The sequence below is a fragment of the Pagrus major genome, chromosome 5, assembly GCF_040436345.1.
Source record: "Pagrus major chromosome 5, Pma_NU_1.0".
Classification (NCBI taxonomy): domain Eukaryota; kingdom Metazoa; phylum Chordata; class Actinopteri; order Spariformes; family Sparidae; genus Pagrus; species Pagrus major.
This window is the reverse complement of record NC_133219.1, coordinates 3,296,468-3,368,556: the sequence shown is the minus strand read 5'-3', so window position 1 is coordinate 3,368,556 and position 72,089 is coordinate 3,296,468. Positions and strand designations below refer to the sequence as shown.

Below are 72,089 nucleotides of genomic sequence, written 5' to 3'. Positions count from 1 at the left end.
ATAATAACACACAGATGTGAGCTGGTGTTCAGCCAGTATGTGAAAATGACATGCAGGTGAAGCTACATGAGTGAAGACATGAAGTAGTCAGGGTCAGGCTGATGCATTATGCCTTCTGATTTTAGACTTGGAATTAAAACATCTCTAGAATGATGGAGATTCCTTTCTGACCATGGTAATCGTTTAGTAATTTTTGCGCTTGATTATTGAGATTTTTACTTGGCAGTCTTGAGACCCTGCAGTGAATCCTGCAAATCCAGTGAATTATGTGTCAAGGAGCTGCTAACATAAAACAGTTTCAACTGAATTCAGTCATAATTACAGTGGAAAGTGTCCAGTGTTGGCTGTGTTGGAAGATTTTCAGTCCTGAGAAGAATAGCATCAGCCGATTCTACTCAAAAATATCAGTATTTCTCAAGCCAGGACTATTTTTGTCATATAGTTATAATAACAATAATAATAATAATAACAATATTTTCTTTTTTTACCTTCGTCAAGGGGTCTATTTTTTCACCTGTGTCCGTTGGTTTGTTTGTTTATTGGTTGGTTTGTCAACAGGATTACACAAAAACTACTGAACAAATTTCCACAACACTTGGATGGAGGATGGGTCTCTGTCCAGAATAAACCACACTAATGTTTACTACAGATACAGATAAAGAAATTGATCAAAGATTTTTTTTTTCTCATTCAATTATTGCTAAGAGATTTTTCTATATTTTTGTTAATTTTTCAGGGAATAATGCTTTACTCTTAATGAAAAAATCAGGTGTTTTTAGGTTGCTGGTATCTATGAGTGAGTACAGTTTGATGTGGCTCTTAGATCTGGTGAGTTTAAATAACTGTTAAGTAGGTATGCTAGCTATGCTAGGCTAGGTTTGATATTGGATCAGGCTTGATTGAATTAAAGGGGACTGTTGGGCCTTAGTGGAGGTATGCGCTGTACTGAGTGCCATTCTAGTTTATCACTGCACTTCTAATTTTTAATCCACTGATTATGGCACCAACAGACAGGACTGATTTCTATTAAATGGCCATGTCTCTGCTTTTGCTTCATCAATAATCATATTACAGTTTGCATATTCAAATGACTGCTAACATTTAAACTTTGAGTTTAACAATTGATAGTCTTAATATATATTTACAAAAAAATCATTTTAGTTTCAGCATTTTCTTGTAATTTGATCTGCGCATCAGGTGACCTCACCCGAGGTCTGGCCTCTATGATTGGAAAAGCATGACTAAATTGATTATGTTTAATAGTTATTTAATACTATGCACTTAATTTATTTAATATATATTACACACAAAGACGGTATCAATTGCATGTATGTGTCTTGGTAGAAGGATCTTTCCTCTGTTGCCCTGACTGTTTTCTTACATCATCATTTTTCTTTAAAAAACTCAAGTTTTTCTTAGATTGATGAGGGAAATATTTTTGTTTTGGGTTTATATCAATAAAACTGGTACTAACCTTCTTTTATTAAGGTCAAATTATCATTTTCAATCCATGAGAATGCAGCTGAAAGTGTAGATTAATTTAAAAAGTCTCCATTGAATTAGAATAAAAAATATACATGTTTACTGTGATGGGATTCAAGCAAGTTTCAAGTGTACAAGTTGGTCTGCAGTAATGTAAAGCATATACAATTTGTTCAAAGATACAAAAACACTGTCATCCTGAGCTGAGTGTATTTCTTGTTGTTCTTACTTTCAAAGAATGAATGTCGATCTCAGGGAGCCTAATTGATGAAATCAATGAGAAGTGAACAGAATTAGACTCCTGACAGTGTAGACGCTGCCCGCTTAACATTCTCCTTCTCAGTGTGCGATGAGGGCTGTGGCAGCTGTCTGAGCGCGTGTTTTGCCCATATGGGGCAGAAATGCTCTTGGTGCACTGATTTCCAATAGGTCTTCACCTCCTCTGCTGCTCATGGCCTGCGGCTCCTTCCTCCTTCTCCTCCTCCTCCTCTGCGCTCAATCAATTGACTGACGCCGCTGACCAGCTCCCACAGCACGCTGCCGGGGGAGGGAAGTTATTGGAGTCGTGTGTGTGTGGGTGTGTGTGTCCGCACCAGATACCTCCAGTGGGGTTGTACATGCAGCAGTGTTTGAATAATCTCCAAATAATCTGCAGAAAACTAAAGCTTCAGCCTCCACAGCAGACTTCTGTGCTTGGTTTGCTGTGTTACAGATGTGGGTTTGTGTCCAGATATGCATTTCTGAATATTTTGCTTGCATATTGTTTAGAAAATGTAAACAAACAAGCTCGTGTTTATACATTATGTACAGCAGAGTGAGTTTGAAACTTTTGTGGGAGTTTATTCCATTAGGAATTGTAATCACTGTTTAATTGCATAATGATTTGACTTACATCTTTACATTAAGGCAAGTATATTCTCTTTTTAAATTTCAGGACAGAAATAGAATAAAAATGGGGTGCCCTGGCAGCTCCATGTAAAGATGCACATTCCTGAGCAGGGTTTGATTTGAACTTTTGGTCCTTGGCATGTCATTCCCTGTCTTTCTCCCCCACTACTCTATCCTAAAAGACACAAAAAAGTAGTTAGTAATTGATTTAACGATAAAATCTGTCATCAGTTCAATTTCTTTGCGATAAAGGGCTACATTGTGAAGGTGAAATGTGAAGAAGCAAGTACTTAGGGAGTCCATTTTACAACTTAGATTTTTTGTCAATGGGGAAAAAACGCAGTAAAACAAAGCCACAAGACGGTATCTGAGGGCTGCTGCCAAGGATCAGCCTCCGTACATGGAGCTACCAGGGCACACCATTTTGAATTTATTTCCATCCTGAAATTTAAAAAGAGAATATTTGGCAACATTACTTGCCTTAATGTAAAGAATTAAGACAAATCACAATGCAATTGAAAAGAAATGAAAAAGCGATTACCATTCACGTCCCTGATTGGAAAAAACTCCCAACAAAGTTTCAGTTTCAAATATATATATATATATGTACACACACACACATATTATATATCATATATCATCATTCATCATCATATGTGTGTGTGTGTGTGTGTGTTTGTGTGTCTATTTTAACAGTTATTCTTTTGTAATTAATTACTCAAAAGAGATAGAGGGGAGAGAGAGATGAATTAATTATAGAAAAATGATTGCATTAAAAAAAAAGTAGATTAATCATGCTCTATGAGGCCCCTTGGCTTTACGTCTCTGAACATGTTCCCTTTACATTCCACAGTAGCTCTGTAAACATGATGGAGGCAGATGACTAAATGCTGCTGAGCACAGGCCCACTGAAGGGAAAAGTTCCACTCCAGCCAGAGTTTCATCCTGTCTAATGGTTAACATTCTTTTTCAAACAGATAATGGGGTGTGGTTAATAGTCGGACATTATACCAGCGCTACCAGACTGCCGTTTCAGTTCAGATGGCAATAGCATAGATATTAGGATAATACAGGTTGTTTACTACTCTATAATTGCTACAGAAACAAAACACACATACGTATGTTGTTTTTATTTATTATTATTTCTGAGAGATTAGTAGAGTATGCCAAACAGTAAAATCAGAACAGTTTGAGGATCACTTTTCATTTTCCCACATTCACAGCTGTGAAACTAAAACCTTCACAGGAAAAAAAACACACTGCTGCTTTGTTCAACTGTTTTTCTGTTGTGAGGCTTCACCTTTGAGACAGGGGAGGTGTAGATACCAGGTGTGTGATAGAGAGTACCTTCCCCTGGGAACACAAGGTGCCTGCTGTCATGGCCACCAGCACAGGTGTGTGTGTGATTGTGTTAGTGTGTGGCCACCACCCCAGGGAGCTGGTCAGCTGTTGTTTCATGCAGGAGATTACACAGCTTAATCAGGCAACCGGATCAGGTGCAGCTGATGCTGTAGAGTCACACACACAAACCTAACCCCACCACACACACACCCCTCCTTTTACACCCAATTAGCCCCGTTACTGGGCACTCCATGCCAAGGGACAGCAGACACACCCTCCATATACAGGTAAGCACAGCCTCAGTCATGTGCAGGCCCGTACATGTAGCATAACCGTCCACACACACATACACACATACACATACATACACGCAATGCACAGTGCAATCACAAACAGATCAATTGCAATTTAAGCTAGACTAATATTTGTATTATGTGTATTTGTTTCAGCTAGTGTTCTCTGGTATGAGGCATGTGATGTAGTTTAATAGATTAACTATATAACTGATCAAATCAGCATTTGTGCTGAATTTTCTCTTTTACTGTAATCCAAGTAGGACCTCTTGAAATCTGTCAATTTGATACAAAATTCTCAAGAAACAAAGATAGAACCCGACATTTTATTGTAAATCACTTGTATTGCACCATTTTTTTGTGCCAATTAATGTTTCTCATGCTAAATCCATGTAAAGTGTCAAGCCACCTGTTCAAAGGCACCAGAATACAGGAAATGACATCTACACTGTTAAATGTTAGGCATACTGTACTGTACATTTTTTTTGTTTTACATTTCTTTCTACATTATGATAAACATTACATGTTTTGATGACACTTTTTACACGACCACCAATCACAATGTACATAAGCACAGCGCACGCAGAGGGTTGTTTCCATTCTAGCAAAATTATCTTGTCCTCAAAAATGTTGACAAAGAAGAGAAAGGCAACACTACTTTTTGCAATTCTACTTAGAACAGAAAGAAAGAAGAAAAAAGACAAAGACAGGCCTGATATTTAGATAGATATTTCTGAGAGGGTGTGGAAAATACAGTCTGTCTGTTTTGGAGCACAGTTTTACTTATGTCTTATTCAAGACTAAAGCAGCCACACCATGTGGCACTTGTGAGGTCAACCAATTCAGGGTTTCATTTGGCTTAATCTAAAGTGTCTGCCTATCTTAGTGTGCATTTTGTCTCAACTGGAAAGTCTGTTTAAAGAATTTATTTTGAATATCTTCACATCTATTCAGCTCTGGTATAATTTAGTTTTAAAGGACTGATGATTCACAAAGGGCTGGACAATTCATCGAAAGTTACTCAAATCAACATGACTCTCCAACTGCACAACTTCAATTATTTCATTCAGAAAATGGCTGCTACTTACTTCTTGAAACTACAGCAACAAATCTGAGTCAATAGCCCTGGGTGTACCAGCAGCCAGAGATTGCTGTGTGAGTTAATTAGAATAGAAGTGAAAGCAGGATTGTTCCACCTAGCAGTTTAAATAATTTTATTATGAGTGTCCAGTCTAACACAGAGCAAAAAAAATGACTCAAATGTCAGAGAAACTGCAGCTTGGGAGGATGCAGATGAGAAAGGCGGTACATAAGAGGAGATGTCAGGACAAAATAAGGCTAAATGAAAATAGGGCCTATTGTTGGAAACCAGTGGAGTAACAGTCAACTAAGTGCAGCAGCGCAGCGCACTGGAGGTGGGTGTGGAGAGTGTTTGGGAGAGAGACTTTGTGTGGCAGCACCCAGGGAACCAGATGTGCTAACCAAGTCAGATTACCTGTAAATATGACAGTGACTTTTGTTACCAGCAGCTACATGCAGTGACGGAGGTTGACCCTGATTTTAGCTACAGCTTTCCCCGAGAACATTAAAGCACTCTCCCCTGTGCTTCCCAACCATAGTCTGCAGGCTGAAGCTGATTGTTTCTTATGCAGCACTAAAGTGTTTGTTACATAAATTCCCTCCATTCTCTAAAACATCTAGCTGATGGGATGAAATAACAGACGCCCTCCAGCAGGGGTCTTAAACCCAAATTAGCTTGGGGCCACTGCTGGTATTGTCATCTCGTAGGAGGGCCACTCCAGCGTTCAAGTACTACAAGAAAGCTCAATATTTCAGAAAATTACATTTTTATATCCATTATTAACATAAAAATACATATAATACATATATTTAACACAAAAATGCAAACATCAGTATGCACATTAGTTCTTTAACAGTGAGATTTTTCCTTATAAATAACTTATTTAAACCTTGCACTTGGCTGTCAGTGTTCCAGATCTTACATGGTGGTCGGGCTTACACCGATTACATTACTTGCCCTCTGCCCCCACCATCACTATCCTTTTTAAAAAATCATTAGTCCAACGACTCATGCCACGATAACAAACTGCCAGAAGCGCCTAATCCAAGCAGCAGCGGGGCCAGCAGCAGAGTTCCAGCGCAGAGTAAAAGAGTCACATTTATTTGGCCCAAGGGCTGGCAGTTTGAGACCCCTACAGTGTAGTAACACTGATTATTTTTGACTGCCCATTTTACATACGTTAAGGTGTTGCTAACTACTGCTGAACATGCTACATAACTATTTCTCTGAGTTATGATTTATGATTAGTCCATGTGAATATTAGTCAGCGATTTATTCTTTCCTTTGTTCAGTACGAAGAATAAATAAGAGTTCCACTTTGTAGAAACAGAATCTTGTGCAGAGATGTGCTTTAATGACATATTGTTACCATGGCAAATAATATTGACATTGAATTAAGGTGATATTGGCCAGCCCTATATCTGCATCACTGACTGCAAAACAAAAAAAACAAACAAACAATCCAACTAAATTGATAGTGTCTCCTCTTGAAAGCCTCCATGGACCCCCATGTCACTGCACAGCCATCCAGCCACTACTCACACCTCAACCCATCCCTCCATTCCTCCAGATTCTATAAACTGAAACTCGGGATTGTTCCACTGAGCCAGAGACAGGCCTTTGAGATTCAGCATGTCGCAGATTTTTGGAGACTCCTGCAGTGTGTCTTGTCATGTGTCCTGAGGGCTGACAGAGAGACAGACACAGCCTCTGTGTGGCTGTCGCTGCTCTGTCTCTATCTTCATTTTCCTTATGCTCTCTCTCTGTCTCTTCCTCTGTCTCTCTCTCCCTCTCCTTCCCTCTGTCTGATGCCACTGTTTGTCTGGAGATTAATTAAACAGTTACCCAGCCAGCCACCACCACATCAGCCATCATTGTCCTCCCCTTGCCATCAGCTCCCTGCTACAGTGGTGCTAGAGAGAGTGTAAGTCCTTCCATGTGTGTGCAACTACACACACTATTAAAAGTTTGTGTTCACCTGTGCTTTGTGTGTGTTCTATTTGGTGTGTATTTAAAGGTGTGTGTTCAAAGTTGCATGTTCTGCATGTGTAATTTTGTGAGTGTGTAGGTGTGTGTTTGTGAGCAGAAAATGAATTTTATGGTATAGTATGTGTGAATATGTGTAAAGCTCTTTGCGAGTGTACAGAATGTGCATGTCCAATTATATTTGTACTTATACACTTGTGTGTGTCCACAGTTTGCCTATATACTGTATGCACATCATGTGTGTATTCTGTGTGTGTTCCAGTTTCTTCTGGTGTATGTGTGTGTTTTCTGCAGGATAAACCACGCTCCAGTAGAGAGTTGTGCCACAGTAGCCGTCAGCCGTGTGGGGGGGCTGCGGTGGGATGTCGGATCTGAGTGTTTATTGTTTGCCATTATTGTTGTCATTATGGCTAGTCTGGCATCAGTGGTGTGTGTGTGCTCCAGCCGGTCTTATCATTACGCCGCGGTTCTCCGCTTGTCAATTTACTGTACAGACTCCTCTCAAGAATTTCCCCCGCTGTCACACCGCTGAAGGCTTCCTCTTTCCCCTTCCCCTCAGTTTTCTCTTTCTTCTTTGTTCTTTTCAGTTCTTTGCTATGCTTTAAGTGTGTGGACGTAATGTGTGTTGGGGGGTGGGGGGTCAGTGAAGCTGGCAGCTCAGACTGGCTCTGCTCTGGGCCTTAATTGAGACATACTGTCAGAGTGACAAACGCATTTGCATGCGGTGTGTTTTTCAGGATGTGCTTTTTTTCAGCTGCTCACCACTCTGTTAATCAGCCCTCCATCATTCACTTGAAGGAATGCACAGGCTCGCGCACGCACACACACACACGCACACACACACAGTCTCATGTATATAGTATGTACACACATACTGTACATACAACTGCATAAGAAGCAGTTTGAGCAGTGTGTTGCTCCCCATCTTGACAGTAATGAGAAGACAAAAAACAGAGTTGGAGAGGATACAGACTGGAACATTTAGCTGATATATTAAACTGATGTTGCCCTGATTAGCCATGCTAGAAGCTCTGTGAGGCTGAATGCCTAAAATGCTAATATCAACATGCTAACATGCTCACAATAGCATTGCTAACATACTGATGTTTAGCAGGTTTTGCATTTTAGCATACTAAAATTGCTAATTAGCACTCATGTTTCTGTCAAAGGGCAGAAATGACTGTTTTTAAGTATTTTATATTGTTGCTTGCTGTGTTTTATTTGCACAAGTTTGTTTTGTTGTATTGTATGCTTTTATTGTTGCAAATTGGTTTGTGTCTGCGCTTCCTGTCACTGCTTTATGTCTGCACTCCCCTTGACTAATTTGATTTCCTGATAACCTGCACCTGGTAGATCTCTTGTATTTGTAACAAGCACTGGTGACTACCAATCGAATCTCTGAGAATGGCGCAAGGGACCAATGGCATGGTTCAATGGGTAGGACCAACCACCTGGCCAAATGTTAAGGATAATGAGACTGGCACAGAAGAACAGAGAGAGAGACTGACAAGCCACCACCTTTTCTCTGCTGCACCCACACTGGACTGCAGGTTTTAAGTGATGCCGGGATTTTAATATATTTGGGACTCTTTTTAAACTGAATGCATTAAAAAAAATGTTAAATAAATTTAAAACTTTTGTACCTTGAAGTTTGGCTCTTTTGGTCTCCTCAGTGTTGCTCTCCACCTGATAAAAAAAAAAAGAACCTACCTTTCCCCCTTAAATTAAAACCCTCCTTACATTTCAGTAAAATTTCCCTCTCAACAAGTTAGTTGAACACTAAGGCCATATAGGGAAAACTCTGCTGCCAATTAATCTAGTCTCTACTGGTGGTCTATGTAGTTAGTTATAACCATCTTAGTGTCGTTCAGCCTTCTGCTGGTCGGAGCCAGTGCCCATATATCAGAAAGTGTTGTACATGTTCACACTTTATAAGAACTAGTTCAAAGCCCAGTTCAAACAGATTAAAATTAACTAGTTCACGTTCATAATTTTTAATTCTGAAATCTTTTAAAAGCGCTGCTTCAAAGCTGTTCTTCTTCAATACAACCTCTTTCCCATCTGTCCCCAGCCCCCAGTAGTGCTAGGGCTAACGCCTTATAACAATAATGCGTGAGAGCAATGTATCACCTTTAGCAGTAAAAAGAAAAAGTCATATTAACCGTTATTAAAGGTGAAATTATTCAATTAACTATGTCAAGAAAAGTATTACCGCCCAACCTCATCAACAATACAAATATGCAATATCAATCAAATATGTAATATATGACATACTAAATTTCTCTGGAAAGCTGCATGTTACAGGCTTTTTATGCCTGTGGTGTTGTGCTAATGAGGCATCCGGTGCAATCGTATCCCTTTTAGCAGCTTTGTAATCCAGCCTTGAACTTCAGTGTCTTTTTGGAGACTTTGTAAAATAAATCATTAATGATAAAACCAATACTGAGTGTTCTCTGTGATCATTATTATTATTATATAGTGTTGAACAGTTGTCGTTAGCACAGCATCAAGGGCTTTGGGCTATACAAGATCACCCACTACTGGTTTTGTGATAAATTGCAATAGACTTGAGCTTCGGTGTACTGATTACTTGATATGAAACCTTACTCTCTTCATTAATGGCATTTAATTAATCACTAGTCATTTTCAAAAACTTAGGCGGCCCCTCTGGACAAAAGCGGTATGAACACCACTGCCTCCTTTCTTAGAGATCTTAATCTGGTTAAATCAAATCAGTTTTATTTATATAGCCCATAATCACAATCACATTGCCTCAATGGGCTTTACAATCTGTAGCACATCTGTTTGTTTTGGAAGCAAATGAAAGAAAGATGCAACATAGTTTTAATACTATACTATACGAGGTAATGTATCTATTTGTGGTTATGTAAGATTGATAACCTTAATATGATGACGGTGAAACAGGATAATCCAGGAGTCTCACAGCCTGAAGAAAATAAGTGGCTCTGTAGTCTGGTGGTACGGCAGCAGACAGAGCAGCTAGACTACAGAGCAACTTATTTCCTCAGGCTGTGAGACTCATTGATTCATCTTCAGCACTCTGTGATAAAGAAATAGTTTTTCATTTTTGGAATCCGACCTGGTGGCAAGCATTAATAATTACTATATAGAAATAGCCTTCTCGCCTTCATAGCCTTCTCACTGCTGGTCTTGTGTGCTTACAGTAAGTAGGTCATATAGAGGCATCAATATCACATACACCACTTCAAAGTTCCTTGTACTATGTTCAGTGTTAATTAAAGGTGCACTTTGTTTCAGGGTCTTAACTGGCCATATAGATAGCTTTTTGGTGGTCCTTTTAGCTCTAGGGCTGTACAGTAACCCATGAACACATTCATACACTGATGGAGGAGGCTGCCATGCAAGGTGATGACCTGCTCCTCAGCTGCGTACAGCACCTCACAGTGATATGCATTCACTCAAACATGCTCAAACATGGCGCAGCCATCAGGAGCAATTTGGGGTTCAGCATATTGAACCATGGACACTTGGACATGCAGACTGGAGAAGCATGGGATCGAACCACTGACCTGATTAGTGGATAACCAGCTCTACCTCCTGAGCCACAGCACAGCCTGATACACAAAGTCTTGTTTTTTTCTCTTTCTGTCATGTTTTCTAGTGTGTGTGTGTGTGTGTGTGAGTGTGTGTGTGTGTTTGTTAGGGTGGCAGTATAAATGGAAATTTTGAGTGCTTTTTATAAAATATAATCCTACTAATGCCAAGTGGGAGAGCAACACCAGCCATACAACCGAGCCAAATAATCTAACTGTGCTGCTTCTATTCACAATCTGCCCGCCCGTCCTTTGTCATCTGACCTTATCTATCTGCCCACTGAAAAAGCCTCCCTGGTACCAAATGCATTATGCTTTGCATATATAATGACTGTATATTTGGGCCACACAGCTTTTTTCCGAACCCTATTCTACCTTCAGTCAGGTCCAAACTAAGCAACAGGGGGAGAATGTATCATGATGAATGCCAAAGCTGAACACTAAGAGGTATTTTGTTCTTTAGGCTCTTAAGGAATATGGATTATGAATGAGGGCGGGATCAGACCTGCTGTGGCTTCAATATGTATGAATCTTTTCATATGCACCAAGCCCACTCCTTTATCTGTCACAGCAGGTGAGGATCAGGCAGCACTTCTGAAAATGGTGCAAAGCAGCCACACAGGTTGGGATTTTAAGCCCTGCGCTGGGCTAAAAAAAATAATGTATTGTATTGTCATGTTTATTACTGGAGGTCTATTTAATCATATATTGTATTGTTTCTATACACCACCAAAGCCGGTTTCTTCTTAAATCAATGTAACAAAAAACAGTTCAGGCAAACTCAAAACCACTGGTCCAATAATTCTAAAACAGAAGCCATGGAATAAAACAGAAGTCTTTAAGAAAATGTTTTCTGTACATTTTAAAAGTTTAACTTTAATTATTTTATCACAGATCTGACAATAATTGGAATAGGAAGTTGTTTAGTATCAGAAGAAGGAAAGGGGACCTTCAATGGCACGCAATGCACATTGATTTAAGACATTCTTGAGGAGAGAAACAGGTGAGACAATGTCACAGGCAATGAGCTACAAGCTGTTCTCTGCCGCCACGGGGGACACAACTCAGTGGGAGGGGTCCTATCTCACGTGGACTCTATGTAAAAGCTCTCCTCCAATCACACGCACATACTTGCCACTGATGATATGCATGTGCATAGCTGGCCAATCAGTGCTTGGCTACCAAAATGTGTCTCACAGTATATAAGGCATCCTTTTAAATGAGCAATATGTCATTTCCACTGCCAGGAGGCTTCCTATCAAAACCAAACATAAGACATCTGCTGTGTGTTTGTAGGAGTTGCTGCTCAGCTGGTCTAGAGCTGGTTAGAGTGTCGTGGGTTAAGCCAGACCTGAAGAATAAACAGTCACTTCGGATGCTGCTCTGATCTGGAGTCGTTTACCGACGGGAAGAGAGCTCAGAGATTACTTTTTAACTTTTGGGATTAAAAAGTGGATTTATGATCACTCCTGTTTATCAACCCGACTGCAGCAGCAATCTGCTGAGGAGACCTCTGTTGTCTGTGTTTACTAAGTCAGGATTCTGTAATGTTGAATGCCGACTAGAGACACTACAGAGAGGAGAGAGGAAAGAAGAGGGAGAAAGTCTCTGCTGAGTGCTGAATAGTGAGAGTTTACCTGAATTTAAACACACAGACACCTCCTTAGAGTGCCATTGCTGGCTAGCATTAGCTCACGGCTAATGTAGTAAAGTGATCTAGCCGTTAGTTAATTAGCTAGTGGGACATAATCATCTGAACCCACAGCAATATCATGTACATAAATCGCATTTCCTAATACTACGAACTGCACATCGTGTAACATTGTGTTATAGTGTGACTCCAGAACAAACTAAAATGGTAAAAGACTCTGTAAAAAGACTCTATAATGTTGAGACTATGTATATGACATCCATCTTTGGGTTTTGGAAATTCAGAAAAGGATTGGAAATTACGTCAAAAAATGTGTTTGTTTGCTGGATGCTTAAGACTTAAATCCTCCTTCAACGATGTCTTATTTGTCTTTATCTCTGTCCATGTCTTCCTGCCTGGCTTCCTCTATTGTGTTTTAGATGCTCTTTGCTGCAGCTGCTGATGGCTGATGATATTTTGTGTCCGGCTATTTCCATGCCAAACTAAGGGATCTCTTTTAACTACATTAAAACCAGTGGGAAATAATAATAGAGATAATAATGAAGCACATTCATCCATGTAACCATGCACACGGCAGTGTAGTTGATTAGCTGCACAATATGTGATATTTAATAAAAGTCCAGCACCTGCAAACCAATAAAGGTGTGACCCTGATGTCCATGCCCTCACCAATGCCTCCTCCTTCGCTGATTGGCTCTGAGCCACTTTGCTCAGCTCTGTCAGCTCCTCTTGACTAATTAGCTCTGTTGTTCTCCTCCTCCCAGATTCCCTCTGTTCCTGTTCCTTCTTCAGTACAGACAAAAAGCACCACACTTTCATGTTCACCTCTCCATCTCTCCTTCTATAATATAGCTGTGAACAGAGTCTGACTGAATAGACCCTGGAATCCACAGAAATCTGTTGACCCCTCTGCTGATTGTGTAATGTCTAACATACTTAAGTATACTTAGGTAACTGTGATTTGTCTTTTACATCCGAGTTGACTGTATATTTTAGTACACTTGAGACAGGTTATACTGCCTTTTGTCAATACTGAGGTAACCAGCTTTTAAAACTAAGGGCTCACCTTAAAAAGTTGTTACAAAGAAATACACATACAGCTCAACCAGGTTATTGATCATCAATTAAAGTACAAAAAATAGAATGCCACTCAGTAGAGTGCATACCTCCGCCAAGGCCAAACATTCCCCTTCATCTGCATCTAACTGCATTCAGTCATAGATGTCAGCCACTTATATATGCCCGATTATCCCCTGAAAAATTAATAAAAATGTTGAAAATGCCCTATCTCATAATGTTAAAGAAAGTGAAAAATCCCTGGATCCATCCCTTTATTCGGATCTGTACCAAGAGTTAATGGCCCATCCTCCATCCAAGTTTCATTGAAAACTATTTGTGTTATCCTGCTGACAGACCAGCCAACAAACAGACACAGGTGAAAATATAACCTCCTTGAGGTAATAAGAAAATGAGCCAGTGCTGTCAATGTGTGTGCAATTTCAAGATCTGTGCTTGCAACTACTTGATCAACTGTCTGAGTTTATAAAAGCCATGGGAGTAGGAGAACAGGTGCAAATAATAACATGAAACATGGCTTCAAGGTTCCCTGTGAGCCATGACACCAGAATACAGAAGTATACAGATCCTATCTTTAAGGAAAAGTACCAATACATGAATGTAAATGTTCTCCATTTCAAGTAAAAGTCCTGCAGTCAAATACTACTTAAGAACAGAAGTACTATCAGCAAAATATACTTGAGATATTAAAACTAACTGACATATTCTTATGAACCATTTTTATACATATATTTTTAGATTGCTAAAATAAATTGAACATCGAAGCATTTTACTGTTACAGGTGGTAGAGGGGGAGTTAGTTTGAACTATTTTATATACAGATCTTCAGTTTAGTTACATTGCAATGGAGCTGGATTTGCAAAATCATGTGATCATGTGGTCTCGCAGACCTTCAAGCTATGCACTTGTGGCCGAACACACAGGCGTTGAACCAATTAGCATCCTATGAGGAACTACTGGCAGCTCGAGATGGAAGCTACAATGGCAGCTCCTCAGAAAGTTAGTGTAGATGCTGCTATGAGCACCAGTTATATCAGAACTTTATATTTCATTGTTAGAAGAGCAAAGAACATAGTACTCAATACTAAACCTAATACTTAGTGACTTTCCAACACCACAAGACAACTAAGTACAATTAAGGCATGATTCATTTAAGTATTAACGCATGTGCTTATTTATCTATTTATTTATTTACCTTTTAAGTTCTCTATCTATATCTGGTTTATTCTGTGCTTGTACTGCTGCAACACCTGAACCCTAACCTTCTGGGTGATCAATTAAGTAATAACTCCTCTTATATCTTCCTGCTGTGAAATGCCCAAACCTTCAAAGACTTCCTGAAGTTCCCCATGAAAAGGGTTCATTTTCCAACTCCTGATTTTTTTTTCTTTTTTGCTGTAGTAAAACAAGCAATTACTGTACCCATAGAAAACTTGTTCATCTGTAGTTATTCATGTTGTAGCAGTTGTAGCATTTTGTCCCCTTACCTGAAATGTGTGATTTTACAGCAGACTTCATCCCTTGCATGTCCCTTTTGCATTATTGTGCACACTTCTTAAAATAAATATCTCGTAGAACAGCATATCAATTTGATATTCCACCTGCATATGATATGATACTAAGATAATGATTCAAAAACTGAGACTGTGATTTAGGGGATTGGAAAATAATAAATGTAACCACAATGATCATAATACTACACATTTAAAATGATTGAAGGTACAGTGTCTGTCGATTATTATGGAAAAAATACACTTTTAGTTTTGAGCTGTTTGTATCTGACTTGTTAATGCCAAACTCAAAGGCATAAAATGTTACAAATAAGTGTGAGTTTGTTGTCAGTTTGTTTGTCTCCTTTGGTACAGTGTTTAATCGAAGCCTCAGAAAAAATATTTTGCCACAGTTGTTTATCCTGAAGAGCAGCAAATAAAAGGAAGCATAATAGGAGAATTATGCTGCTTTATTTATTGATTTCTGCTGTAACTGCAAAAGAAATGTATAATGCTTTATCTTCCAGTTAGCATTTTCAAAGTCCATATTTGAAAAAAAAAGTTGATTTTTGAGTCTCATTCCCAACTCATCAAAAACAGAGGCTTTGGGATTGTAGGACGGGTTGGCTGCCATCCCACTTTTTGATGAGTTGGGGATCAACTTTTTATAAATAGCACCTTTAAGGCTAACTGCTTAGTTTTTAAACCAGATGTTGGCTCATCAGCTTGATTCATGCCATACCATTAACTTCTTCACCATCACATTGCTGTAAAACATACGTGACCCTGGAAAAAGTGTGTTGAGTTGCCCATTTTGGGTAAATCAAACCTAACGCTAGCTGGCTCAGCATGGCCACTGAGCCGGAATAGCTTTTTGATTATCATCTGCTTCTGTTCTATTAAATTACAGACTGTTCACCCTTTACAATACATTTGAAACAGATGTTTTACTAGGTGTATTTAAGTATTTTGATTATATTTTATATAATTTCAGTTCTACTGTTGTCTTTTGCCATACATTTTATACAGATGTTGATGTTCAAAAATAGGGAAAAAACACTGTCCACCCGGTATCAAACTGAGTTATAGCAATAAAACATCCAACTAGGACAGAAAAAAGGATTCACACATGTCCTACAGATTTTGTTACTAGATTATTGTTTTTTTTTATTTTTTATTTTAGACTATTGCATTTGTTATATTTTAAAAACTGATAAATGTTAACACACTATATTCTCTGTAATGTTTTCTATGAAAATTGTATATAGTTCATGCCTGGAATTAACCTCACTGTGCAAGTCAACCAGCTGACTTGCGTATCTGCTGCCTAAATGGGCCACCTGATGAAAAAGAAACTGAGAAGTTGCCAACAGTGGACCAAGGAATAAAAATGTTCTAAAATGTTTATGATAACATTGTATTCACTCAATTAATTACTGAAGAAACTAATGCAATCAGACAATCAGACCCAAGTAAGAACTAAGTTGAATTAACCGAATGATCCTGTCATATTAACTTACAGTATTCATACAAAGAACTGAATGGTTGTTATTACTTTTCAAAGAATCTGCCTTTATTGTTTTCAGGCATATCGGAGGATTATTGTGAAAGGGTCTGAGGCAGAGCTTAATTTTTAAAAGTAGAACTGGATTAGGATGTCTATGCATTTGTGTTTGTGTAGTTTAGTGTGTGCATGCATGTCTTCGTGTCTAAAGTGTGAGAGGTCCTCACAGTTGTGTGCGTCTGTGAGTGTTTGTGTGTGGTGTGTGTGCGTGTAGATGTGGATGTGGTGTGCATATCTATTCCTGGGCCGGGGGATCCTCTCCTGCAGGTCTAATTACTTTAATGAGGGATGTCTCCCTCTCTATCAGCCCTACCCAAGGGTACACATTAACATTCCCCCCACATAGTCATACACACCAACACTCACAATTAACCACAAATTCATCAGCAGAGTAAATACTCTCTGTTGCCTTCATGTGAAACTTACTCCTCTCTTAAATTCTTACTTCCGTGAGAAAGTGGGCCCTCCTCAGCCCCCCCCTCGAGTCAAGCGATTCAGCCCACACTCGACTTGTTTCCTGGGGTACTTTAAGTCTGTCTGTCTTCACTTCCAGTAGACACTCAAAGGTGAGAAGACACCAGGGTTTTTTTAACAGATCAGACAATATGCAATTGAGTCATTATTCGGCTGTGCTGTATCACTCTCACCCTATCGTCCAATTTAGAATCCAAGAGAGTGGCTGACAGCTGGATATCTAATGATGTTTCTGTTGTGACCCGCAACTATTACCCCAGCCGTGTGTGTGTGTCATGTGTGTCTGTGTGAGTGACTGTGTATTAAGCTTAAGCTAGCGTTGCCAAGAGACACTGCAGGCACCACTAAGGGCCACAGCTTTATTCATGAGAGAGAAGTGGAAGCGGGGAGGGTTAGTTATTTAAACTGATCTGATGAGCAAAGCCCAAGGATGTGAAATAAACACGTTGAAACTTGGATGTTCTCCTTCTGCTTTTCTAAACTCGGCTGGCAGCTTTTGTCTGTCCTCTGGTGGTCATAACAGGGAACTGCAACACAGGGGACATTCAGAGGAGAACACAGACAGAAAATGTGACCAAGCCCCATGAAATACTCCTCTTTTTCTCTAAAGGTGATGGAGATGTATTGGTCAGTAAGACACTTTTTGAAATGTGACCCATATTAGCAGCTAAAAGTCAGGAATACCATGGCCTACGATGGCTTGATCTTGACCATTTAATATATATATATATATATATATATATATATATATATATATATATATATATATATATATATATATATATATATATATATATATAAATAATTTGTTTATTGAGCAACAACAGTATAATACAGTCAGGGGAAAAATCCCACATGAAACAGAAAAAAGCTCACATTTTTAGTTTTACAATTCACCCCATTTTTTTCTTTCGGTGGACTGAATATTTGTCAGCGAGTGGGTTTTTACCTTATTTGGGAGGGTTTAATTGTCACCGACAAACCACTAATCATTTGACAGCACAAAGACTGCATTTGAAACAAGAAACTAGAATGGCACTTAGTAGACCACATACCTCCACCGAGGCCAAACAGTCCCCTTTTGCACTCTCTCATAGTTACCGGCCACCTAAATACACCTGATTTTTTTCATCAACATCCATGCATTATTCACTGAGAAATTGAAGAAAATGTGGAAAAACGCCCTATTCCACAATATTAAAGAAAAAGAGAAGATATTCCTGGATCTGTCCCTTTATCCTGCTGACAAACCAAACAACAAACAGAATCAGGTGAAAACTATGGCAGAGGCAAAAAATAAATAGAAGAAAAAAAACACGTTGCATCTGTTAATCTGGTTTAGTATAACTTCAGTAATTAAGAGTTTTTCATAATAAACTCTAAAGAGTTACCTTTCAGAAAGGACTGTGCTCTGAATTCTTCAAGAACATTAACCATTTTATTTTGGTCATGTTATTTTCAGGCTTGTGCATAAAAAGGGAATCCTTCTCAACAGGTTTAAATAAAATACTTTTTAAAAAAAATTATTATCAGTCTCTGTCTTGTTTTCATGCCTTTTCCAATGGAAAATGGACTTGCGTTCCTATAGCACTTTTCCAGTCTACAAACTGCTCAAATCGCTTATAACACACATTCACACACAAATACCATGCAAGGTGCCAACCTGCTCATCAGGAGCAATTCGGGGTTCAGTATCTTGATCAAGGATACTTCAACATGCAGCTGGGGGAGCTAGGGATTCGAACCAGACCTTCTGATTACTGGACGACCCGCTCTGCCTCCTGAGCTACAGCCACCCAATCATTTCGATCAGTTACTTTTGAACATAACTCCCTGCTTTGTTGATATTTTCACTACAGGAGTTCTCCTAAAAGCATTATCAAGTAGAATTATGAACTATAGCCTCATCCAGTTCCTTCAACACACTGGAGCAGCATTGTCAGTAACGTGTAATCATGAGAAATGGTAATGGTGGCTAGTACTATGAAAGCAAGCCTCCTGCTTAGAAAAATTTGAACTTTTCTCCAACTTGTATTTCTGATCTGGATGTTGCTATTCAAACACACTTCCCTCTGTTTTGCTTATACCAGCTATGACGGGGCACTCCATTAACCATAGATATCAATCTCTGCTTCTGCACTTCAAATTAAAAGCACTTGTTTGATATGTCCTCGCTCCTCAATGATTCATACCATCATACAGGAGTGGAAACAGTGAAAAAAATTCAAAGACACACCAAAAATTGGAGGAATTTCTAGAGACCTTACTCCTATCACCCACAGCACAACCTTTCGTGTGTAAGGTTCACCAGCTTCAGAGTGGTTCAGAGACACATTTACAGTTGACTATATTATACATTTTACTTCATCCTTTAGGTGTAAGTCTTGCCTTTTTTCCTGATGCTGATTGCACCCTCTGTCAGTCCAATGTCAGTAGAATTCATCCTTTAGAGAACATGAACGTCTGAACAAAATTTTGTGACAGTCCATATTTGTCGAGATATCTCAGTCTGGACCAAAGTGGCTGCCAAACGGATTGACCCACATTGCTATCCACAGACTAGCATGGTTAACAATGGAGCGCTAAGACACACAGAATACACAGCCAGATACTGTAAAATGCACTTCTTTGTAAGACAAAGAACAGCTGTGTAAAGTATGTCAAGAGTCTGCAGTGTTATTTGTTTTAAGCATCTTGTACTGGCAAAGTGAAGAAAAGTCAAACTCCTTGTATCGTGGGTGATCAGGAACACTTTGACTACAAACGCTGATTTCTTTGTTGTTGACTTCAACCTTTTTTTTCATTCTGCCAGCAACCCACAGTGCAGTAAAAACATATTTTAACAAAGCATAGATAAAACAAAATAATTAAATCACTACTTGTTAGAGTCAGTATTCAGACTTTAATCTGCCCACAACTGCCTGTCTTGGCAAAATTTACAGCTGGATCTGTATTTGGATTGATGGTATTGGATTGATAAAGAATCACTGAGGACGCACCTGAGAGCCATTGTAAAGGGAGAAGCCTCTAATTCATATAAACATGAAATGGCATCAAAGAGATGTCAAGCAGGTCTGAGAGTAAACCCCCTCTTACACTGGATGTCAGGATACTCATGGATGGTAAACAACACAGGTATGGATGATACTGTTACTGTAATAAAAAAATACAGGCTCGTAGTAAAAGCCACAATGTAACCATAGGAGAAAAATAATGGTTTATAATTCATAACAACCCTTTACGAGCCTGTTTGAATTTCAGTTATTATCACACATGACGAATAATGGTGTTTCAATCAGGGGTGCTGGAAGTCAGTTATTTTTAATTTAATTATTTGGTCTATCCAGAAAAAATCTAGTAACTGTGGCTGTCGCAGGCCTCCAAAAAGACCATCCAACTGTCTTATTCAGCCCGTACGAAACTATTGGACAGGGTACCTGTCTGTCTAGCAACATACCTGCCTGCCTGTGGCACTCTTTGCACTTTCACACATTGCATATGACTGGAGTCTTCCGGAAGGCTTGGCAGATGTATTGTTAAAGCTATTAGCGAGCTAGTGGCCAAAGAATGGCAGAGAAAGTGCAGCCAAAATACTAACATGCTAGCTTGACAGCAGTGAGTACTAACAATAGTCATTTTTGTTGTTTACGTTCATTATAATAACGTTAGGTGTTTTCTTACATGAGAGTGAGCCATAAGGGGGTTTGATATGATTAGCAATGAAACGATGTGCTGTGCTCCCAGCACACAGGTGTGTTAACTGGGGCAACTCAGTGCCACTGCTGGCTGTTTTAAACAACCGTGAGAAAAACACAAGCATAGCCGATTAAGCCACTGAACACACAGTTAGGAAATAACAATGTGTCAGTTACCCTGACAGAGATTTTCTCAGCCCTGAGAGTCCACTGGACCACCCTGGGTGACCTGCTAGTCCACTGTACATCCAGAGAGAGGGAGGGAGCTCAGTGGGCCACGATGAATTTACTGTTTAATCAGACTACAAAAGAGACAAGAATTAGCTATCTAGCGTGCTTTTCCTAACTGTATGTTCAGTGGCTGTCTGGTGTTAATGGTCTGTGCTTGTGTTTTTCTCGTGGTTAATTAAAACAAACAGCCAGCGGTGGAGCTGATGTAGCGGACTGTGAGCCGTAGTTGCCCCGGTAAACACACCTCCACGACTGGCTGTCACAGCTGCAGTGTGTCTTGGCTTGTTAGGTAGAGCTGCAGCAGGACAGCCCGCCTGCTCACTCCGCCAACAAGGCAATAGACACTCTGACAGCGAAGAGCGTCTCTGGCGGATGAGTGACCCAGACAGGAGCTGCAGAAGACCGGGAGAGGGGCCGAAGACATCGGTGTGTGTCCCCGCGAGACTGCCGCTCAGAGACCACTGAAAGCAAACATTACCAGTTTTACAGTAGTAACAATGAGTTACCAAGTTAACAGAGCAAACCAACAAAGCCAACCACTCAGAGACAGAGTAGGGCGGCTCTTTCGGGAACATAAGTGGGATCGTGGTTAATGTTAGCATAAAGCACATGCCTGAGCAACTGTTGTGCTAGCCTTTTCAGACTGAGATACACTTATGACCGCTATTTTGCTTGGGTTTACATGATTGTGGCATTTCGGTATTTATCAGAATTGTTTGCTTATGTATTTGTCTAAAAAGCTAAGAGATCGCGTTAAACGTAGCGAACTAGCCGGTTAACACAGCTCCTGGCCAGCAGCAAGAGTTACGTGGCAGTCTGTAGTCAGGCAGTGCATGTTCATTTGTTTTAGAGGAGTGGCTCTAAAGGGAGGAGGTGGGATTTTTATGGTTGGTTGCTTTCAAAAGTGTGGCTTGCTTTTGCTGGTTTCTACAGTTTTACCAACCCTGGCTTTAACAACAGTTTACAACATTTTTTTTTTAATTTTGTACTACAGAAGACAGCAAACTTGAACAGATACAGTATACAGTGACAACACATTCTCACTCCTAACTTGCCAAATACAGCAGCTTAGTCAGTGGCCTTAAGCTTCCAACTATGACGCCCTACCTACCCCTCTGGTGTGAGTTTTGCATGTGAATGGATTGCGGTCAAGTAGTTAGTTCACGGTTTGGTTCCAAAAATACCTGGTAAGGGTTCGGAAAAATCATCCTTTGGGTTAAAATAGCTATGTTCAGTTTTGTAACTTAGCCTAACTTATGTAAGTTACGTAACTCTCATACTAAAATGATTTACATAACCTACAGTACATAAGTGACATGACTCACATAATGTTAGTGTTTATAAGCCTGCCATTAGCACCTATTTTAGGCTGCTTTCTCCTCCCTTTAACTACTGCTTTCAAAATCCCTGTTGCTACAGGAAACAACAACCCCTGAGGGGATCATCCCTATGTTCCCCGGGTCCTATGTTCCCCGCTTTGTATGTGACCGGGGAACATAGGACCTAAAAAAAGGGTCCCATGTTCCCCGCCGTTCACCCAAAGGGTCCTATGTTCCTCGCTGTGTATGTGACCGGGGAACATAAGACCCTTTTTTAGAAAAAGGGTCCTATGTTCTCCGCTTTCCCCCAAAAGGGTTAGGGTTAGGGTTAGTTACTTAGGACCCTTTCTTAGAAAAAAGGTCCTATGTTCCCCGGCAACAGTGGGGAACATAGAACCCGGGGAACATAGGACCCGGGGAACAAAGGTACGCTCCCCTTCTGAGCTAGCAACCTACATGCTGAAAATTCAGCCCAGTGCCATGATATAATGTTAGTAGTTAACGTTTCTGTATGAAAGTGCAAATGTCAAGGTTGACATTTCTTGCAAATGTGGCATATCACATTCACATTATATGCTTCTTAGCTACTTTTTATGAGGTGCAGGTGACAGTGGTGGTGTTGTTACAGCCAACTAGCTGCCAAACAGCAGGCAGCACTTCAACTTACACCACTGGATTTCGTAAGGACACCTGGGGATATATCCAGCCAACAGCTATTTTTCGCGGGAAATCGGAAATCTCTGCATGAGCGAGAAATGGAAAATTCAACCTGAACAAATGTTAGTTTCAACATAAAGAGACGTCCAGTTTTAACTTATCTGTGGTTTTGCAGAAACATACTTAACTAACATTTATTCAGGTGGGTTGTGAACATTGCAATTCAGCCTACTGCTAACCTCTTTTTGGCCCTAAAAGAAGAATAACTAGACCTGTAATTTTCAGTTCAGTGTGTTCAGCTGATATTCTGGGATCCAATTTCAATGGTGCTAACCCTAAACTAACCTCCTATTTCTATTTTGAAGTTTTAAGAAATACTTGTTAAGGTAACACACCTGTTAATTCCAGCTTGTTATAGGTGTTGTTGTGCATTTGACACTGAAACAGGAACCTGTTACTAGTTAAATCTACACAGATTTTTATGTTAAGCTTCCAATTTCTTTTATCACTGATCGGTGATTTCTTACATTCTTCTTTAACTGTTGCTCAGAGGTATGTTCTGTCCTGTCACTCAGTCTGGTTGAATCATTGAATGGCGTGCATGTTGTTAACCCCATAAAGACACTTGTTTGGTGATGTTTGAAAGAAAGGGGGAAACATCTTGGCAAATGTTACATCACACCTATCAAGAAGTCAGAAGAAGATCCTGGGGCCTGAAGCATTTTTCAGCTAGTAAACACACTGACCGTATAAGTTGTGTGATTTGGGAGATATGGAATGTGCATACTACTATCATTTAAAAGGGTCAATATCACATGGAATTGCAAACACAAAATATCGCATTAGATTGTCTAAAAAACAACTAGATTTATATTTGTTTTATTGAGTTGTGTACTCTCATTGTCCTAGATGTTTCCAACAATGTCCCATCACAGAGAAATGTGTAATTTTATTAACGGTGCATTTCATTTGGTAACATCAGATAGGTTTTTATTTGCGATGGTGGTTGTTTAACAATGAAGACAGCAACTCCCACGATCCCATGTTACTTACGTCTTTTGATTGTTTTGATTGAGAGACCCCTAGTATCAGAAATTAAATACTGTGGGCTTAAATATTAGATGGTTTTGTTTTATTTTGATATTATATTAAAGTTATTTCTCAAAAGAATGCAAGCTATGGAGTTTACTTTGATGTCCCTGGTTAAAATTGCATAGAGTGTGCTTTATTGGTCAGAATTTAGTTGTACACATGAAGGTCTGAAAATGTGATCATGTAAATTATGTCAACTGGTATTCTTTATTTCAACTATTTATTATTGTTCGATAGTGTAGGCTATAGACAGCATACTGAGTCTGGTTATATTAAGCTCTGATGTCATGCAGGCTGGGCACAGTCTATGACACAATGATAAAAACTTATCATAATCATCAATATAAAAATTGTAGCGGTGTAACTTATTAAAGAAAGGCCTTTATAGCCCAAAAATGAATTAGCAAGCAGACAATAGAGCAAAACACATAGCAGAATATCAAGTGTTCCCTAATCCAGCCTTTGTCAGGCAGAGTCGAGATGGGGGACTTTATAGAGAAAGCCCACCTGGCTAAATGAATAGGCAATGTTGTCAGGGTTTAGAGGAGTCAGTCGGCTGTGAGGCTGCCGTATAATACAGCGGCTGTCAGCGCTGACAAGTCTCAGAAACACACACCTCTAATCTCAACCCCCCTTTCTTCTCCCCCTCAACCATAACACACAGAAAAAATGACACCCTGCGCAAATATTAAACATCTTCCAAGGCCTATTCCATTATCTTCTTTTCTCTAACACTGTTTTACCCCTCCTCCGCCTCCCTGCTCTCTCACTCCCTCTCCATATTTCTCACCCATCTTGTCTTGTCCTTGTCTCCTCAGAAGCCCTGGCAGCCGGATCATCTCTGTCTCTTAGTGTCAATTAAAAGTGAAATATCTGCATTTGTCAACATATCATTTGTGCTGGGCCCGTGATGCACTGCTGATTTGTCGGCCGATTCCTGACATCGGAGAGGGAATGCCGAGGCGGCAGTCTCCCTCATTAGACCTGGAACTGGCACCATGATGGCTGACACCGCCGGGAGGCTTCGCTCCCCGCCGACATGATACTAACCCAGGAACAGGCCTCGTCTGTCAGTCCTGTCACTTGCCAGCCAGCCATCCAGTCAGGGAGAGCGAGGGGCAGATGGGTGGAGGAGGGGGTGTCGGGGGTGGGGGGTGCACCATGTACCCTACTCTGAGGCCCAGGGAGGGAGAGACTATAATGAAGTTTATTTGTATGGCAAATTGTCAATATATGTCATATTGTCTGAAGGACATGTGGGCAATGGTTGACATGTCAGTGTGGTGGCAGCAAACTGTAAGTTGCTCTAATAACGATTTTACACCAGGGTTATACCACCAGTAATATAAGGAGAATAAGCATGAATATGTATACCAAGTTTCATAGGAATATGGGCAGTAGTTGTTTAAATATATGTAAGTGTCAGGTGGGCCCAAGAGTTGGATGTTGCCATCTTTAGCAAGGAAGAAAATGAGAGTACAAAAACCACCATATTGAAAATGTTTAAATAAAACTCCCCCAAAAAACAGTATGTATGAATCAATAAAGTAAAATGGAACTGATTGTGTGAGGGTTGGCCACTCGGTGGGTTCTTCAGAACCAGAAGCTTTGTTTAGATCTAAAGAAACAGTATTGTTTGTGTTATTCTATATTTTTCTATTCTTGTCAGTCAATCCCATACAGAGACCAAAACCAGCAAAGTTTCAATATGTCCTGACTTAACTTTCCTGTCTGTGGCACATTTTTAGCCAACAGGATGAGCGTATTGTAGGGCAGTATTTTCACCGAGTGTTTGCGGCAGCAGCACGTTGTGTGGGACAAAACAGACTACAGTGTGTGTGTTCGTGGTAATGAAGGAACGTGACAATTGGTGCGGGGTACGGGTTACAAACACGGCAATGATCAATGTGTTTTTGGACAACAATGGAGCTCTGTGGCACAGAGGAATAACACATCTCAGACTTTGGAGCCAGTCCTTCAAAAAACAACCTGTAGGTCTGTTATGAAGTGACCGTTGCTTGCTATTGCAGCAGACATACAGGTATCACTGGAGATGAAGTCACTGCCTCTGTTTATTAATATTCCAAGATATCACAGGTCAAAAATGAAGGCAGATTATTGCCACATAATTTACATTTGTTGTTAGGCCGCGACCTCTAGTGGTTGTAGTAATTATTACAGCTGTAACGGAGGAGGTGAGCAGAAGTAGAATAAAGAGTGAAAAGTCCATACAGGGATGAGGTCTGGGATGGACCATCAAGTTGAACAAGTTGGACTGCTGTTCGTGTCTAGTGTGAAACCCGATGTCAACGGTAAGCTTTTTTTTACTTACTAACATAGTGAAGTAATGCAAGCCACTTAGGTAACAAAGGTACATTTGTAAGGGAACTTAGAGAAGCAAGATAGTCAGTTTAACCCAAACTACAATGTATTCCTTAACCTTACCAAGCAGCTCTGTTGGCTGAACCTAGCCAAACTGTACGATGAAGGACCAGTACGTATGTCGCTATTACGCTACAACGATTATTTGTTTTGGGAACTGTGATACATGTCCTTTTGACAGACTGACAGTTTACCTATTCAGTTGTTTTCGGTATGAGGAGGTGTTGGATTTTGGATAAACAAACAACATTGATTATGACGATGATGATGATGATTGCAATGATGATAGTTATGACGATACTTAATTGTCAAAACAAGCCTAACATTTCCTAGCAGCCCCAGCATCACAGGAAAAGACAAAAATAAACAGAAGTACAGGTATATATAATCTAACATTTATCAGTCAGAGCCCTTCTCTGATTTCAAAAGGAAAAAATATGGTTGTATTTCTCGCGCTCTAAGGCTTTCTTGTCCATAAACACGACAGCGTTGTTATATGCCCTAAGAAGGCCTTCTTGCATGGTTAGAAGAAAGAACCAAATCAATGTATTGTACAGTACATAAGCTTTTTTTAAAAATGTATATATTCAGATGTAACCCCTTTGTAATCACCAACATTTTGATTAGTCACAGTAATTTAACTACATATATGATTTTTTTTTAAATTACATGTTTTTTCTATAGTGTAAAGTGTGTGTTAGGGGTGACGAAGAGATGTTAGTGTGCGTGTGTTCAATAAATCAATGTGTATTTCCAACAAACAATATGCAGGTTGTGGACAGTCAAATTTGTTGTCAACTTGTTACATGTTCAAGTTTCCAGTTTCAGACATTTCATTGAAAGCAGAACAATTCCATTGAGACTAACTGCTAAGGTTGTAAGGTATGTGCTTCTTTTGTTTTAGATAACAATTCCTTGGCCTTTTCTAACTTGCTCAGAAGTAGCTTGATGACCTCAGGATTTCATGCCAGCATTCCTGCCTCCTGCCTCCCTTCCCCACACTGTGGGATCAGAGAGGAGGAGGAGGAGGATAGTGGTGCGGCTTTACTTGCCATCATTGGGAGGAGAAGCACTGACCGAGCCAGAAGTCAGCCGGATTGGGAGTCTCTCAGAGACATAAAGGAATGCACAACCATTATAGCTTCAAAGAAAGGAAGAAGGGAGGGAGGGAGGGAGGGAGGGAGAGGGCAGGGGTGGGCAGAGTGAGCATTTGCAAAGAGGGAAAAGAAGGTGTTTATAAAAAAGGAGGGGGAATGTGGAGCGGGTTCAATGGTTCAGCTAATCTTATATCAGTGTTTTATTAGTGCCCCCATACATGATCAGTGGGGTGTGTTTGGGGGCCGTATCCTGCTGCAGCATGAATCCTTCTCCACAAAGATCAAACCGGGGGGGGGGGCATATTTCTGATCAGTGGAGTGATTCCCACCGCCATGTTTCACTGTGGGTTTGAAACACTGTGGTATCATTCTCTCTAATGATTGTCTCCATACATACACCCTTCTGTTACTGACACTAATCTATCACTTGGATTATTTAGTAACTAGGACTTTTGTTTATTATCCACTGTGAAATTCTGGTATTTCCTAGCCCACCTCAAGTATTTGTCCTTGTTTCCCTCCTGAGAAGTGGTTTAGAAGCTGCTCTTGGTCCACTGAGACACTAAAAAAGAGCCTTCTTTTGATAGGACGACTGCTGATTGGAGTCTTGTGTTGTTTATTTAGTAATTCTGTATCTGTGATGATGTTCACTCTCAGTGAACTAAGCTTGATATTGATATTCTGATGGTGTGCTCACTTTGGGTCTGCCTGACTGTGCTTTGGATAAAACTGATCCAGTTTTTGGAAAGCGTTTTACAGTTCCATGCACTGCCCCCTTAGAAACCTTGAGTTTAGAATAATAATTTGACCTCTGACACCTTCAATTACTTTTTGAATCCTCAAACTTTCTGGTTATTTCCAAGTTTATGTGACAATATTAGAGATTTATGATCTCACACTTTTGGACCCAACTGTACGTTCAGCAAAACCCCAAACAGTGTTGTACAATCACTCATTCCCTCGAGCCTTGATGATTGGAGGTTGTTTTTTTTTGTTTGTTTTTTTATTTATTTTTTTTGGACTGTTGCATAGAAAATCTTTGCAAATTTGCTTATGTCATTTCTTAAAAAATATAATCTCTGTCAGTTCCATTTGCACATTAAGCATTACATAACACCTCTCATTATGAAGCCAAAGAAATATGCTGTGTATGTTTTATTTTCATTCCCCATCACCCAGTTAGACTTTCACTTTCCTGTTTTGTTGCGGCCTTTACTTCTCTGTATACTTGTCATCTTGGAGATGCTTGAAACTTCAAAAAAGATATACAGTAAGTATTAAAAAAGAAAACCAGGGAGCCTTACAAGAACACATCCATCGAGGTAATTTCCTATGTGTGTGTTTTTTTTTTTATTGAACACTGTTTAAGACACATTTCGTACCCACCAACTTTGATTCCAACTGAAGCGCCATTTTCCATTATATACTCAAAATTACAGTGTAACTATCCACTTGGATTAGAGGCCTATACATCATACTTTATAGACAAATCATAAAATTTCACTCAAATAAACAAGTGTTCTGGGAACAAATGAAGAGTTTTATTCCAAAATGAGGTATTCACTTTTAGAAAACAGTGACTACTTGAAAATCACTTGCAGACATGAAACAGCAAATGCTAAGCCATTTTGATATATCATAGTAGATAGCGTTTGAATCACAGTACAAGTCATGGGTCGACACATTGGCATCACACAGAAACAAATGGAATCCAGTCTTTAAACAACTCCAGGGACTGATTAATGCCAAAAGTGAATATATAATATTTTGGAGTAAAACTCCTCATGTACTGATCTACAGTGTGCTGTACATGGTACAGCATTAGAAAAACAACTCCAGTGTAAAATCACTACCATTTTTTACATAGCTGGGGTACTTATGTGTCCTGTGTATATTCTGGTCTTAAGTCCCTTCGCTTTACAAGACTGTACGTCCACCACAATGCTTCTGACAACATTTGAATATTTGAGCAGAGCTGCGTCTCAGAGTAAGGTTTCTGTCACTGACCTCTCCTTTGAAGTACTACATGAAGGCTTCAGTTTGTCAGAACAAATAACATAAAAACAGACCACAGGATTCTTGTGTTTTATGGATGCAGGAGAACATGAAGGCACATACTGTCATCTCATCATGTACATATACATGTGCATTCCCTGCAGTCGTTTTAAAAGAGCATCAAGCGACTTTTGACTTTTATTAAACCCAAAAGGGAGCCAGTAGGAATGACAACACTGCATACTTGTACTCAGTGAAAGAAGCAGCTGCATGCAGGGAGTGTACTTTATATCCATTTTTCTATTTCTTCTTCTTCTCAGGGTACTTTCACTTTCTTTTTCTGCACTAATTCACAAAACTGAAGAGTCAATCAGTGATTTATCTCGTCGACAGACTCCGCTGCTGATTCAATGTGCTTAGCTGACCAAAAAGCCACTGACAAGGAACTACTAGTGCCAGCGATGCAGGACAAACCGCAACAACTAGGGCCACAGACACTCACCGACGACATGTTATTCTTTTTAACTCCTTACAACACTTCATAATATCTGCAACCTCATGGCCAGAATTATGTGGACACCTGAGCATTCTACCCATATCTAAGCACTGAATATTTAATTTCTAAACCATGGGCATTATTGTGCTGCATTACTGCCTCCACTCTTCTGGTTTCAGTCTCTCTACCAGATTGTTGCAGACAGTTACTTGCATTCAGCCACAAGATTATTCGTAAGGTCCTACACAGATGTTGGGTGACAGGGTCTGGCTCACAGTCGGTTTTTCAGTTCATCCCAATGGTGTTGGATGGGGTTGAGGTTAAGGCTCTGTGCAGGTCAGTCATGTTCTTCCACACCAAGCTGGAAAAAAACATTTGCTGGGGCATTTAAATAGTGAAACAGGAAAAGGACAAACACAAACTTGGAAACACACTTTTGTCTAAAATGTAATTGTATGCTGCAGAGCTAGACATGGTGTCCACATACTTCTGGCCATATAATGTATCTAATCTAAGCGTGAGCAATATTGTGTCAATTGAATTGTTCAGATGAAATAAAGTCAAAGCAAACTGCGTTCTAGAAAGTAACTGTCATTGGTCATTGGTACCAACCCCACCTAAAGCACGATGATTAAAATCCTACTTATTACTCCTTACTACATTCAATAGTACTGACCAGTGTCTCTCTAATTCTTATTCAGCTGTGACTTGCATGTCACTTCCCTTTCACAAACTGTCTGTTGCCATCAACATTAATTGAATTCATATTACATAAGCACCTTCAGTTAAAAGCATCCTGGTTAAGTGGTTTTATAAAGTTAGCAGCACTGGTGAGTACAGAGTGAAAGGCAAGTGGGTGGGATTTCCTGATCTAGAAAATGTGAGTGTGAGTGGTATCACAGTCTAAGAATCCTTAACTAATTTAACTTTAAGGGTCTATGGCAGCCTGATCAGTATTTTTGAAACATTATGCAAAAGCTAGATTGAGGTTTGTCTGGAGCAGAAGTCCCTCCCCTTCCAGAGGACCACCATGAGACCTTATTTGAGAAAACATATGGCCTGAATGGTGAGAGACAAATACTTGATCCCATTGGACTTGTGCCATAACTACACATATGACATTTAACAATTTAAAAGATGCATTTTACATGAAAGAGTCCCAGTCTGTCATAAAACGAATTAAGTATAAGACTGTGAAAGTACATTATTAGAAAGACTATGCAGCCATCAGTCCCGTAGATGACTTGCTCTTGCTTAAAGCTCACCAAAACCCATAGCTGTAAACTTGTAGAACCGGTTCTGTACATTAGCTAGCTCACAGAACTGAATAACTCTCCATTCACATAACTGCAGCTTTCATTTTGGCCAGACAGATTTGCTCCTTTTTTAATACTTTTTCCTCTGTTTGTGTCCAGTGTAAAACCAAAAGTAAACGGTGAGTTACGTCACGTACATATGGTAACCTAAGTTACTTAGGTAACGCAGGTACATTTGTAATGGAACTACAGAATTTATTTTAACCCAAACTGCAATGTTTTCCTAAATCACTCAAGTAGCTTCAGTGTCTACACCTCAGCAAACTGCAACAGTACAAAGAAGGTCTGGTACACTGCAACAGTGATGTTGGTTTGAGAATGGTGATAAATGTCGTTTTGGGAGAAACCTGTTCAGTCGTTAGGTATGAGGACATGTTGATATTGTGCAAGACGAAGTCTTTACACACAAAAGTATTTAACTATCTTTATAACTGACCTTCTTGGCTAACAAAATTCCCTTTTAAATTGGCAAAGATATGTCTCATTCATGGCACACTTCAAACAGGTTAAAAAAATTGTCTCTTGCCATCAACCACCACACATGAGGGAAACCAGGACAGGGTGGACTTTGCCTCTATATAAGACTATAGTATGTAAAATGGTGACAACTTAAACAAATAGCTCAACATTTGGAGAAAAACTTCTGAGAGTCAATTAAGAAGATGGATATTAGTCTCATGTCAGTGTGTTACTGTAGGTTGGGAGCTGGGATTAACATAGCTTGAAAAATACCTTAAGTAATTAACACATTGTTTCTTGTTTGCTTGATCCAGAAACAGATACAGAAATGTGAAACTGAAGACTTTTTCTTTGATTCCAGCTGCATACTTACAACTACTGACTGTTTGTCTCCTAATCTCACTCTTGGAAAGAAAGCCAATAACTGTTGTGTCCCTACTTATTTTGAGACCAAACCTATGCCCTTGCCGTTGAATTATTCCTTTAAATTAGCTACAAGACAAGTAGACATTCTTTGCAAGTCTCCCTTTTTTTTTGATCCATTACTTATGTCCATAAATACTGGTATGTCCACCTCGGAACACAGCAATAAGATTCCTACATTTAAATACTGTTGAAAATATTGAAAATATTACAAAAAATAAAAATACAGTGACTTGAAGTTTTGCATTATACACAGCACAAAGACATGGATAAGACACTCATAGCATCTTATGACAGTAACAAAGAATGGAGAGAGCAGTTAGCCTGTTCAGTCATACAGTGCACACAGACAGTATAATACAGCAGTTATTAACACAACAGTTTTTGACTCCTGCAGAGGCTGCAGTGATGTAGTCCACACATTCAGGTGGGTGTTCTAAATTCATGCTTCATCATATGAAGTGTTTGCATCATTTCATTCACATTAAAGACCGCAGCAGTAAAGAGAGATGGAGTAAACGAAAACCTGCAGACACATGATAGAAGAATACTGCCTCCAACTTTAAAAGACTCTTTTTCCCCTCGTACCAGAATTATTTTAACAATATTAAGTACCTGAAATCAGCGGTATCAAAGTTGTATTGTACAAATCCAAATGTCTGGTTCAGCAAAGGAAAACACAAGGTTTGAATCCAAAGAACTTCTTCGATTGATTTTGCGACTGCTGCGTCTATTTTCTAAGACAAAAGAAAGTTAAAATCACAAATTTCCGGTTGAAGGAGAGAAAAAAGGAAATCAGGTGACTAAATACTTAATAGCAGAAGAGGTCAAGTCATGCAGGATTAGCATTGCTAACAAGATAAAGCCAGATTTACAAAAAAAAAAACAACTAAAAAGACCCCCCTTGTATATGGAATGTAATACTACTACAAGGACTCACTGATAATACTGTGCAGTCTGTGGTAATGCAAATTAAATTGTGTAATTTGACAGAATTAGTTTCAAATGTCTTTTTCTCCCTCGGCACATGAATCTTTCTGCCTTGCAAAACAGAATCAGCAGTGGAATCTACAGAGGAAGTTTTGACTGCTTTGCTTTACTAAACCACAAATGATGAATTCATTGCCCTTACATGACCGTATGGAGGGCCTCAGAGAATTTCAGTTTCATCATTTTCAGCCTACGTGAATACATTCCTTCATATCCACAGGCTTTCAGGCTTTTCCTTTGTACAGGAGGTCCTAACATGATTCTGGTTCCATGTGATTTAAGCTTAAGATTGTCCTCAAGACTCAACTTCAAGGTGACATCCAGGTCAGAGCATCCTTTGACTATACACTCCCCCAACAGGACAGCCTGAGTAATCAGGAGACTGTCTCTTTCAGCCTGTGGTCTTCACCTGTCCATCTCTGAGGCTTCAGTGTCAGTAGTTTTCAAAGGGGAGGACCGCTCGTTGATTAATCATCCACACTGCAGAGCATATGTTCTACCTGCCCTTTAGATAGATACATCCACTGGATGTGAGGCTGTGAGGCAGAGCTGCAGACCTCAGATCAGCCTCTCCTCTGGGGGGACTTTGAGGACACTGCCCATTTCCAACCTGGCACCAGCCACCTCCTGTGAGCTGGGGCTGTACGTGCCCTCTGACTGACGCTTCTTCCGTGCCGTCATGATAAGGAAAAACACCACCAGGATGGCCAGTAACACACACAGGGTGGTCAGAGGAATGGTCACCACCAGCCAGGGGATTCGCTCCCTGTGCTCCTCTTTCTGAAAGAGGGTACAATATTATGTATACATAGTGAACAAAACTAGCATGCACGCACGTGGTTACATTATCTCACGATTATGGATTTTTCTTTCATAATCATGATCGACCATGGTAATATTAATCAAACTTAGTTTTCATCTTATCCTTTTCTTAACTTGCAGTAATGGGCTTCCATATTTATCACCGTGAACCTCACACAAAGCCTGACGCAGGACACTTTTGAAGTGGGTGATAACAGACAGTGTGACTGCAGCAGGTAGGCTGACTGTTTATTCAAAGCTGCTGCTGTGCACTGTAACTTCTGTCATAATGTTTTTAAACTGTGAATATTTTTGCTATTGAAAATGTCAGAGCAGAAACTCCTGTTTGACTCATCACATTTGAAATGAATTAAGTTAATTTAAATGAAGTTAAAGGTTTATTGGCTCAGGTCCTAAACACCGTTGCTGCTTCTGTTCCTGTGTTGTAACTCTTAGTTACTTGTTAAGAGTGTGTAGGTTGGTGAAATGCAGCCCCTCGACCCTGGCACACAGAGTGAATGGCAGGACGATAGTGAAGAAGCCAACATTTGTTCAAAACATGCCATACAACTTAGTTGTATTAGCAATTCATCACTGTTACATTTTAACCGGATTATGCAAACCGTGAACATTTTATTTGGTCTCTTGGAGAAAAAAAAGAGGCGGAGTGGCGCTCCAGCAGCACTACACCTATGTGTATAACACACGGTTTTCTTTACTGCATTGTATTAGTAATTACAGTCATAATCTGTTTTTTTTTCATAATTCACAAAACATTCTAACCTATTTACCTTTAGTTATAAAATACTATATCTTTATTGGACTAATTTTCAGGCATTAATTGTCACTGAAAATGTTTTCTTTATGTGTTAAAAAATATATAATTTTTAGTGTAATATTAGAAATCCTGAAACACATTTTCCACTTAATTGGGACAATACACTATGGCATGGAGATATAGTAATGCTATTGTTTATTGCGTTTACAGTAAACATGCTTTTTCATGTACAGTATGCCTGTGTCATTTTTATTCCTAAATCAGGATTTCTGTGGCAGCTAAAGGGAACCTGAATGTAGGCCATCCATATATAAAACCCATCAGTCAGATTCAGGTTCTAATTTAGCACATGTGCTGTGAAAGCAAATTATGTCAAAGCCAGTGCCAGTGAAAAGATCTGTCTATCACTTACGTTGCTCTCACACAGTCTGCCGCTGAAGCCCGGCATACACTCACACTGGAAGTGGTTGAGTCTGTCCAGACAGGTGGCACCGTTAAGACAAGGGTTGGACTCGCACTCGTCTATCTCTGTCTCACACCTGAAACACATCAGCAGGGTTTTAACACAACTCTGTCTGACAGAGCAGCTGCTCTCACACACTTACACGCACATGCACTCTTGACCTTTACACTTGGATATGCTTCAGAGTAGACACACTTTCTACTGAACAGCAGGTGTGTGGTGAGGAACATGCTGCTCTCACCTGGCACCAGTGTATCCCGGCTTGCAGGTGCAGTTACCTCCAGAGTCTCCTCCTATACAGACCCCTCCATTAAGACAGTCTGTGTTCACATCACACGCCACTGGAGGGAAACGCCACCTGTTGGAAACACAAACATACTTATTGCGCAAGGTATGATTTTGTAGTTACTAGTGCAGTGCCCGTTTAAAATGTGCCCGCTTGATTGTAGGTCCTGTGGTAATGCTCATAGCAGCTTTCTCGAGAATCAGAGAAATCATTCAATTTACTTCTCACCCCACATTGATTGCATAGGGTTATCAAAACGTTAACATTAAAACTGATATTAGCCAACACCTTGTTTGGTATAACCAATGCTAACATGGCTGTGGGTAAGAAGTAGTCTAGGATTATTTTTCCATCAGTTATTCTAATCATTCTTCTTTCCATTAGATGATTAATATATCGACACAGTTACTCTAAAGATTATTTTTAAACCAGTGATTAATATGACAAGTAATTTACTCAAAATAAATATTATTAATATTAAATATTTTTTTCAGCATCTATTCAACATCATCTAATTTATTAGGTAAGGAATATTCCACAAAAATCAGGTGAAGATGCTTTCTGCCATCATAGGCCTAAACTGTGGGCCGGCTTCCCCTTGCATCTTAGACCTATGAACTCTCGCAGTTCTGAGATTGGCTTTTAATGTGGAGTAACTGCCTCAATTTTATTCTTAGTGTGTATTATATCAAGACTGTTATATTGTCATTATTTTTCTTAGTATTTTATTTAATTTTTTTTTCTCTTTATTCGTTTGTCTGTCTACTTGCTTTTCTCTAATTTATTGCAATTGCTGCTTGTTTTCCCCTGTCATTTCTACATTTGGTTTTTTATTATCATGTATTCTTTTATCCTGTCTTTGTTAAGCACCTTGGGCTGCATCTTTGCACGGAAGTTGCTATATAAATAAAGTTATTATTATTAATATTATTCATTTCCACATCACTGCTATGTTATGATATGAATAATAACAAAAAACCCTCTGTGTCAGATGCCTGATCGGAAAAATACTGGACCTCATATGCAAAAGATTGCTGTGACATAAATTAATTGAATCACTAAATGTCATAGAAACACTTTCCCTGAACTGGAGAATCAGTCATTTTGCTTCAGTGCTTGACATAAATCATTCTACAGCCTGCAGTTGCAGGAAGCATTACTATGGATCCCACTTATTTTCTCACAAGACCTGCCCTACTCCACCTCTGATTGGTTGGCTTTGTTGGTTACGTTCTATGCTTGACTCAAACTTTAAATACACACAGTAGCTCTTGTCTACTGGTCTCCCTCCCAGTCTTCTGCTGCTCTTGTCTGGGTCCCTTATCTGGAGCCACTCTTCACTGTCAGAGAGGTGGAGTGTTTACCTTGACAACTACGGCTCACGACTGGCTGCTGTAGCTGCAGTGTCACTGGGCTCGTGTGGTAGAGTGGACAGGCAGGGTGGCAGAGCAGCAGTCCAGCGGCAGCCCATCTGTCCACCCTACCGCACCAGTTCAGACACTCTGACAGTGAAAAACGGCTCCGGATGAGTGAGCTTTTCTTAGGAGAACATAAGTGGGATCAATAATAAAGTGTGTAGGAAGATTCCAGTGTTTCAGCTAGTAACATTTTGCACCACGAGCATAATTAACATCACAAAAGAAAACACAACATTCCATGATCAATCATCTGATCTGCTGATTAACTGATTGACTTCAACCTGGCTGGTAGCTGCTGACTCCTGTTCACTTTCAGCTGTTTCAGGAGTCATGTTAAGTTACTGCTGGTGAAAACCCAATGTGTTCTGATTTAGCTGCTTCAAATAAAAGCTTTTAAATAACTTTTAAATAACCACATAACATGGGACTTTTATTGTGGAGGATTTATAGGAAATGTGTTTATCACTAAATTAGCGAAGCTCCTTTGAGCACCATTCAAGACAAGTGTATCATTAGTTAAAGACTGGTTTGCCCTGTTGTAATTGAAATGCAAATCCCACGAGACAGGTCGAGCCAGCACATGTGTATGGAAAAGCCCCATTACTTTCAGACTGCAGACCAACTCTGCTGTAAAGCTGCATGAACAGGGACTTTTAACTTCTCGTCTTTGACAGCAAACAACACGCATCATTTCAGTAACTAACTATTATACTGCAACCTGAGCCCATCTATGCACTTTATGCTGACTACAGTAATAATGGTGACTGTGACAACGTGCTGGTGTCTCTCTCAAACACCAGTACAGACACTCTTAATAAATCAAAATCAACTCCAAAACACACTGTGTGTGTGGCTCCTGAGCACATGCCAAAACGTTTGATCCGTATCATCCTGGCACTATGCACAGAGCTCTTATATACAGGTTTGATCACTTACATGTCTACACAAATAAAACATAGAAAGGCAGTTTTCAGCGTCCAATGATGTAATTACACCACCACCAAGTCAGATCACTCATGGTATAAAGTGCATAGATAGGCTCAGGTTGCAGTATAATAGTTAGTTACTGAAATGATGCGTGTTGTTTGCTAATATTAATATTAATCATGGAATATGAGCAATAGCTAAAAGCCCAAGATGTGCTGTAGATAAACAGGAAAGTCTGTACTCACTGACAGCGCTTGCCAATGTAACCAGGAGGACATGAACATGTGTGCGTTCCCACTGTCTCCACGCAGGTTCCTCCATTCACACAGTTGAACTCCAGGCAGTTATCCACCTCATCCTGACAGTCTTTCCCTGTGTATCCAGGCTCGCAGCTACACTGGTAGTCTGCCAGCAGGTCTTTACATGTACCGTACAAACAGGGACCTGAAGAACACTCATTTATCTCCGTCTCACACAGCTTCCCCTCCCATCCTGTACTGCAGCTGCAGTTAAACTCATTGAACTGGTCCTGACACACACCCAGGTTGAGGCAGGGCTGGGAATCGCAAATCGGGGTTCCTTTACATCCTATGGTTGGCTCATGCCCACCCAGCCTGAAGAACTGGCTTGTCTGAGGGGCATCTGGTACTCTTATGAGTGGAAGGTAGATTCCACCCACTCTTATCTCCCCTAAACATCCAGTGTATTTCTCAGCCAGCAAGATTTTGGTGTCATTCAGGAAGTTGAGGTTGCCGCCAACGCCGAAGCTGCCTCCTACTCTCTGCCCATCCACGGTGAGGTGCCAGCGGGACACTAACTGTGTCTGATCGACCATGGACAGCTGAATTTGATGCCACGCTCCGTCCGCGATGGTCCTGTCACTTGTGAAGGCCAGCAGCTCTGCACTCGCCCCGCTGTCCAGTTTTACCAGCAGGGAAGAGTTGAGCAGGCCCACACAGAAGACCTCAGCTTTGCTGGCAGCCCGCATCAAGATTCCGTTCGAGTCTCGTGTCCGTATATCCATGGTGATGTTGGTTACAGGGTTCAGCAGAGAGCTGTTGGCAGCATACAGGAGAGCGTTGTCCTGAAAAATGGCTTCAGTTAAACCTGTGGGAGCAGAAGATCGCGTGAGCAGTCACCGAAATACAGAATTGTGCTCTATCATGCTGATTCAAAACTAAGGGCCGGATCTACTTAAGGTTTGCGTGTATTAAAACGTGTGCAAACTCCTTGCACACGCAAAAAAATGTACAAACTGATTTACTAACAGTGCGCAAAAAGGGTTGCGTCTGTCAAAGGTGCAAAATAGCGCGTCTGCATTCGGTTAGTACGTTTGCAGCAATGAATATGCAACATGGGGCGTTTACACGCAATTGTGCGTGTTGTGGGTGGAGAAAATGTAAATATATTAATTTAGCACACGCAAAGTGATTTAGCAAACCTGAAAGCAATTTTGCTAATAGAAACTGCTTCTATATTTAACACGTCTCAAAGGAAGGTGCAAACGGTTTGTATGCGTAATTGCGCACACATGGCTGCGGTTATTGTTGCAAGAAGGAGACGCCGAGAACGCATTTTTCACCCTCGTGTGAACATTTTTGGGATGAATGAGGACATATCGAATTAGAACATATCGCCTATCCAGCCTTGCCATTTTGGAGCTGTTGGAGGAACTCAGAGCGGATTTGGAGCCAGCTACGAGAAGGAGTCGCAATACCTGCAATAACAAAACTCCTTGCAAGTTTACTATTATTATTATATTTATATTATTATACGCCAATTTGTTTTTGTTCTTCTTCTGATGTCTTGGTATCTCCTTTTCACTTCATCCACTGTTTGCCTGTTTTTTCCAACAGCATTAACTTTTTCACCAATTTTCTCCCACATGGCGTTCCTTTGCGCGACCGTCAGATTCATTTCAATGAGCTGCAGCTCATTGAAATGTTTATTCGCTTCCTCTACCAACACTTCTAATTCCAAAGGGTCGAATTTCACTTTGCGCTTTCGCTCTCTCAAACTCGCCATGCTGAAAACCATGAAACACGCTAAACCCTCATTTAAATGGGCGTGTCTCCAACACGTTTGCACCTGTTGTCATTAACGCAATCACTCTTAGTAAATCGCCCGCAAACCGCGGTTCAACCCCACACGCAAATTTCTAGATTGCGCACACAGCAATTTGGGATCTTAGTAGATCCGGCCCTAAGAGTATTATTAATTTATAAGATCAATCTATTAATTGGAAAATCTTATAGTCATCTTGCTTTTATTGCAGTTTATTTTGCAGACTCAGTTTGGGTGTCCTATCCAGAGGTTCTCCAAATACCATTAAAAAAGATTTATTTGCCAGCTGGATGTCACTATTGGTAATATGTTAGTCAAGGATAAACAGTGTTAGGAGAGTATTAATAATACACCCACACCTGGATTGCCACACCTAAGAGAGCAGAGATGAATAGAGCTGCAGTGTTAACGGCTCCCATCTTTCTGACACAACAACAACACAAGGATCATTCCATGTGTTGGCTATTGGTCAATCTGGCCACATCTCTTTTGTTTACAGTACTTACATCAAGGTATCACAATTAAAGGGGCACTCCATCTATTTTATATACAAATGAATTTGCTCATCATGTTCAGTATGACTCAGTCTGTGAAAACAGTTTTCTAATGTCTCTTGTGGCTCAGAAAGAGAAAACCCTGATGATGTCATCAGGGTTATTTTCTTAGTTTGGGCTTTGGGACAACAGGTTTAAAAATTAAAGGCCAGTGCTGCAAACTGGTTGGATGGAGCTTGAAATATGTTCACTAGGCACGTGTCTAATGAAATGGGAATTGCAGGGTCAAGAGTTTTGGGAACAACATTCTCACTCCCAACTCATCAAATACAGCAGTTTGGTCAATGGCCTTAATTTTCAAACTACACACTTGGTCACACTGAGGACACAAACCCCAGTCTCCTGGGGGGAAAGTCTTGTGTATGACCCATCAACCCTCAAATCCCACTGCAGTCACACATGAAAATCAAAAAACTCATCATGATTATAGTCACTGGAATAAGGGATAAGGAAACAGATTTCCATTCCTAAAATCAGTGGTGGGCCCCTTGAATTGTGATACCTTGATGCAATAACTGTAAACAAATGAGGCATGGTAAAGATTATTGGTAGCCTTTGTTTTATGCCTTGTGCTATCAGTATTGTATTACCCATGTGTTACTTCCTGTTCCCATTTAATTTCATCAGACATAATATCTATATATTTGTTGTTTCTGTGCTTGAGTCTCTTGTAGGATAATCTTTCTTCTCAGCACCTCTCACGGTCAGACTGTTGAGATCATGGAGTTCCCTCCCTCTCTTGTACTCAGAAGTTTTTCCTTTGATGTCAGTGGGAGTCAAAGGTTGGCAAGTTGTCCACACCAACTAATGTTAAATGGCTCTACAGAAACCTTTCAAGACTGTCAAACTAATCAAATTAAGAAAATAAGAGCTAAACAAACAACCTTAACCTGACTTACCCTGCCTTGATAAAGAGAGTGAGAATTACTGTCAAAGGATTACTCACACTCATAACCATCCTGTAAGTCCACACAGCGCACTCCGTCAAAACAAGGATTGTCGACACACCACAAACGCGTCTCGCACAGACGCCCTGAGTAGTTAATGGGACAGTCGCACTTGAAGTCATTCCAGGTGACCTGACACTGTCCATCATTGAAACAGGGCTCATCCTTTGCAAGACAAACACAGATGGATGGATTAGACGATCACTTGTACAATCTCTCACCTGATGCTACCGCAGAGGTAAAAGCAGCAGAGAGGATTGAGCGGTAACTTGCAGCTCAAAGGGACTAACAACCAGATCAGTGCTAATGGGGGTGAGGAGATACAGTACAGCCCAGCTAAGAGACAGCACTACAATGCACTACAACAATTAGCATGGTCTCACTGTTAGACACACACTGGCAAAATGTTTATGCTAAAAGTGTTATCTGGGGCTTTTCATTACCACTAAATATTAGCCAGACAAGTTTGTCAATATATCATATGATATAGCAGATGGAAACCCACCATTTTCCCAAATGGTGGCTTAATGTGTCAGTCCACCACTATGGTCTAAACTGAAATTTCTCAAAGAATTTGGATGGGCTGTCTGATCTGGCTAGTTAAAGTGATGATCATACAGCAGATGTTGTATTTACCTTGCATGTGTCATCACTTTGGCATCCTGGCAGCACATTCTCCTCTGTGCTTGCCTGGTAAACTTCGACTCCCTCTGGATGATCCTCACTGGTCAGATGCTTGTGGTCCAGCCGGATGTCCTGCAGGCAGCCCTTGAAGTTTCCACCCCAGGCGTTCATACTCTTGCCTGCAGGGAGCCCTCCAACATACGCCACATCTCCTGCTTCTACGCTCACATTCCCTAAGGCACGATTATTCCCTGCTTTGGGAAATACCACATGGCCATAGTGTACCTTTACGGTTACCAAATTATTGTTACCGTCAGTGACAAACTTGGCCTCAGAGAGCAGTGTGGTGTGAGGGCTGTAAATAGCAACAGTACCCTCCTTAAGATAGATTGTCAGGTAAGGCGTTCCTTCTCGACTGAGCTGCAGGAGCAGACCGTTGTGTTTGAGGGAGCGCATTGAAAAAGAGATGGTGAAATTGTCTCCATGGGTCTCTGAGATGTTAAACGTTGCATAGCTGGTGGTGTTCTCACGACCAAAGGTCCAGGATGGGTACTCTGAGGTAGGAGTAGGAGGCAAAATGTTGTCATTATCTTACCCCATCACACTGGCACAAGTGTATCTGATATCAGAAATCTTTTCATATCTGACATCAAAATAAGCTGGTTAGCATGCTAACTTCAGTAGATATCTCTTCAACACAATACATGCAGTAGATGTCTTTGACATTATGTCAACATTGTTATTTCTTTACATTCTGTTGATAATGTACTGACATTTTTCCATAGTACACCTTTAATAGTCAGGCGGGGGGGGGCTCCACTTCCGAGTGAAACAGTTTTACAATGGGCGGTGTGGCTCTGGAGGAACATTTTGAAGACACATCACTTTGGCTGTCTTGGGTTGGGCTTGAACAGAGCTTTTTAACATACATTTTTGAAAGAAACGCATTTAACAGGAAGGAGGGGTCGCCAGGACTAATAGTGATAAATCTTGTGTATTATCAAGCTGCCTTATCAATAATTGATGCTTATGTGACACTGTATCACATTATATTATATTATTCCACTGTATTATATTATATTACATTACATCACGTATCGCAACATTTACATACCAGTGAATTATATTACACCATCTATTGTTTTATTGCATTTGTCATTAATAACTAAAGTAGCCTACTTGAGTGTATATTTAATACACTGTATCATGCTGTATCACCTTCATTCTATTGTTTAAGTATTATAAGCTTACTTATCACATTTGGTTTCAGGTTTAGGCTACTATATGGTTTGTCATGCTTATCATTAATAAACAAGTGTATTATATGTTTGGATGCCACTGTATTACAGGCTACAGAGCAGAAAGGGTTAGATGTCACATAACCTCTGCTTTGTTGTGACTGATTCACCATCCAGTGTGCATTTAGACGTTAAAAGGCATTAAAAACATTTCTATGGTCACCATTGAAAAGACATTCATTCTTTAACTGGCAACTTTCTGAGCATAGTTCAGTTGCCCCAACTGTTCAGCCATCACAGATTTCTTGGAGAAATACCATCTCAATCAATATTGTCTCCCTGCCCCCCTACAAATTAGAAATGAACAAATTAGCAACATACTGTAATTACACAACTTTGTGTTTTGTGCACATTGATGTTGTAATCAATTTGATAAGAAGGCGAGAAGATGTCTTAGAAATTCAATATAATGATTACATATAATATAAACGTTATTTATTGATAAGGAGGCACAATAATATTATTTTCCACTATGGGTCCCAGTGGTGGTGGTGGGCCTGCAGTCAAACCCTTCTAATTGGGTTAGCATAGTGACTGTTGCTGCATTCTGAAAGAGTAATTATGTGTTTTGTTTTTTCATTTTGATTTGATCAACCAAACATGGCAATTTTGCATGCTAATAGCCTCAAATAGAAGTAAGAACTAACTCTGTGGAAGGGTTAAAGATGCACAGACTTTGATTGATTTGTTCGGACCAAGTGTTAAGAGCGAGTTTAGTATTCATTCATTCACTTCTGTCATGGCCTCACCAAAAACAGGACCATCACTATGTGTGGAATAAAAAAATCTGTGTTTGTCTAAGTATCCCACTAGAGAATCATGAGAACAGTACTCCTACACATAGTCTTGGAGACTCCCACTGAGAAAAACACTAATCACTGGCCACAAGTTAATCTTTCCAGTGATTTATAAATAGTGTTTTTGCTGTAAAATTAGAGCACATTCCTGCAAAGCTACCTACCAATAGAGTTAGATACCGAACATTCAATGCCAAATTTTGGTACCTGAGAGCGCATCTTTACAGTAATGTTATGGTAAGTGCGATGTCACCCCAAAATATACTGGCTGCATCCAGAATTCCTCACCAACATGCTGCTTAGTTTAATAAAATAGTATGTTTTTTTAGTATGTCTGAAATCTTGGTATGAAACCAATAATATAGAATAGATGTTTATTGTCATTGTTTCAAAAAAAACAAAACATAGTATGTGAACTGCTTACTGTCTACGAGGAAATATTACGGTATGCATTCTTTGCTTTCTGAATTGATTTTATACAACAAATGCTTAGCCCGTTCAGCAACATAATGGGTAATTTTTATTTAATTATTTTTTTGGAGAAGACTGTGAATTTGCTATTTATTTCACTTGAAGTACACTTTTGTCTGAATTTTTCTTGTTTAATCAGATTTTACAATTATTTTCATTCCTACTTATGCTGGTCCATTATGAACAATATGTAAAATTGCAGGAAACTGTTTTTAAGTTTCAAAAAGAATTGGGCGGGGGAGAGGGGCTGCCTAAATAATGACCTAATATGACTGAATAATAACATCACAACAGTCTAATCTTAATGTAGACTATATGTATGAACATCTTTCTAGTCAATAATTTACTGATAATATTTCTTGCATGTTCACTGGTACATTCAGAGTAAAGACAGAGAGGGAGAGAGCATGAGGAGGCCAACAGGGCAGGTAGAGTGGCTGGCATGGAGGTGAGTTTTCGATACCACTATTGGAAATGCCACAGACACAGACGAAAATGCAGGTTTAGGTCTCGGTATCGGCGAATATGTGCGTCTATGCACAGATCTGATACCATGTAATTTAGAAACGGGACCCTGCGACTTCCCAGTTAGCTCCGTTAGCTCTGCTTAACATTACACACCGGAAATCAATTCTTCTTTGCTGCGCTTAAAGCCAACACAGGAAGTTGCGCTGTGCTGCTCTTGGCAACTACTGTTTTTAGAGCGGTGAAGAAGAAGTTGATTTTGCGTGATTCAGATGGAGCTACCAACATGTCAGCTATTTGGCAATATGTTAGTTTGGATAACTCCACCAGTAAAACAGCCACATGTTCAGTATGCAAGGTTGTAATTTGTAGGGGTGGCACAAGTGTTGCCAATTTCAACACCAGCAACCTTATAAAGCATTTGAAGACGCATCACGCGAAAGAGCACGACGAAACTGCTCTCCCCAAACTTTATGAAACAGTGAGGGAACACATTTCATGTAGGCTTCCCCCGATATCTCACTCCAAACTTTTCGTGAAACTTGGCAGCCCTGTAATGGGAATTCACATTAATGCGCTAATGTCGGTTAGCATCATGACTGCAATAAAAGTATATTTACCAACGATCCATTTTAATTCACATACTGAACATAAAACGACGTGTGTGCTCATATTTGCAAATATGACTTATGATATATTGACTCTAGAAGTGAATTAATTAACTGGTTAGAACTGAAATAACATTTTTTTTGTTATTGCAGAGAGAATAGAGTACCAACAAAAGGGATGATTGGGTATAGGTATCAAATTCCAGGTACCGGTATCAGAACTGATATTGGTTCAAATGTGAACGGTGCCCAACTTTACCTACCAGGTGCACTGTGAGTACTCTCACCTTTTCCACAGCGTTCTCCATAGTAGGGCCGATGACACATACAGCTGGCACGAACCCACATGTCCACACACTGCCCACGTTGCATGCAGGGGTCATCCTGGCACCAGTTCTTTTTGCTGCAACCCATTTCCAAGCCCTTGTTCTCCTCTCTGATGAGGTCCTGAGGCAGAAGCAGCTTATGGTCAACTTCAAGGTCTTCCATGCAGCCAATGAAGCCCCTTCCGCTGGATGTATGGGCTAAATATTCTTGTGGTGCCCCTCCAACATAAAGCTGATGAAAGGAGCTGGGCTGCAGGAAGATTAGGTGGTTGTAACCCTCATTCTTCACTTGGCACTCTTCCTCACAGCCGGGTCCTTTTACAACCAGAACCAGCCTCTCATCCATGGTCACAGTGACCTGTTGCCATTCTCCATCATTGACTGGGCCAGGGTAAATGACCTGCAGAACCTTCCCTGACTTCACCCTGGCCTGAACAGAGCCTTCGATGAGCTCCAGGGAGAAAAAGCGCTCCATAGTTCCCCGGTAGTACAGCACCATGTTGGGCAAAGTGCTCTTGAATCGGAGGTGCATGTGGAGCCCGTGGTTGTGGTCTTTAGTCTCTCGTTTTGTCCTGTTTTCGGAAACAGGCAGCTGCATGTGGACATAGCCCTCTATGTTGAAAGAGAAGGTGGTGGAGGTATTGCAGCGATCTCCAGTCCAGCCAGGCAGACACTGGCAGGCGTAGCTGTGCTCTCCGTCATCGGTCAGCACAGGGACACAACCTGCTCCATGTTGACACTGGTGCTGTTGGCAACCGACCAGGCGGACTTCACAGTCGGGCCCGCCCCAGGGTTCCTTGCCTGGCTTTGGCACAGGGCAGTGACACCTATAGGAGTTGGCAGCGTCTTCGCACGTGGCACCATTCTTGCAGGGATTGCTGTCACACTCGTTAATGTCCACCTCACATTGTATGCCTGTAAGTAAAGACATACACGTTTAACACTGATTCAAATCCTCAGCAGCCATACCATATCCTTCACATGGATCACAGTGGAAGTCATATTTCATCTAATAATGTAATCACGAATCTGGTTAATCAGACAAACAACAAGGAGATTGAGGCTTGGACCATGGAAAGTCAGACCACAGTAAATGACAGTAAATTAATTACAGAGCTAAGTGTGTATGCATACAGATGAGCAGGCAGGCTTGGTTTAGGCAAGGTATGATTTTCTTCTGTCAGTGTTGTTCGCAGATGGGGAAATGACTGGAGGAAATGGCCATTCATTGTACCAAAAAAAAGGTGAATTAAATCTCCTTAACACAATTAAACCAGTGTCTGGCATACAGATTATATCAGCTACACATTGGAATATTTCTTGTCAGACAAATTTGTCAAACACACACAGACACACAGAATTAAAGACTTGGTTTCAGTGGTCAGAGGTGCCTCATCAAACCGCATTCAACATTAAGCCCTGGCAGCCGCAGTCAACTTGCATTAACATAGTCCTTTAAAATACTCTACACCCAAGGAACCCTAAAGCTGTTCGTCCTCACATGCTAAGACTCCAGCCTCATATACGAGCACTCAACTTTCCTCTTCGTTAATGTAGCATTAAAATGTACCTGTCAGCCACCAGGGCCCACAGCAGCAGCAGCACAGCAGCAGCAGCAGCATCAACCTGCTTCCCCCCATGATCCACTGAGACAACAGCCAACACACTCCTCACACTGCTGGATGACAGAAGTAACACAACCAGGTCCCCCCTCTCTCCCTCTCTCGCTCTCTCGCTCTCTCTCTCTCTCTCTTTAGCTTACAAAGCAGAAGTGCCTCCACTCCTCCACTCTGTACCAGGCAGACAGGCAGGAGTGATTACTTTTCCTCCCTCTTTTCCTCCTCCCTCTCTTTCTCCCTCCTCCATCCCACCTAGAATCCCTCCCTCACACCCGCTGCTCCTATCCTGCCTGTAGCTCAGCCCTAGCAGAGCGGTAAGCCTCCAGCTGGCTCCTGTCAGTGTTTGACAGGAGGAATGCAGTGCTGCAGTCCCCTCCCCACTCCATGAGCTGGCCTGTGGATGCCCACTAGCGGCAGGAGCCTCTAGGATGAACCTGCAGGAGGTGCTGCAGGTTCAAGGCTTCAGTTGGGCGAAACTTGAACAACACTGGACCAATACTTGGAGCCCACGTTGACCTTTTTTTTTTATTTGGTTTTATTGAGAGTTACTGAAGTCACAGACTCTCTGAATTTCAACCTAGCTATTCAATTATCAATTACTGTGAATTAAAAACATGTTTTGAAAATTTCAGAGACAGTGACATTAAAATCCTGCATCCCAGAATAATTCCTGTTCCATCATTATCATCCTGACCTTGATGTCTGCATTTCTTTTTAAACCAAACTTTATTTTCAAATTTCTGTGTTTTTGTTATATGTTCACCAGAGTGGTTGGAGACAGGATAATCCGTGTACCCAACGTTCTTTCGTTTTTTCGTTTTTTCGTTTCAAAACCAAATAAAAAAAACGGAAAAACAAGTTTGTTTTTCTGTTTTTCTCTTTTAAACCCAGAACGAAAAAACAGGAAAAACAGAATAACACAAAACCACATTTAGTGCCTGTTATTCTGTTTTAAAACTAAAACAGAATAACGTGAAAATGAAGTTTTTGATTTGTATTGTTTTGTTATTTTGATATTCTGAAAATTCGGGGAATGCTGGGAGATTTTTGCGGAGTCAGAGGGGTAGGAAGTGAGCCCGAAAGTTGAAATCGCAGACTCTCCAAGTAGAATGGCCGCACTTCAGCCTTATGCAGATCTAATCTGCGAACTTTTTGAGAGTGGGAAGACACACTCGGAGATCAGAGATGTCCTGCAGCGCGAAGGTGCCTCGCAATGCTCCATAATGAGAATTGGGGAGCATTGATCTAGTCTGTCCTGAGCCTCCAAAATAAAGTTTGAGAAATGTCTGCAGGATCTCAGGGCTGTTTGGAAAAACAGTTTATTGAAAATGTTATGACTGAATGATATGTTCCCATTCAATCCAAAAAGAGATTACTCTCAGGATTTACTTCAGTCTAACAATTCCCACATTTATTCTTGAAATATAAGATGAAATATATCAAAATCACTGTCACTAGATATAGAGCATCAGCATCTCAAACCATAACAAATGTGCACCTTGTTTACTTAATACGTTGGAAAAATAGAAAGAAAGTAGAATCTGAACACAAACTGCTCATAAAAATCAGCTCAAACTGTCAAATTAGGCAGTTCTGATCAGATACGGATCAAGATTCTGTTTGCTTTTTTCTTACCTCAAATGTTTTCAAAAATGTGCTGTTTACCTGTGATATAGGAACGTTTCTTACCAGGCCATCAGGATGAAAATGGACATGGGGTGGACAGAGAGGAACTAACTAACTAACATGCACGCACAAACATGCACACATGGGTAGACCAGCTACCAAAACAAAGAACAGAGGAGCTCAGATTACAACACACACAGAGGGAATGTGACTTCACTCTCTGTTCAGGACATCATTACTCCACTATATATTTACATAGCAAACAGTTGTCTGCTGCTATATTAATGTTCAAAATGTTCTATATTTATTTATTTTTTATTCTGCCTTTATTCACATCATCTCAGACATCTATCTTCTTCCATATGTTTTTTTTATCACATGATCTATAATGACTTAATCAAGCTTTTGCTGATGTGATGAGCAAACCAGAGAAAACCACAATGTGAAGAGATTTGTTCGTAGACTGCATATTGTATACTGTATGGCCAAACTTAACCCAGACATTTTTCATGCAAAATGTCCTTCATCAGCCTTCAAACTCTAAATCCATAAGCATGAAACAAGTGCAATGAGGAGGGCATGAGAGGGTTTACCTACAGTATATCTATATATAGTGACGACCACCTCATGCACGTGGAAAGTCAACCTCTTAAGTTAACAGGATCATATTTTTGAGCCATATGGAGTTTTCCTCTATCTGTCTTTTCTTGCTGTTGCACGAGTGAGTGATGTGTTCAGAGTGCAGTATACCATATTAATGAAGTGCAGATCATTTGGGAAAAGGACCTTGCTCTGCTCAGAATGTTTTGTATGTTGTATCTCTTCTTTTTTCATCAGGCTTTAATTAGGCTCCTAAGCAGCTTTGCTGTAATCTCCCCTCCCCCTGACAATTTTCTTAGGAGACCCCCATGTAATGCCCACGCTGGACGCCTGACATATGGCACCTTTTATTGGCTTTGTTGTTTTCTGCTATGCTCCTCCATACCATATGCCCTCTCATCCCCTCCTATCCTCCGTTCTGATGAGGCTTCCACATCATGTGGCCCTGATACTGTTAGAAAATTAGCCTCTCATTTTGTTACTGAGAGCTTTTGGCTGAATTCCTCACTTCTAAGTCCAGATTGTGCATTTCAAGGTCAAGCTTTTGGTGCAGTTCCTCCTGTTTTGAGTGATGCAGTGACAAATCTCCTCTAATGAGGAATTAATACCTTGGCTGGCAATTAGGAGTTATCAGCAGGAGAAGGATTAACTCTTTATTGTTTGGCCACGGAAATTCTGAGACCTGGCATGAAGGTTATCCGTCTACACTGGCTTCTACTGAGGACATAAAGTTCACTTCATTTTAGATCTTTCTTGTCTCTCACAGGGAAGTTGTTTTGCTGTGAGGTAGCCCAATATAAAAACAATGACAGACAACTTTAAAGTCCAAATACAATAATTACTGGTCCCTAATACTGTAAAAAAAAAGAGCTGGTTGTGAGACATGGCAAACCTCAGAGGAAATTAACAATATTTAATCTAATCTAGTCAAATAACCAAGAACATGAAATAAGATACAGTGTAGGAAGAAGTTTCTAATATTTTTTGATTCAAGAGATTGTTGTTGATTGACTAAGCATTTAAGCAAATGTCATTTGAACAAAACCTTGTTGAAAGTTTGTTGAAAACTAGCTTTATACTACTTTTTCAAATATGCAATAGTACTCCCCAAGACCTGTAAACACACTTTAAAATTGGTGGAGTCAACCTCTAAAGAGTACAATTTGGGTTTGCCAAAATGGACATTGCTTTCATGATGATTTTTCAACTAAAAACAATGAAGGCTGCTGCTCACCACTCAGAATTTTACCAGCCAGCCTAATCCTATATTATAGTCATATATTTCATGAATATAGTCATATATTTATATTATACAATATGTTGTAGTTTATTACATTAAAGCTATGAGAAGCTTATCCATTTCCCTTGTGCATTATATTAGAAGAGAAAAGTACATCAATTTAGTATGTTAACTGACTATATTCATTTTATTTCTACTTTTCCAGTGTAAAATGTAACTGTAAATACACAGAATTAATATGTAGCATAGTGTCATACCAAAGTACACTGTCCACTGTTGTCCTTTAACAATATTTTACGAAAATGCAAGCCATGAACTCCACAGCCGTGTCTTTAGCTGTAGTAAAGTTCAGTAGTCAGTAAGTCAGTGTCACAGCTGTACAGGCTCACTGACCACAAGTCCATGCAACAGCGGTCATGTGATTTCAGAGAGTGCTGGTCCTTGTCTCGATGTCCACTGTCAGTGAGAATGAAAAGTAACAGGGACAGGACACAACCCTGTGGGGTGCCTCTGGAGGAGAGCAGCTCAGTTTGGTTTTGTTAGGAGATAAGAGGAGCAGATAAGAGGTTTCTCCTACCTGTGAATCCGTCTGGACACACACATTCATAAGAGTTGACCAGATCCTGACAGCTTCCTCCATGCTGACAGGGTGCAGACTCACACTCATCCACATTGACTGAGCAGTTGTCTCCTACAAACAGAACATATTTATGAGATTCATATCTATATCCTCATTGCTTCATGATGAGTTAATGAGGTATTATACAGTACCAAGTAACAAAAGGGCTTTTGTTGTGACTCACCAGTGAATCCTGGTAGACAGTGGCAGATGAAGCCAGCTGCCTCTTCATAGCTGAAATTTGCATTGCTGAGTTCAGGCAGCGTCCCGTAGTTCAGGATATCTGAGCGTTGGAAACACTGGCCACCATTCTCACAAGGATGCTGCTCACACTCATCTACATCCACTTGGCAGTTCTCTCCTTCATAACCTGGACAGACACACAGACATCCCAAAGGCTTGCTGTCTTCATACAACACTCACAGGCCCATGAATACATCGATCCCATCCTATCTTCCACAAATATACACCAACAGGTGCCCCACATACTGTACGTGTTGTTGACTAGCTAGAACTAATGTCTGCTCTGTTGGCTGCATGGGCTGTTTGTGGCAAATTAACATGAGCTGCATTAACACCTCAGCTGTCTTCATTGCCTAGATTCTTTTAAGTCAACAGGGGACATTTTACCTGAATAAAGCAAGCTGAAAATTTACATTTTCTCTGAGTGAGTACATACTTGCATTTGACTACCATGATATATTCCTCTGCTGCAGCAGGAAATAATGTAACTCGTTAAGAGGCAAACTTAATTTGACCAACTCAGACAACTGTATTTTTGCATTATTGCAATCAAAAATGCATATTTCTTTCCTTTTACCTGTAGCGCTATTCATCAAAATTTTGTTTTGGTGTGAGTTGCTGAGTTTTGGAGATATCGGCCAAAGAGATGTCTGCCTTCTCTCCTATATAATAGAACTAGATGGACTCAAAGCACACACACAAAAAAAATTCAACAGCAATGTCTCTTTATAGAAATCATGACCCAGTTACTCAAGATAATCCACAGACCTTATCATGAGCAGTTTCATGTAGGAACTATTTTCTTTCAACCGCACTACACCTGCCAACCGAATCACCAGAAAAGACAAGAGGCTCCTACTTATGACAGTTCAGGATGTAAACATTAACACCATCCTTCTCACCTGAACTGTAACATTTGCTAGCTTAGAGGGTTTAATTAGCTAGCATCTCGTCCATGAGTAAATGCACATTTCCTTCAATGCCGCGATACGGAAAGAAAATAGATCCTTCATGAAACTGCTCACAACAGGGTATGTATTGTTATTGTCTGTAATGTATTGTTTTGCCACTTTGAGCACCAGAGGCCAGGTGCCATCTAGTTCCATTATATAGGAGAGAAGGTAGACATCTCTATGGCAGATGTCTCCAACTCAGCCAGTCACACCAAAACATTCTAGATGAATAAATAGCACAACAGGTAAGAGGATGTAGTCATGATTTCCGGGTGAACTGTCCCTTTAAAACTATCTCAATTTAGTTAAGTTTATGATGTCACTGATATGCTAATGAGCATATAATGTAATTTAGTGACTTTTTAAACAGGATTTAGCTGTTGAAAACAGTTGGAAACACCAACAAGGACAATCACAATTGCTCATAGCCAGTATGAACAAAAGGACTAACTACAGAGTTAGTATACTTTCAGTCTTTAAATCCACCTTTGAAATCTGGACAGGGTACTTTTAGGACATGCACACCACACACATGCACACACACACACACACACACACACGCGCGCGCGCACGCTCACAAACACAATTATTACAGCAAAAATACACATGAATACTGCTGACGTCTGCATCTCTCTCTGTAGCAAAGTGCTTATGCATTACTCTTCATAATTCATCACAGCCCTGAAAGATTTAAATAGTGCCACACAGCTGTTTTTATAAGCTCGACCATAAATATTGAGTGGTGTAGAGCACAGCTGTTGATCTTTAGCCCCTTGTCTTGGCCTCTAAAGTCAAGGGTCAGATCATCTAGCTCCTTTTGTTTGCTATGATCTATGTGTGGGAAACCTCCACCCTGGCGACACTTTTTATGTGTGCAAGTTCTAGGGTTTTTTTTGTGTTACTTAAACATTACAACATGCGTTTTCTTTATGATTTCAATTTAATGATCAAGCAGAGACACTGGTGGCAATCTACTGAATATCAAAAAGAGTTGTTTACGCTGTTTGTATTATGTTGAGTTTAATGGCTGTATTACACAATATGTTAACGTATACTGAGTTGTGGGTTTATATGTGACTGCTGCGATGTTTGAGAGGTGGTTTATAACAGGTGTAGAGTTGGTGCCCAGAGTGATGGGGTACCTGGCCAGCAGTGGCACTTGTACTGATTGATCCCATCCAAACAAGTGGCTCCATGCTGGCAGGGGTCAGAAGCACATTCGAGAATTTCCTTGTCACAGTGGTCGCCAACAAAACCCGTCCCCTCGCAGTCACACTCAAAGCTACAAGAGAGCACAGACACAAATAAGTCTTACACTGTGATTGTCAACAAGATGAAGTGGATAGTTATAGACTTAGACTTTTTGTTTGATTCATAATGGAAAATTCACTGGCTTGTCCAAACCTTATTAGGAAATGGAACAAAGGGATATTTTGAATTTAAAATTGTCTAAATCAGTCATTCAATTTGTAGTGGACAATGGATAACGAAAGGCAAAATGAATGTTAAGGCAACAAAATGTAATTAGAACTAGCAGTGACACCGCCTGTTGCGTTGCCTCACATGGCCTGTTTCTCAGCCAAAAAGTTGCACCTAAACACACCACAAACACCACAATGGAGGCAACAAACTACACTAAATGGGTGAAATCATGAATAGTACAGGGCACTTATGCACTTATTTGCTTCTAGCTGAATAAGTGCATTCACTGCCCCAGAAATGCAGACTCTCCTACCCATTCAATATGCTCAGTTGGGTAAAAAGCCACAGACAAGGCCCGGCTAGTGCGGAGGGTGCAGGAGACACTGCAAAAACTATAGCCACAGATGCTCGCTGGCCCCAACATCATTGGTCTAGTGTGTCACAAAATAACATGTTGAATTTCAAAATTTCACCTCATTGCCAAGTCAAAAGGGTGATGCAACATTTTCTCATCATAACACAAATAGAGAAGTATTATAATATAAAGTCAGTTACACAGCACTATCTACAAAAACTTCAACACAAAGCGCATCAAATTGAGCAACTGTGTGCCATACCTTATGAATCCACATTTTCAATTGTAACAAGAAGAATTTGGTTCTGTCAAATGTCACTGGCACAAGTCTGGCTATGAATATTCAAAGATGATTTAATATTTACAAACAAACACATTCAAAGAGATAGTCAATTAACTAATAGAAGTGTTGCTGCACTCTGCAAAGAAAGTGATTAACAAGGATGGAATTAATCCTTACAACACATAAAAACAGCATTATTTCAGCTCATTCACACAACAAAAGTAAAAACTGCACTGTGGGCAGTTGTTCATTATTGGAGCTGACATTTTGAAAGGGCACTTAAAACAATCACTCAGTCCTGAGTTCTGGACCATTTCACATCAGCTGTCTTGTTCCTAAGAAAACTTTATATGATTCATTCCTGGTCATCCTCAATCCCTGCTGTTCCAATCTGTGTTATGACCAGGTATTCTCTCCACCCCCAGCCATCTAATGACTCATCACAAAGACTGACACTAAGTGGATTAATTCTATCCCTGGTCAACTTTAATGTCTGCCATGCAGCCTCAGGCTGACCCAGCACACTGCCGGATGACACATCAGTCTTACCAGGCTCAAACTGAGAGGGAAATATACAGACCGATACAGAGTACAGTAAAAGTCATATGGAAATATGAATTGGGTATGCATATGATATAAAAAACAATCTCTTACAACCACCAGTCTAACACAGTGTATAGGTCTGACCTTAATTACAACTGGACATCTGATTGTATTCCACCAAAGTTTGCATATTCATATTCAGACATCTCATCAGCCTTCCGATCTCAGAAGTGTCATTAACCACCACCACCACCAGCAGTGTCTGGACTCCATGGGGGGATTTATCTTGCAGCAGCTCAGGGCAGACACCCCTCCATCACAAAAGACTTTTGTTGCTTTAGACTCTACAGGGACAAGACTCAATTACTGCATCATCTGCTGTAATAAACATTTTCTTTACTTCATTCACTTGAAATATAATGGTCTGTTCATCAGCTGCCATTTACTACAGACCATACACTGAATGTATCAGTACCATTCTTCCTACACTAACATTGTATCTGTGGGTATGTAGACAGTAAAAACATGTGCTGTGTTTTGTGTGTGTGCGTGTGTGTGTGTGTGTGTGTGTGTGTGTGTGTGTGTGTGTGTGTGTGTACCTGTTGACCCTGTCTATGCACGTGCCCTCATTCAGACAGGGCATGCTGGCACATTCATCAATGTTGACCTCACAGTCCTGGCCCTGGAAACCGGCCATGCACTCACACGTGTATTTGGCGACGTGGTCTCGGCAGGTGGCGCCATTCTGGCAGGGATGCACCTCACACTCATCGATCTCCACCTCGCAGTTAATCCCTGTAGGGGACAGAGCAGGGATGGCAGTGGGCCAAGGCATGAGATTGGCAACACAGCTAATTATCTAAGCACACGTACAGATACCACATAGTAACACTGGAGCTGCCGGGGGCTCAGCTGTCAATTGAAAACAGCAACACAGACTAATGCTACTTAAACACAGCCATGCCAGCCTTTTCATATAGTGAATGGTATGAAATGGTAGAAAAATAAAGCAGTATGGTATGTGCTGACTGTGCTAATCTATACGCCCCATTGCATTCAAAGGTGTGATTGTTTTTTACCTGAAAATGATAAAATTTTAAATCACTGATTGCTGAAAGAAACACTGGATAACAATATGGTCAACAGAAAAGTAGTGCTTTGACCATATAAATCAAATCTTTCTCCAAAAAGAGCATGGATGCATTTTGGAGCCTGTACACAGGATGTATAATGCTGGCATGGAGTCAGTGAATTAGCTAGGGGCTACTACTTGAGCCCTGTTTTGTTTCACACATATTTGTTCACATTTTGGCAAATTGGCACAGTTAAAAGTATGCTTGAATTAACAATTAGCAGTCCTGTGTGTAATGTACCCATGGATGTAGAAACAACTATCACTCTGATATTTTAAAGAAACCCATCAATATTTGATTTCAATTTCTGGCTTAATAAGGAGCACCAAGCAGATTTATGGCAGCTTAACCATGACGGATATTGTGATAATAATTGTGACCTGTGTGTCACAGCCATTGTTGCAACTCCAACTGCTAACTGCGTTGGTGAGGGGGAGAACTACAGTAACTAACTCTCTGTTGTCTTCAAAGCACCTGTGGTGTGCACCTCCGTTCCCGACAGTATCTGTGAAATTTTGTAATCTCTTTTTATTGGTTATTATTATTTGACAATTTTATTCATTCAGGTCTCATGAAATGTTTCCAGTAGAATGATCCTCAGAGGAGGAATGAGTCTTTGGTTGAACTGGTCAAAAAGCACTAATACTGTAAATATGCAAACTGTGAGGAGTCCCAAGCTGATTAAGCTTTGTCAGAATGGTTGGGAACAACTGAATGACACCAATACCACTTTTACACCAAAGTTAGCGTGTCTATGCAGGTTTTTTAAATGCGGGTAAACCTGCTAAAAATAGGTGTTTGCCAGACTACATCCAGAAGATGTTTTAGACTATTTGAATTTGACACATCATTTTTTAACAAAGTTGCCAAGGAGTGAGACATCGAACTTCTTTTCTCACCTCTCTTGGAAGTTGCACATGCGCAGTACCAAACAGGTAGCTGACGATGCTCAGTTAGTGACAAGAAAGGCACTAACCATGGTTACTTTTTAGTATCTTTTACTTCAGTCTATCTTTCAAACTCAGCACTGACTGAATGATATTTAGGTGCTGATTGAACAGAGACAGATGGAATCAGATCATAGCAGCACGTCTGGCTAGGGGTGAAAATGAGTGTATCCACTTGGGTCTTGTTTCCATCACAACTGATCAGAGCTGAAGCTGATAAACACTCATGTATACAGAGTCATATGATGCAGAAGAGATGCCATTTGCACACATTCACATTAAAGACAAAAGCCAGATGTGAGTAGGTCTTGGTGGGTTTTTTGTCCAGTGTGAAAGGGGAATTAGATTTGCCACACACTTATCCACCACACTGACCTGCACCCTTTCTGCTCCACTATATAAAGGGCACACTACTTCCTGATTACCTCAAAGAACTTAAAAAAGACAGAAGGGTCGTTACATAACAGAATCTAGCTTTCGGGCCAGACTGCTGTGCCGGTTGTATTGAAGACAACACACTAAAACACATGACAGATATGTACGTCGTATGACTTCTGATGAAGAAAACACCTCCAGAAAACGAAAGAACACACTTCCGATTTGAGTAAAAGCTTAAAGCACCAAATACATTTTTTTAATTAGGTCAAATTAACAAGTTATCACAAACCTATTTCCACACATTGAACCGTGAGGGTCTAAAGCCCCCAGGACAGCTGCCCTTTTTACTCTCTTGCTAATCCAGCTTTGATTTAAGTGCTAGTGTTTCATAATTGGATTGGTTTAGTTGCTTTTTCAGCCTGAAATGAATAACATTCAAGGAGAATTTGAATTGTTGAAAATGTATTCATATATGTCAAAGTCAGCTCTTTAGCCAAGAATCTCAGATCAATAACACACATTTCTGCTTTCAGTTGTTACTCTCACTTACTGTACACAGTGTCTTACCTTTGAAGCCTGGTGTGCAGTCACACATATAGTGATCCACCTCATCCAAACATGTGCCATTGTTTTGACAAGGTCTGGAGGCACACTCGTTAATGTCCAAGTCACAGTGGTAGCCTTGAAATCCAGGCACACAGAAACACTGGTAGGCATTAACCCCGTCTTTACAGATGGCTCCATTCTGACAAGGCTCGGACTGGCATTCATCAATGTTCTCCTCACACTCTGTCCCCTGGTACCCAGCAGCACACTGGCAATGGTACCCAGTGTCAGGGATATCCACACAGGTGCCACCATTCTGGCATGTTCCTTCTGAACAAATGGTCACGTTATCCTTGCAGTCCTCTCCTCCCAATCCAAGGGGGCAGTGGCAGGAATAGCCATTGATTCCATTGACACAATAGGACTGGATGCCTTTGCAGGGGTTGCTCCGACATTCATCCACATCCTGGGTGCAGTTGATCCCTGTGAATCCGTCTGGGCAGTGGCAGATGAACTCGTCAGTCCCAAGCTTGCTGGTGCAGTTTGTGCACGGTTCCATAATACAGGCATCATACAACTCATCACAGTTTTTGCCCATGTACCACACTGGTCCTTTGGGGCACAGGCACACATAGTCCCCCATGTGGTCAAGACAGGTGGCACCATTGTTGCAGGGAGATGACAAACACTTGTCTGCTGCAGCTGTGCACAGTAGGCCTGGAACAGAAGACAAAACTGCAATTAATGAAGCAATAGGTAACATTTTTCAATTAAGTATGTCTTGTTTGGGGTGCCCCAGTAGACCACTCATCCCATGTACAGATGCTTTGTCCTTACTGCAGCAGCCCAGGGTTCGAGTGCCACCTGCGGCCCTTTGCCGCATGTCATCCTCCCTCTCTCTCATCCCATTTCCTGTCATCTCTCAAGCTGTCCTATAGAATAAAGCCATGAAAGGCCAAAAAAAAAAAAAAATGTCTAAATGAAAAGGGTTAGTACCTAACTGAAAAATATTTTTAAAGTTTCATATTCACTTTTTGGCATTCTTAATTTCACAAATTGTACATGCATCATACGATATAACATCTTGTTTGTGTATATTATGCATGTTTTGTCATTTTGCCCTTCGTGTGTCTTTGTCTATGCTCAATAAGTCTAATACTGAAATTGTTGGTTTTGTTACATTTCGAGCCCCATATTGTGATGCAGGTAGCACCTTGATGCCTCACTATCACACGAAGGTTGAGTTCAAAGTGCATTTACAGCAGCTTGAAACTTTAAAGGTGCTAGGATCAATATTTTTATAGAACAATGGATATAAAGACTATGCTTAATGTCAGCAGATCCCCACAGCTCTATGGAGCCGTCAAGCATCTCTCAATCCTTGTTTTCATTTTGAAGCCCATAACTTTAATGTGTCTTTCAGCAAGAAAGGCCACATCATGCAGGCGGTCAATATGGTTTGGTGGGTCAAAGACAGGACCACCCAGGAGACTCCAGTTAGAGTCCCGTGTGAAATCAAAAGTCAAGGTTGACTTGTTTTTAACTAATGTAACATATGTAACATAACTGAAATTACAATTTCATTATAACCCAAACCATGATCTTTTCCTAGACCTAACCAAACTGAGGCAGTAAACAGTCCAAAAGTCATAATATGTCAAGTTTTATTTTGAAAGTCTAACTGGACACTGTATTATTATCATCATTAACTTGACCATGGAGCCATTCTCGTGTAAAACTGATGCTAAAGGGGTACTGTCATAGTCTGAAGCTTAGGGCCACGTGACCAATTGGAAGTTAGAACATGTTGTTTACTGCAGCAGTCAGTGACTAGCTGATGAGTATTTTGCAGCTAAAGATTCAAATATTCTTATCAGGTGTTCCAAGGCCAGATCGCGGAGCATTTATATTTGCCAGGAGGCCAGAAACGCAACTCCAGACTGTGTGCTACCATATAAGTGATATAAATTTCATTTGGTGATAATATGTCAGTCTTGTGTTTATGGCTTGGTATGCTGATCCTGTGTTCCCACACACACAAAAAAGAAAAACAATCAGTAAATGCAGGTTAAAGTAAAGACCATCTTTTTTTAGATACATTCAGTTTTGTTACAACCTTTAATGTCTGGTTATTTATTTTTTATTAAAAATCTGTGTTGTCTAATGTGGATTTGGTTACATTTCTAGTCTTTTTAAATTATGAAAGAGCAGTGAAGTTGGTATGAGCAGGCATTTCAAGAAAAAAACACAGTACACCTTTTAAAGGATATGTAACCAGGTTAAGTGCTACTAAAACACCAAAGTAGTGTGGTCGCTAATCGCAAAAATACAGATAATCTCACAGATTAGGCTTTTACTATTGATCCAATATGTCCCCGATAATTAAGGTAATACTACATACCAAATAAATGTCTAAAAGTCTGTCATAAAGGACTAAAACTGTGAGAGAGTGCTTCTGTAAATGATGTGAAGAACACAGTAAACTGTCCTACCCCTGTAAGCTTCAACTGTATTACCCTCTGGCTTATATAGTGGGCTTCCTGAACCTTTTACCTTTAGTGGTGCTTAGAAACCAATCTGGTGATGAAGAGTAACAAGCCCCTCTTTTCTCTGGACTTAAGGTCACAGCAGATGGTGTTAAAAGTAAACTTATTACAAGACCAAGCTAGCAGCTGTCAATGTTGTCAGTGAACGTTCACTCACTACTGTTTGTACACAGTGTGGGACTTGGAATGTAATGGACTGTAATGTATTGAACAGTAGTGACATTACACACCTGGGAAATGCAATAATTGTCTTAATCACACTCATGCAAAACATGGACTGCACAGTTTATTTTTATTTTCTTTTTTGCTCTGCCTAAAGTGGAACTCAGATGGTCCGTCCATCTCATCAACACGCTAGTTCAGTGACCGTTACAGGCGATTTTAAGCTCTTCTTAGGGGTGCTCAAGAACACTTATATTTCATCCCAGCACTACAAAAACAGGGGGAGATAGACAGATGGTGAGCATTGTTATGGTGGTTAAACTGTAACTGTTTGGATGAAGGGGAAAAAACACTTCATTAATAGAATTTTTAACGTGTGGGAGCACAGCACCCCGAAAGGTCTGATGCTAGAATGGCCCCTGGTGCCCACAGAGCTCACTGAACACATTCATGATCTTCAGCAGCCTGTTGCTATGCGTAGCTATGCGTAAGTTCTGTCTTAAGTTAGAGTGTAAAATCCACACTAAACAATAGTTTGATACTAAAACCACAGAGACATAAGGTACAACTTAACTTCTGTCATGTAACGTCCAACTAACCAAAATATTGTCGTAGAAAATGACGTCGGTTATCGTACGTACTTTAAATAGCACAAGGCATTATGATTAGGTGATAACTATAGCTTCCAGCCTCCATCTACAGCTAGTTTAAAATAACAACAGTGACAACAAGTGATGAAACCATCAGCCACAACATATGGCAATATAGTGATGCCCTATTAATGGGCAGATGAAGTTGTAGCAATATAACAAGCTCATAATGAGGCTACATTTGCAAACTGTTATAAATTAGTAGCTAGTTGTTAATTAGAAAGTTATCTTACCTCATATATTTGCTTGCCAACACTATAACCTGTGTGTAATGTCAAAGGTAGATGCAAAAATTCACACCTCCTCATCCTCAAAGTTATCCTATCTTTCAAAATGACAGGGTGGGTGTAAGGTTTAAGTTGTAACTTATGCCGATGTTGGAACTGTTTCAGTTGGTGCAACCCTTGTTAAAATGTTGTGTTAGAAATTGCATTCAAACTAGGCTAAATTTAAACTTAAGCATAGCTGCTGCAACCCGCTGCTGAGGATTAACATTCCTGGAAACTCTCCAAAAAAACAGGATGGGTACAAACAAAATTTTGTGTAAAGTAGTAAGAAGGCATGGTCGAAGTGTTACCAAAAGAACGCGATAGACCAAAGCACTTGTGGCAGTCATGTTCTGTTACAGTATATTGTAATGAACTACTATCATGTTCAGATGCCTGTTTGAACTGATTGTTCACTTGTTGAAAACGAAACAAACAAAACCTTTAAACTCGTCCATCTTAAAAAGAAAAGTCCAGTGCATGCAGTAAGCTAGTCTGAAAAATTCAGTTGTGGAGCCTACGCGCTTCATACAAACACACTATTGTGTGCACCCTCGTGCCAGGGACACTGTATGGAGCATAAACAAAGCTCAAGGTAGAGAATACAAATGTATGTTAACCAAGCCAATTCTGACACCTTCTTTCCCCTGTGTCTCTTTTCATCACAAGCACCCACACTTAGAAATGCACTGAATCATGGTATTGAAGGATAAAATCCTCAAGAAGATGGCAAACAATGTGGTCCTCTGCTACCAAGTCATCAACAATTGCAACAATGTAACAGTAACACCGTGTTGATATCTTCCCTGCCACACCTAAATTCCTCATTTCCCACTGCATCCACTTTAACACCCCCAGTTCCTCTCACATACATCTGCTATCACATCCTTTTCACTTCTCCTCCCTCTGTCTTGATGCTTTCCATACCTGATAAGTTCTGAGAGGTGCTGTGTTGTTTGTGCTTCTCTGTTTAAATGTGAAAGCTGGTAACAAGTTCCAGCATCGTGCTTATAACCTTAGCTGATGCTTACAGCGTTAGAATGAGGTACAGTGAAGTGCAATGAGACCTGAGAATGTTAATTTAGGATGGCTGGAAATGTTTTCTCAAGCATGTCTAAAGTCTTAATGGGTTTGTTTTTTAAAGAAGTACTTGTTGGATTCAATCCACGGTTAGACCAGGTCTAGCTTCCATCTGTAGAGTCTACAGTGTTTTCCATTTCAAATCAATTAATAAATTGAAACTTAGACAAAATGAATTAGGAATTAATTAACTGAAGCTAGTCATGGAGCTTTTCATTTTTGTTGATTCTGGCCGCCCCTGTGGACAAAGCCTTAGTATACTGTCAGAAGTGCTTGTCGGATGGTTGAATAGCTACAGACACTGCCCCACACACACCTTTACAACCTCAGATTAGAGCGGGCAGTGTCCGACCATTTCAGTAACCTTCCAGAACTGACAGTCTGACATTCACATCCACTTTGAACTTTTCTCTTAGTCAGTGTCTTTAATTTGTGACACTTTTGACAATACCATCACAAACTGTGTTTTTTTGTCTTATACGAAGACAGGAATACTTTTTCTGTCGAGGACGTTAATGCAGTTAATCCCTCAATCTGCCCATGCTGCAGGGTGTGTTAACTGACCCAGGTTTGATGGTAAAGGAGGTATGATTTCCCTTTTATTTTCTCCTTATCTCAAACTGTGATGTCTTTTTCAGAAGTGTCAGCTCCCCTGTCTTGCATCATGTCTCTACATCTCTCTCCTTTACCTCCCTCTTTTGGCTGTCACTTGTACTGAGATCATCTTTTACCTCGTGTCATTGTTTTTCTGATTCGCCTTCCCTTGTTTAAGAGACCCCGGATCTTTGATATGACTGGCCTGTTGAGCTGAACTCAGTCAGACCCATGCATGTTAACTTGTGCTAGCTGTGACCTGTGGGCTAACAGAGACAGTGAGGGTCTCCTCACCCTTCACCCCTCCATCTAAACTCAATCAACCCCTCACACATTCCAGAGTGATGATAACAGCTCCTCCTACACACTGCCCAGCCCCCACATTACTGAGTACCTCATAGATCTTGGTTATGGCCAGACAGGGCTGATCCTGGCACTGAGTGGTACAAGTATCTCAACAGTAACACTGAGCAGAGCTGCAGGATGCTAGCAGGTAGGAGGATGTCAGGATCGAATCACAGATGCTCTCCAGAGTCCCTCTAGAGGGGGTTGGGTTTCGACATGTCATTACTCCCTCTGAAGGGAAGCAGGGAGTTCATTCACGTTAATACTTTTGTTTCATTCGTCTTTGATGAGTCATATTAAGTGTCTCTGCAGGTTTTCAAAAATGAAGTCAATTAAAGCTCTTCATCTATAAACATATATTTGGTTTTATTAGAGTTTTAGATTTTACAGTGTTTTACTCAAATTGAAACCTGCGCTTCAACCTGCAATTTTTTATTTTACTTTTTATATTCAACATATTTGTTGACTCACGGATTATTTCATTTATTGAGTTGCCCCTGTGATAAATGAAGTGTTCTCTTAGTTCAAAAGAAGCACAATGTTAGCAAAACCTCACATTTTGGAATCTCTATTTTCAGTCCAAATGGTTCATGTTTCCTATTCTGTCCTATTATTTTATTAGTGTGCAGGCTAATGTTTAGGAGGTGCAGTGGCGTACTCTTGAGTCAGGTTTAAGCACTTAAGCTGTACGTCATTTTACGTTTAAACTGGCATTACACAATTATTTTGCTTTAACATATCACTATGAACTAAATGTTGATTGCACAATGTAATGGCTACAGAATAATGACATCATCAGCATTTAGATTGGTTCCCTAAAAACCTTGCTTTTTACTTTGCTATTCTGTCCACCACTGGGCACAACATTTCCCAGGTAAATGAGGGCTGACTGAAAAAAGCCTGGCTCCATTTCTATCTGCTTTCACATCTCCATTCTAGACTAAATGAATGAAAAAACTCACTCACACTGTCCTGAATTGTTGCTCATTGCTGCTCTGAAGCTTTGCGAAAGCAGCGCCAACAGTAATGCTTAGGGCTAAAGCTGTCTGTTTCCACTTTATGAACACCCCTGAGCCAAATTTACACCTAAACTATAATAAAATACCCTTACATTGGAGAAACACGCAAACTAGTGGTTTTGCTAGATATGTAAAACATTAAATTGATGGCTTAACAATAATGTTGGACTTGCACAGTAGATAGGATGCATGCTGCTAACACCACTTCTACACTTTTTAAAGAACAAGATTAGTGATGTTCAAGATATTTTAGAGCTCCACTGTTGTCCCAAAATATTACACATAAAAACACATAACTGAGCCACACTGTGGCACTGAGTTACATGTTCCTTCAGTACCATGAACAAACACTGCTTTTTATTTTGACTCAATCCCCCAAACACTATCCTGCTGCCACAAATCCTCACTACGGCACCAGTGTGGATTAATCTGCTGTTGTTGGTGGATCTTTTGAAAGAAACTACAGTGATCCACTGTTTTAAGGAATCACTGAGCCTTAGTTAAAAAAAAATGAAACTATGTATTTGTGCGCTGTTTTAAAGATTGACTTCTTCAGTAGAAACCATTGGGTGTTTCTATACTACTCAAGGCTTCACCCTCCGTCTTAAAATATAATGGACCTCATCACCTCATTGCCAAAGACTCTTAGTTCTCATCTGATGTGCAGTGAATATCTATTCATTCAAAAAAAACATAAGTCTCTCCTGATTGAAATAGAGTCGATGGCAGTGAGAATATGTTACACTGAAATATTCTATGATGATAAGATGATCTAGACTGTTTAAAAGTGTGTACACGTCTTAAAATGATGCCATGAGATAAAGACACTCTTATATGAGGATTCTTGGCAGGTGTAAAAGGCAGGGGGAGAGCAAGAGAAAGTGTTTAACCCGAGTCATGAAAACAGCAACACAAAGTCAACAGAGAGTCTTGCTGCAGGGCAAAGGAAGCAGCAACGCTATGAATCACATAGAAAGGGAAGCCCCTGGCTAATACACAAGTTGAGCTCAGAGGAATTTTATTGAATCACCACAAGACACTGGCAGCTCTGCCTGTGTCCAGCTTTGTGTTCCTCAGGCTCCACAGCAGGTGGCTGCTTTGCTTTATACAAAAAAATGCACAAATCCTCTCTGAATCAGTCACAGTTACACACTGAGTCAGACGCACATCCTTTTGTCTCCTGCTCGAGCTGCTGCAAAGGCTGGGTCATTTCTATGCTATGTCTTTTGTTTGGACAAGGTAAAGGCACCTTTAGAATAATTGGCAGATTACAATCGTTGGACTAGATTAAAACAATGTGTGTTTTCTCTGGCATCCAGAGTAAATACCTGACTGCTCTGGGTGATTTCAAAACTTTTTTCCATAAAAAGTGAAATACTTCATTACAACATTTATAACTTTTAAATATGGTACACTTAATTTGCACCCTCGTACCCACATATTTTTAAATTTTTTGGGTCATCTGATTCCAGCTCTGACATGCGATCCTCCTCGACTTAGTCATAGTTTTACAATGTTAGCCTAGAATGCCCTTGTCACTGAAGCCCTGATAGAGTATGGTTTAGCTGGTGTTTTCCCTCTTTCCTAAAACTTATTTAGGCTTGATTTTATTAAAGCTAACTTATTTCAACCCTTTTACACCCCAACTCCCCCTGTGCAATGTCTGAAGCTGTTTAATCGCAGCAAATCAGCAAATGCTAAGCTTGTATTTTGTCTGTACTTTTCCTTAAAAGGAAGTCTTGAATATAGTAGTCTTACAAGACAAACTCTTCATCTCACAGTAACCGTCATCTTCACATCATCACATAAACTGTTTGTGTTTTCAGCTGCTGTACTTTTCTTTCCTTCCTTAGGACCTCAGGGTGCCGGGTCTCTTGCCATGCTCCTTAATACCCACCGCTCCCTCCATTCAAAGCCGAGACAAAAAAGCTGTGCAGCAGTGCAGCCGGACGCTCAGCTCGTTACCATGGTGATCTTTAGCAATGCCACCCGTAGCCAATCCCTGCCTCTGCTCCGTCACCATTTAAACAAGCTTCAGACGCTCTACACAAATGAAGGTCGCGGGAAAATGGGTCAACAGGGTTTCAATAGGTGCTGGGGTTGACTAAGACATACCCCCCCACCCCCTACACACTCACACACACACACACACACACACACACACACACACACACACTCAGACACTCCCTAGAACTGGTGCTGCGCCAGCTGTAGATTCATCACACATGAGGGAGCTATAAGAAAACCAACTATTCAGATCTTGTTAAATTAGTTAATTGTCTGTTATGAATAAGGGAGCTGTAAACACTAAAGTCAAATTTGGTCATTTGTACACATAAAAACACAGAAATCTGTAGCGATCACTGCATAAATGACTTACATACATCACTTAGTTCAAAGCTACTGACACTGCCATGATTACAGTATAGTTCATATGAGAAAGAAAGCAAAGAAATCAAAGAGAAACATTTGATCAAAATAACAAATAAGAAAAAAACACAAATGTGAGATATGAGAAACATTAGTGACTAGTGGCTCTGTAATTTCCTAACAATTTTACTGGAACTGTACTGGAAAGAACTTGTAAACTGATACTTAATTTATTTACTACTTATGTATTATTCACTGTGTGCAACTGTGGGATTGCTTGTTAAGAAATGTAATGTTTTTGCGTCTTCAGCTGACCTCCTGTGAACTAACTAAAAGATCCAATGGGTTACAGTAGCAACTAATTAGAGCTTATTAATTAGAGATGAACATTGTCTTTATGTTCCCTATATTTCATTGCATGGCTCCTCCAAACACAGATATCAATAAGATCATATTGTTCATTCATACTTGTACATTTATACTAGACAAACAGGGCTACACACTACAAATGTGGATGGGAAAAAATAAAAGTTCCTTCGCTGATATATGGCAGAGTGTGTTTACATTGCTATGGTAGCAGTAAACTGCACATGGAGCCTTACCCAGTTTGAACATCATCATGGTGATGAGCAGCGTCCTCTGATATCTGGACCAAAGTCTTCCAAACTCCATGGTGGAACAGGCTGCTGAGGTTTCCAGTCAGTGTAGAACAATACTGTCACTCCACAGGTTCTCCATCCAGCACACTGCAGCGCTCCATCCACGCTGCTTCAACTTAGCTGCTGACCCTGAGCTCCAGCACCTCCATGCCTGACCACTGGGTCTGATTGTGTGTCAGCGTGTGTTTTGGAGTGTGTGTGAGTCTCTCAGGGGGACCAAGCCAGACTTGAGCACAGCAGAGTAATCACCCCAGCAGAGAGTGAGGTGAGGAAAACATGAGCTGGAATACTGGACTGGACTGGATTCAACCACTGTGTGTTCTCTCTCTCTCTCTCTCTCTCTCTCTCTCTCTCTCTCTCTCTCTCTCTCTCGCTCTAGGGCTGTAACTTTTCATGATTGATTGAACTGCTGATTATTTTCCAAATTGTATGGAAACAGAAAGATACTGTTCAATTAACTATCAAATATGATAAAATAGAATGGCACTCAGCAGAGCACATACCTCCACCAAGGCCCAACAGTCCCCTTTAATTCAATCAAGCCTGATCCAATATCAGACTTATAAGCCCTGTATCACTCTAAATTTTAAACAACCCATAATTGCTTAACCATAATTTAAGATCCAAATTTTGTGGAAATCTGTTATTTAGAGTAATTTTGTGTAATCCTGCTGACAAACCAACCAACCAACAAACGGACACAGGTGAAAACATAACCTCCAGCATCCTCACAATCTAGAAGCTTGAGCAGGGATTGTTTCACTTTGAATTAAATTTTCACTTTCACAACAATCAATATTCTGGACATAATAGATAATAATAAATAATAAACAAAACATTTGTAAAATTTGTTTCCTTTTAGAAATTGAATTACAAATTGAATGAAAGGTCAGGGTGCCTCTCACATTCAACATGCTTTGTTTGACTTAATAAATTGTCCTGTATCTTATTTATTCCCTGTGCCATGGCCTACCTAGAAATGTCATTTTGTTTGACTGTGTTTCCATTTGTATTTATTTGTATTTCAAAGTATAATGAATGTATCTAGATGACTTAAATTAACTTAAATGTTAACATTCTTGAACAAAAGAAATGTAGATATATTCTTATTTCATTAAGGGTAACTGTAATTCAGATTCTTTTTGCTTCTCTGACCTTCCATGAGGTGGTACACAAGCAAATTTTTAAAAATGTCAATACTGACGCATTGGGAGTGTAGGTTGACAATAAAGGAATGCACCTTTATTCCACCTAAGGTGTCCAGATGAGAACGGAGGAGTTGGGGGTGGCCATGGTCACGTGGTCATGGTAGCAATGAAAATGAGAGTCCAACATTTATTTTTAACCATGAATTCAGCTGTCTGTTATACGGGACAAAAAGCACAAGGAAAAAAATTATTCGAGGGGTAGACATCAACTTTTGTGTGTTATCATGTTTGGTTCAGGAGATATGATGCAAAATACATCATTCAGTTATGGCTGAAACTTTGTACCAAGTTTCATTCACCTCAAATTTGTAGCATATCATCCAGACTAAAGGAATCTGTCGTATGTAGGCTAAACACTGTGTAAATCATTTTCCATAACACATAGTATTTGATAAAATAAAATACTCTAATACAAATTGTTCTTATTGTGGCTCTACTGTACAGATGTACTGAACAACAACCATAATTCCTGTAGGATGACTGTGATCATGAACTACTGTAGCCAATGCAGCTATAAATCCAAATGTAATATAATATAGCATATATATATATGCTTATACATATATATATATATATATATATATATATATATATATATATATATATATATATATATATATATATACATGCTCTGTATATAAAGCTATAAAAACTAATGGGGAATCGACATCTGTGTAAAAAGAGTGAGCTCCCAACTCATCACATACAGCAGCCTGGTCAGTGGCCCCACGCCTCGAAGTTTAATGCTCTAGTTTCCCCTCTAGCATCACTTCTTGAAGCACCCCTCTAGTGCAGTAGTATGCAGAGTCTTTCGGGTAGGTCATACACCAGAGACCGGGATTCACTACTCGTTTGTGCCCAAGAGTGCTTTGTTCATTTATGTAATGTAAGTAAGTTAGCGTCTATAAATGATGTAACTTCTGTTACATGAGACACATCACTTATGTAAGTTACGTTATGAGACCAGAAGTCATAATAAGTCATGCAGTCATAGTAAGTGAACTGTTTGTCAGAAAGTTTTATTTTAAAAGTCTCACTGATGATGTTTATTACGTATTATTGCTAACTTGACAGTGGAGCTCTAAACATGCCATGTTATGCTATTGTTTAGAAAGTGCTGCTTGGCGTGTATATAAAACATCAGACTGGTAATCAGTGCTGTTGTCTAACAACACAGGGACAGAGCCAGTAAGTGTGAGAGGAAGCTGTTGCTTAGAAATTCCTAAATGATCATTTTTGTAGCATTTGGTCTGTTTGGGTGAATTTCAGACCTAATAACTTTAGTTATTAACATTGGTATTTTATTTCAATTGTGAAATTTACACTTGTAAAATGTGAACTCACAACTGTCATCCACTGACAAGTTTGCACTGAGAAAAGTCTGGACAGGATTGTTACCAGCAGATTTTGGATCGATGGATTTCTGCTCCCCAGTCCTCTCAACTTAGACCCCCACCTTTGTGATAGAGTTGGTGGGAGCTTTACCAGCACCTTTCTGGTTGGCGGAGGCCTATGGCAGATGAATGCCTTACTCAACCCCACTCCCACACACAGTCCCACCCCCAACCGCCCCCGAGCCAAGCATCAGGGTTTACCCCAACCTGCTGCGCTCGCACCAACAAAAAAGTTTAATTAAACACTCTGTGGGGGGAAGGGGAGGAAGAGACAGGCCTCCTCACTTCAGCGCCTTCAACAAGCGACATGCAAATGCGTTAAGTAGTGAGTCACAGCTACACATTCCTCAGTGACTGGCTGCCGCTTTCATTAAAGCTTCCACACAATAGAAAAATAGACAGCAGGCTGACAGGGAGTCTCAGCCTGCTCTGCCACAGAGCAGGCCTGACAATGTTTACAGTCTCTGTTTTTCTGGAGGTCTGTCTTTCTGTCAGGGAAAGTGAGGTTTAATATACAGTATACTGTGCTGCCATGTTTTCCCCGAATTTCAAAGAATAATAATTCATTGATTTGATCTAGCTTTAGATCTTACTTTAGATCTATTATTCCCACTTTTCATTATCTTACATGAGACATCATAATATACAGCGCACATTTCCATTGCAAGCAGTGTATGGAGTGCTGCAAGAATGAGTCCTAAAACCTGGAAATAAGTTAGTATTTTGTAGCTCCAGTCCCTCGTATTGAAGTCAAATGTTTTTTTGAATGAGTTTTCAGTTATATGCCTGCAATAAGGTCTATGGTTAACACTAGAGGTTTGAACATTTTGCTCTACGACATAAAATACATCAGTTAATACCCCACGTTTGAATTATGAAATGTTTATGTGTCTTAAAAATGGCGGTTGCTAACAAGTGTCTAAATGAGACTACAGAACCTGTCCGGGACATTAAACTGAACACAGAGACTTATCTACTCACTAGTCCATCTTTAAAAGTGGATTAGATTTAGTTGCAAACTATTCTAACTCTAACTTTCCAACTTGTACATTGGTAAAAACAAATAAATAAATAAAAAAATGTATTTTTTTACCTTTTCATGGCTTTACTGATATTTGACGGGAGGTGGGATGAGGGAGAGGGGGGATGACATGCAGCGAGGGGCCATGGGTCGGGCTTGAGCCCTGGGCCGCTGCAGCAAAGACGGGGCCTCTGTGCACGGGACGCCAACTACCAACTGAGCTACTGGGGCACCCCATTAGATTGGTAAATTTAAAGGAACGTGTGTATAGTATGTGTAGTGTTGGTGACATTGAAGTAATCTATAATTGATAAAGTTCTAAAGTTATAGCCTAAAGTTAGCTTTTTACTTCAGGTGATTTCATTTATGCTTCAAAAATCACAAAAG

At 40.2% G+C, this 72,089-nt stretch overlaps 1 protein-coding gene across 1 annotated transcript; it reads right to left on the bottom strand.

The window, feature by feature from the left end:
• Positions 1–33,514: 33,514 nt before the first annotated feature.
• Positions 33,515–68,092, bottom strand: LOC140996482 (protein crumbs homolog 2-like). The gene is made up of 13 exons (XM_073466899.1): positions 68,023–68,092; positions 58,410–59,105; positions 55,984–56,179; positions 53,924–54,063; positions 51,770–51,955; positions 51,544–51,657; positions 45,843–46,796; positions 41,929–42,470; positions 41,292–41,457; positions 37,973–38,834; positions 35,338–35,454; positions 35,046–35,172; positions 33,515–33,834 (listed from the first exon to the last, which is right to left on the bottom strand). The coding sequence occupies exons 1-13, from the start codon at positions 68,090–68,092 to the stop codon at positions 33,613–33,615; spliced, it is 4,392 nt and encodes a 1,463-aa protein (XP_073323000.1). The 3' UTR covers positions 33,515–33,612.
• Positions 68,093–72,089: the final 3,997 nt, after the last annotated feature.

Coding starts and splice junctions, on each gene's coding strand:
- LOC140996482 (XM_073466899.1), bottom strand. CDS start 68,092: ATGGAGTTTGGAAGACTTTGGTCCAGATATCAGAGGACGCTGCTCATC. Junction 54,064..55,983: donor TGCATAGACAGGGTCAACAG/GTACACACACAC, acceptor GCTCTCTTGTAG/CTTTGAGTGTGACTGCGAGG. Junction 35,173..35,337: donor CCGGGATACACTGGTGCCAG/GTGAGAGCAGCA, acceptor GATGTGTTTCAG/GTGTGAGACAGAGATAGACG.